We start from the raw sequence: 71837 nt of genomic DNA, 5'->3' as shown, positions 1-71837 counted from the left end.
ATTACCAAAAACATCATTTCAATTTCGGCGTTGGACGCCAAAGGTTTTGAATTTCGAGTTAAGGACCAATCATGTTCATTTTATCTCGATAATGTTTTATATGGTACGACACATTAAGAAAATGGTCTTTATGTGTTATCTTTAGACAAAGAAATTTATAACGTTAATAATCCTGCAAAGAAAGCTAAGACTACACCGTCTAGTCAAACTTACTTGTGGCATTGTCGTCTTGGCCACATTAACATCAAATGCATCAAGAAGCTTCTTCAAGAAGGTATTCTTGACTCATTTGATTTAGAATCCTTTGAGAATTACGAAGGATGTTTATTAGGCAAGATGATAAAGCAACCATTCTCCAAGTTGGGAGAAAGGGCCGGTGACTTGTTGGAACTAATACACACCGATGTATGTGGGCCAATAAGTACACCTGCAAGGAGTGGTTATCGGAATTTCATAACCTTCACGGATGACTATAGTAGATATGGTTATGTCTATCTAATGTCGCACAAATCTGAATCGTTTGATAAATTCAAGGAATTTCAGAATGAAGTTGAGAACCAACTCGGCAAGAAAATCATAGCGCTTCGATTGGATCGAGGTGGCAAATATTTGAGCCAAGAATTTGATGACCATTTGAAAGAACATGGAATACTTTCAGAGTTCACACCTCCGGGAACTCCTCAATGGAATGGAGTATTTGAAAGGAGGAATCGAACCCTGTTAGACATGGTCCAATCGACTATGGGTCTTAGTGAACTTCCAATCTCTTTCTGGGGACATGCACCTTTAACTGCGGCACTTACACTGAATCGTGCTCCGTCAAAGGCAGTATAAAAGACTCCATATGAATTATGGTCAAATAAACCTCCAAGGTTGTCTTTTCTCAAGATTTGGGGATGCGAAGCATATGTCAAGAAACTCATTTCTGACAAACTTCATCCGAAATCTGACAAGGTTTACTTTGTGGGTTATCAAAAAGAAACCAAAGGGTATTACTTCTGCAACAAATCCGAGAACAAAGTGTTTGTTGCTCATGATGGTGTCTTTTTGGAAAAGGAGCATCTCTCCAAAATGACAAGTGGGAGGAAAATCGAACTCGACGAAGTTTGAGAGGACGAGCAACAAGGACAAGTTGACAATCAAAGTGCTCACGAAGCATCTTTTTACATTGGTCAAAGTCAAAATATACAAAGTCAAACCAACAATGCAAATGCTTAGTCCATTACCCTACGTAGGTCAACTCGCCCAAGATCTCAACCCGACAGATATCTCGGTGTTGTATTAACCGAAGATCAGGACATCCTAGTAGTGGATGGAGATGAGCCGGCAACCTACAAGCAAGCTATGACAAGCCCCGACTCTACAAAATGGCAAGAGGCCATGAAATCCGAAATGGACTCCATGTTTGAAAATCAAGTATGGGACTTGGTTGATTTACCCGTAGGTTACACACCTATCGGATGTAAATGGATTTTCAAGATGAAAACCGACAAAGATGGAAATGTATTTGTAGGCGTCGTTTGAAGTGCGCCTACGTTAAAAGCATGTGGTGAATATGCTTGGCACTCATAGGAAGTGGGAATTGACATAATACGGTTAGGGACAAGGAAAGTAGGGAGCCACCAACAAGTTTTTAAGGAACTTGTAAACCGTTCACGGATCATAAAAGGCAACCACGAATAAGGGACAACGAAGGCAACAACGATTGACCCGTGAAGGTTACACCCCATTCATAATCCATGAGATTACTAACTCCATATGGTTCGGAACCACGAAAGGAGGATCGGGGATGATGGTACGAAGTGAGTCATGGAGTCACATTCGCCCGTATTGGCCTCTACTCGATTCTTATATTGAAAAGCATTCCTGTGATCTCAAAGGCATACAAACAATAACTCAATTTGCTCCAAACTATTATTTAACTAAATTGGTTTAACATTAATGCACACATAATTCTAAAATATTAGTGATCACTTGAATTAATAACAAGATTAAAAAGGAACCTAAATCGGTTGTCCAAATTATCTTATTAGGCGTGATTTTCAATTACATATTCTCTTTAAACATGCAATATGGTGATCATAAATATAATAAAACAACATTAATATTAAAACCATTTAATCACAATTCCAACAACATAAAATCGTTAGAAAAATAATAAAAATAAAAGGAGCATGACTCTTACTTTGGTTCTGTTTGTTTGCAACTACAAAATAATAAACGAGTTAGTAACTTCAAGGAAATAATAAAGCAATAATTAAATTAAATTAAATTAAGTAAGGTAGATTTGGGGCCAAACCCTCAAACAGTTCTACCTTTCACGCCTAGGCTTAAGGATAGAACCACGAGTAAAGTATGAACTCCTTTGAGTACTTGAAGAAGGAATTTTGAAGTGAAAAGGGTAGGCTAGTGTTTAGGCTAAAGCATAGAAGAGAGAAAATTAAATCAGAGAATTACTCTGTGCCCCGTTCATCATAAATGAGGGGGTATTTATAGGGAAAATGTGCTGAGGGAGCACACAGAACCCTAAAATGATAAAAACCCTAAAAAAGTATCCCGTGACACGGTCAAACTGTACCGTGACACGGGAAGCTCCACCGTCATACGGTACACTTTCCCGTGACACAGTACATAATTGATGTGACGCGGGAAATTTTCAGAAAACGGGATAAAAAACGCGTTAAGGGTTTACGCGGAAAAGACACGGAATGTCCCGTGTCACGGCAGACTTCCCGTGTCACAGGAAATCCCACCGTCAGACGGGAAGGATTCCCGTGACACGGTAGGTACCTGCCGTGGCGCGGGAAATTCCAGCCCGTTTTTCCGTCTAAATACATTTTAACACTAATTTCTTTCGGTATTTTAAGTGTTGATTGATAATTTCGGGCTTTTTCTGACTTATTATTATTTGGGCTAAAATAAGAAAATAATTAAATAAAAATAAATAAAGGGTTTGGGCCAAAAATAAATAATAAAACAATAAAATAAAAAGGTTTGGGCTTAAAATTAATTAATAAGTTTGGGCTGAAATTAAAACTATGCTTTCACCAAACATCAAGACTAATCCATGGACTATTCAAAAATATGAATTTAATAAAATATGATTTTTTAAGCACTCTCGGGATTAAATACTAAACCTGACCAATAGTGGCCGTGAAAGGTTGTTCATCATCGGGTTTGGTTTTGGGGAGACATTTTTAGGTGTCTACAGAAGCCCCCAATTTGACTGAGTTTGTAGAAACGTCAGTTTCGAAAACGATAGTCAAAGTAGCCGATAGGGACGGAGAATGATTTAAGACGTTCTGCGATCCTAAATCACTCTGTATACGCCGATACCTGCAGAAAAATGTTAGTTCAACAGATAAAAGAGTAAAGGGATAGAATACGTATCTGGCACCAGTGTATCGGTGACAAATGAGTTTGGTATTTTCCTATGCTTGAAGGAATCCACCGGATGACATTTGTTGAAACGCTTTCCATGCTTGAGGAAAGCCGACTGAAGAGTTTGGTACCTTTCTAAGCCTGAAGAAAGCTACCGGATAATACTTTCCATGCCTAAGGAAAGTCGACGAACGAATTTGGTGTCATTCTATGCTTGAAGAAATCCACCGATAATGCCTTCCATGCTTGAGGAAAGCCGACAAAGGAATTTGGTGGTTTTCTATACTTGAAGAAAAATCCACCGATAACGCTTTCCAAGCCTGAGGAAAGCCGACTTGGCGGTTTTCTATACTTGAAGAAAAATCCACCGATAACGCTTTCCAAATCTGAGGAAAGCCGACTTGCCGAATACTTTCCATGCCTGAGGAAAGTCGACGAACGAATTTGGTGTCATTCTATGCTTGAAGAAATCCACCGATAATGCCTTCCATGCTTGAGGAAAGCCGACAAAGGAATTTGGTGGTTTTCTATACTTGAAGAAAAATCCACCGATAACGCTTTCCAAGCCTGAGGAAAGCCAACTTGGCGGTTTTCTATACTTGAAGAAAAATCCACCGATAATGCTTTCCAAGCCTGAGGAAAGCCGACTTGGCGGTTTTCTATACTTGAAGAAAAATCCACCGATAACGCTTTCCAAGCCTGAGGAAAGCCGACTTGGCGGTTTTCTATACTTGAAGAAAAATCCACCGATAACGCTTTCCAAGCCTGAGGAAAGCCGGCGATGAATATGGTGTCATTCTATGCTTGAAGAATTCCACCGATAATGCCTTCCTTGCTTGAGGAAAGCCGATTTGGCGGTTTTCTATACTTGAAGAAAAATCCACCGGATAATACTTTCCATGCTTGAGGAAAGCCGATTTGGCGATTTTCTATACTTGAAGAAAAATCCACCGGATAATACTTTCCATGCTTGAGGAAAGTCGAAAGATGATGAGATTGCAAGTCTCTGTGTATCGAGAACCTTACGCCGTGAAATGATGGTGGTCCGCTTGTCCCCGGACGTGGGCTGTAGATGGTCCGCTTGTCCCCGGACGTGGGTTGTAGATGGTCCGTTTGTCCCCGGACGTGGGCTGTAGATAAGACCTGCAAAAATAAATTTGCCAATGGACTCGTATATACTGTGATTAACTTGACCACTAACTTTACCAAGTTTGACTTGATGTGACATGACATGTGTATGACTTGTGAGTGTGTGTGTGTGTATATGTGTGTGTGCAGACACAAGGAAACGAAGATGCAAAAGCAAAAAATTTCCGTCAATTTTTGTCATGAGTGGAGGGTACCGACTTTCTCCCGAAAAAGAAAGATGTGAAAACTGAACTTTTATTTTCGAACTTCCTTCAATGAAAACTTGGAAAAAGTTTTTTGAACTTCCCCAAAATAAAATAATGAAAAGGGAGAGAAGTTTTGAACTTCCTCCTTGAGCAAGACGAAATGAATCGTATGGATTGAATTGCTTGTCCTGAAAATAATGTATGCATGATGCATGTTCTTAGGCCAGGAGGCTAATGACAATTACATCATGTGACACGATAGATGAATGAACTTAAGTCATGGAGCTAAGCATCATATATGGTGTAAAGAAGCGATTTTGAACGTCACTTAGGTCTGGAAGCTAAGCACGTATAGTGATTATTGCATAATGAACGTTACTTAGGTCAAGGAGCTAAGCACGATATGCTTTGTAAGATTAAACATCAGTGATATATAAATGTTTCTCAGCACATTATGCGATGCATGAAACAATGAATATTGCTCAGGTCAGGAAGTTAAGCAAGTATACAATGTTTCTTCTACTGAATGTTGTCTTTAAATATGATGAAACATGCACAGTGTTGAAACAAGATTTCATGATAAAGGGCTCTTAAAGGGAAGGATGATGGATATGGATGTGTGAGTAAAGTGTGTGAATGTGATACTAAGGCTGACTGCAAGGGTTATAGGGGATGGAAAGAGATGTGAGAAGAGTTAAAGATGATGACTCTTCAGGCTGGGTAAACTAATGTGATTTGGGTTCAAGCCGCAAAGTCTAGCTCTAAATGGGTAGGGATAAGCATTGGATATTCTTTGACTCGATCACGCATGGATATGAATATGAATGTGGCCGCACCTCGATGTGAGGTTGCCTACGTATCCGTTAGGAATCAGGCCGAACGTAGCTCTAACCGAACTTTGCACAAGTGTATGTACACCTCAAAGAGGTCTTTCAAGGGTTGTAATGTGGTTAAGTTGATGTTTTAAGGAAGAAAGGGGTAAAAGGCTCAAGACCCTAGAGAATCCCCAAGATGTGTAATTTTGAATTTGAAAATTTTGAATTTTGCAAGTTTATTTTCAACCTTTTTTTTTTTTTTTTTTTTTTTGAATTTCTTTTTTTCTCTCTTTTTTCTTTTTTTATTCTTTTGAATCAATGTAGACAATCTCAGATCATGCGGTCCATCACTCACTTAGCATTCATGTTTCTCAGGCACGGTACCAAGCACTCGATGAGAGACGCAATTTGAGACGTGTTCATATCAAAGACATTGGAACACTTGCCTTTAGACATTGTTTTATTGTTGCTTTGCTGCTTTCTTTTTTTTTTTTTTTTACTTGCTTTTTGAATGTTATACAATTACACATCTTCCAATCCCAGGGTTAAGTGAATGTGGGTTGAAGAAATGAAGGCCAAACGTTAGACGAGGCTCAAAATGGTTGATGAAGAAATGGAATGTGATTGAACGGTTAACAGGGAATGACATGGTTGCAAAGGTGCCTCAAGTCATTGGTGTACCTTGGGTTTAGTTCGGTAATTGATTTTTTTTTATTATTATTTTTTTTTATTGAGAATGAATGAATGAATGAAAAATTCTATGATCGAGATGTAAAGGAAAATTGCTCATTTTATTAATGAAAAAGGTGAACGAAACACGTGAAACATATAAAAAAATTCAAAGTGGAAAACCTATGCTAGACATGAATGGGGGAATGGAGAAGAATGATAAAGAAAGAAATCATGAAATCTTGCACGAAGGATCTGTGTGCCTTGTATTCATTACTTCTTGCCGCCTGGAGGGACAGGAAGTTTGTTTGCATCCATCAAGTCTTGAACGACGTCCTTCAAATTCCAACATTGCTCTGTAGTGTGGCCCCTTCCTTGATGGTACTTGCAATAGGCATTGGGATTCCATTTGGCGCTCCTTTCTTCAGGTTTTGGCTCTGGAAATGGTCCAATAGGTGTGATCAAGCCTTAACTGTAAAGGCGATCAAAGGCCGCATCATAAGTCATTCCTAAAGAAGTGTAAGTTCTTTTCTTCTTGGGCAATGGAGTATCAAGAGCTAACACTTCATTGAGATCAACTTGGCTTATATTGTTGGTAGTATTTTCGTGCTTAGAAGACGAAGAAGAAGGATGGTCGTTCTTCTTGTTTTTCCAAGTGTTATTATTGTTACTACCAGCAGTCTTTATTAGCTCATCCTCGATATTGATGTCGATGTCGTATACAGCTTCGAAAGTGTTCAGTGGAAGAAATTTGAGATGTTCCCTATATTTATGAGTCAGATTTTGAATAAAGAGGCGAACCATCTCTCTTTCTTCGGGGGGATCTACCAAGAGTGAAGTTGTTTCCCTCCACCTGTTCAGGTAAGCGGTGAAGCCTTCATTCTCTTTCTGTTTGAGAATGGAGAGTTCACGTTCAGAAGTTTTAGTTTGAATGTTACACTTGTAACGATTCATGAAACTTTCGGTGACATCTTGCCAAGTCGCAGTATGCTTGGCATCTAAGGAATAAAACCATTGTTGGCAAGCATGTTCTAAGGAGAGAGGGAACACCGTAGGGAAGAGTGTTACGTCCAATCCCTTAAGAGCCATGGTTGCAGAGAACGCCTTCAAATGGAATATTGGATTGTCAGTAGGCTTGAACTTTGGAATATCAGCAGTGAAGAACTTTTCAGGGAGTCTATCCTTCACATCCAAAGGAGTGGAATTGAAGGCCGTTCCACATAAGTGAAATCCTCTGAGATCTTACTCATTTGTTCCTTCAGTTTGTCAAGGGTGGAAACAGTGACCTTGTTTTGTTCCATGGTAGTGACCCTAGTGGTAAGGGTTTGCATCATGGAAGACAGTGCCTCAATGGATTTGTTGATGTTCTCAATGTCTTCTTTAGTGGCCATTGAAAGGTGATGAGTAATGGAGATGGCAAAGTTCTCTTTGAACGCCTATTAGATCTGAGAGATTGTTGCGGTAATGACTCGAACCGTATTAATCTATCCCTGTTCCTTGACCAAGTACTGTGAAATAAAATAATTCACTTAATTGTTTGACTCATTGCTCAAGATAGGAAAGGAAGGAAAAAAAAAAAGACATTTGAAAACAGGTGAGAAAACTCCACTCATTTTTTATTATGACGAAAAAAGGGTGCATGACCCTAATATACGATCATAAACGACCTGGTGCACGACTCGAGTCGGAACATAAAGAAAGTGTGTGGACTATACTTGACTCGTGAGTGACTAAGTGATGTTATAAGACTCGTGGTATGATCGTATGGCTAGACATGTGAACAATAACCAAAATGACTGACGCGAGGACCAAATTAACACGGAAGACTTGACTGACGCTTTCTTTTTTTTTTTTTTTTTTTTTTGAAAATTCCACCTTGTCACGGTGTAAATTTGCCGTGACACGGTAGAGTTTCCCGTGGCGCGGCAGCCATTCCCGTGCCACGGTAGATGCTGACGTGGCACGGGATTTTTTTTTTTATTGCCGTGACACGGGAACTTCTCCCGTCAGACGGGATAAAATCCCGTGTCACGGGAATATTTTACATGTTTTTTTTTTTTTTTTGCCGTGACACGGGAACTTCTCCCGTCATACGAGAAAAAATCCCGTGTCACGGGAATATTTTACATGTTTTTTTTTTACAGGTAAACCGTGCCACGGTGGATTGTGCCGTGACACGGTGGACAGTCCCGTGTCGCGGCAACCATTCCCGTGCCACGGTGGATGCTGACGTGGCACGAGATTTTTTTTTTTTTTTTAAAAAAAAAAACTATAATTTTGAAATTCTACTTGTTTATTTTTAAAGGGAGGATACCATCCGACTTACTCTAAAAAAAACGACACAAAAACAAGACTTCCCTAAAATACGGTCAAAAAAGTGATGCACGACTTAAAGCAAAAAAGTGTGTGAACACGACATGTGAGTGATTAAGTGAGGTTATGGACGCGTGTTTTGACCGTAAAACTAGACACGACACAAAACTTGACACAGCATTCGCACAAAAATCGAAAAAAGGACTGACAGGACACTTTTCTGGGCACCGTGTCACGGTACAGACTGTCGTGTCACGGTGCAGTCTGCCGTTAGACGGTAGACAGCCCCGTGTCACGACACTGTTCACCGTGGCGCGGCAGAACATACCGTGACACGGTGCGCAGTTCCAGGTCAGTTTTGTGATTTTTCCAGATTTTAACCGATTTTAGATCCATACTAATTACTATGTGAGAATAAAAACCCTCGGTCATGGGTTAAACAAAAGAGCAAACACATGAAGATTAGCACCAAAAAACCACATAGCATTTAGGCACGATGATGTAAAAAAGTTCGCAACCTAGAGTCAAGATCTATGTTCAACTATTGGTCAAGCTTTGGGTGTCAAAAGGGTACCATGGTTAAGAGTTTGGACGCGTTAGCAAGGCAGCCTCCCTTGAGGGTGTATGCCAACGGGCGGCTCCGCGAGTTCGTGATGAAATCGAACTCGACTCCATGGTTTGGGTGGATTTAATAACTCGGATGAACCCTTATTGCCATGAGCGTTTTTGGGTCGATAGAGCTTAAATCCCCCGGGGCTAAGACGCATGTAGAACACATACGTTTTTTCAGAAAAATCGAAGGAAGTCGACTGTGAGGAAAGAAAATAAGCCACCGGACTGATTTTAGGACTGTCGTGACACGGAAAAAATTCCCGTGTCACGGTACTGTGCACCGTGACACGGCAAAAATTCCCGTGTCACACGGTGCACTGTACCGTGACACGGCAGTCAGAAGATCTGATTGGTGCCCTATTTTCCTTCGCGCGCAACCAAGTTATCCAATTTTTCTTACGGGACAGACCTGAATGCGACGTTAAAACATTTATGCAGATGCAAAAATGCCAAACTAATCACAAGAATATTTTTTCAAGAATCTTTCAAGTCTCATCCACTCATCTTAATTAAATACCGATCACTCAAATCGATAAATAATTAAGAATCCTCCCCAGTGGAGTCGCCAAATTGTAGGCGTCGTTTGAAGTGCGCCTACGTTAAAAGAATGTGGTGAATATGCTTGGCACTCATAGGAAGTGGGAATTGACATAATACGGTTAGGGACAAGGAAAGTAGGGAGCCGCCAACAAGTTTTTAAGGAACTTGTAAACCGTTCACGGATCATAAAAGGCAACCGCGAATAAGGGACAACGAAGGCAACAACGATTGACCCGTGAAGGTTACACCCCATTTATAATCCATGAGATTACTAACTCCATATGGTTCGGAACCACAAAAGGAGGATCGGGGATGATGGTACGAAGTGAGTCATGGAGTCACATTCGCCCGTATTGGCCTCTACTCGATTCTTATATTGAAAAGCATTCCTGTGATCTCAAAGGCATACAAACAATAATTCAATTTGCTCCAAACTATTATTTAACTAAATTGGTTTAACATTAATGTACACATAATTCTAAAATATTAGTGATCACTTGAATTAATAACAAGATTAAAAAGGAACCTAAATCGGTTGTCCAAATTATCTTATTAGGCGTGATTTTCAATTACATATTCTCTTTAAACATGCAATATGGTGATCATAAATATAATAAAACAACATTAATATTAAAACCATTTAATCAAAATTCCAACAACATAAAATCGTTAGAAAAATAATAAAAATAAAAGGAGCATGACTCTTACTTTGGTTCTGTTTGTTTGCAACTACAAAATAATAAACGAGTTAGTAACTTCAAGGAAACAATAAAGCAATAATTAAATGAAATTAAATAAAGTAAGGTAGATTTGGGGCCAAACCCTCAAACAGTTCTACCTTTCACGCCTTGGCTTAAGGATAGAACCACGAGAAAAGTATGGACTCCTTTGAGTACTTGAAGAAGGAATTTTGAAGTGAAAAGGGTAGGCTAGTGTTTAGGCTAAAGCATAGAAGAGAGAAAATTAAATCAGAGAATTACTCTGTGCCCCGTTCATCAGAAATGAGGGGGTATTTATAGGGAAAATGTGCTGAGGGAGCACACGGAACCCTAAAATGATAAAAACCCTAAAAAAGTATCCCGTGACACGGTCAAACTGTACCGTGACACGGAAAGCTCCACCGTCAGACGGTACACTTTCCCGTGACACAGTACATAATTGATGTGACGCGGGAAATTTTTAGAAAACGGGATAAAAAACGCGTTAAGGGTTTACGCGGAAAAGACACGGAATGTCCCGTGTCACGGCAGACTTCCCGTGTCACGGGAAATCCCACCGTCAGACGGGAAGGATTCCCGTGACACGGTAGGTACCTGCCGTGGCGCAGGAAATTCCTGCCCGTTTTTCCGTCTAAATACATTTTTAACCCTAATTTCTTTCGGTATTTTAATTGTCGATTGATAATTTCGGGCTTTTTCTGACTTATTATTATTTGGGCTAAAATAAGAAAATAATTAAATAAAAATAAATATAGGGTTTGGGCCAAAAATAAATAATAAAACAATAAAATAAAAAGGTTTGGGCTTAAAATTAATTAATAAGTTTGGGCTGAAATTAAAACTATGCTTTCACCAAACATCAAGACTAATCCATGGACTGTTCAAAAATATGAATTTAATAAAACATGATTTTTTAAGCACTCTCGGGATTAAATACTAAACCCGACCAATAGTGGCGGTGAAAGGTTGTTCATCATCGAGTTTGATTTTGGGGAGACATTTTTAGGTGTCTATAGTATTCATTTACAAAGCAAGGCTGGTAGCAAAAGGTTACAGGCAAATTCACGACGTTGATTATGATGAAACCTTTTCTCCAGTAGCTATGCTTAAGTCCGTTCGAATTCTTCTAGCGATTGCTGCATATTACAATTATGAAATATGGCAGATGGACGTCAAAACCGCCTTCCTCAATGGAATTTTGGAAGAAACTATGTACATGACACAGCCTGAAGGTTTTTTCGACCAGAACAATCTTAAGAAGGTATGCAAGCTTAAGAAGTCTATTTATGGATTAAAGCAAGCAAGCAGAAGTTGGAATCTGCGATTTGATGAAACCATCAGTAAGTTTGGTTTTATCAAGAATGCAGATGAGTCTTGTGTTTACAAGAAGGTCAATGGGAGTGACATCTCCTTCCTAGTCTTATATGTCGATGACATTTTGCTCATTGGAAATAGCATTCCGTTGTTAGAGTCTGTAAAGGCTTGGCTCGGGAAATGTTTTTCAATGAAAGACTTGGGAGAGGCTTAGTACATACTAGGCATCAAGATCTATAGGGATAGACCAAAGAGGATGATAGGAATGAGTCAAAGTACTTACATCGATAAGGTACTAGCTCGATTCCAAATGGAAGGAGCCAAGAGAGGGCACCTACCCATGTAACATGGCATAACCTTAAGCAAGAAACAGTGTCCAAAGACACCTGATGAGCGAGAAAAGATGAGTCGTATTCCATATGCTTCGCTTGTTGGATCGATCATGTATGCCATGATATGTACTAGGCCGGATGTATCGTATGCCTTGACTGCTACGAGCCGATACCAATCAGACCTAGGAGAGGCGCATTGGACTGCGGCCAAGAATATTCTGAAGTACTTGAAAAGGAACAAGGATAAATTCCTGGTCTATGGCGGTAAAGATGAATTAGTTGTTGAGGGATATACCGACGCAAGCTTCCAGACAGACAGAGATGACTCCAAGTCACAATCAGGATACATATTCCGTCTCAATGGAGAAGCGTTTAGTTGGAAGAGTACAAAGCAAAGCACAACCGCTGATTCTACAACTCAAGCCGAGTACTTGGCAGCGTTTGAGGCAGCCAAGGAGGCAGTTTGGATTCGCAAGTTCATTGATGAACTTGGTGTTGTATCCTCCATCAAGGGTCCAATACACCTCCATTGTGACAACAATGGAGCTATTGCTCAGGCTAGAGAGCCACGAGAACATCATAAGGTCAAACATGTCAAGAGGCGATTTCACATGATTCGAGAATGGAAGACAGAGGGTGAAATCAGAATTTGCAAAGTGGGAACGGATGACAATGTAGCCGATCCACTTACTAAACCCTTGTCTCAAGTGAAGCACAACAAACACATTGAGGCAATGGGAATCAAGCATGTCGCGAACTGGCTTTGATTTCCATATTATAGTGATTTAATTAAATTTTGGACAATGTTAATGTAAAGCACTATGATGAACCATTCAGTTTTTGGAGTAATTAAAATTTTTCATGCAATTTAATTCACTCCGTCTCTATTTAATCGTGGTTTAGAATTAAATAATGAGTCCATTCGATTTTAATAAATATTCAAAATAGGGTATCAAGTCAATGGCTTGGATAAAGAAACACCTATTAAGTGAACATTGAATATTTTAATCGAAAACTATCCCTAATCAAGGTCATATTTTTTGTGGACGATTAATGACCATTAGAGATTAGTGTGTAGTATGATTTATAGCACCGTTTCTTGTGCTATGAGGATATAAATCATTTGCACAGGTATTGATTTAGAACCATACTGGATCGACCTATGAGAATACTTTAAGAGATTTAAAATCGTCATAAGTATTTTTCTCAGTATTACTATTGGAACTCTTTTCCTTGACCATGAGTAGTGGAAGGTCTCTTGTTTGAGTACTAGTCCGCTTTGGTATCCGCCAAATGTCTTCCGTAACTAGGGATTATAACGACAGATATCGGGCGGCTAGGTCCTCTTAGTAAGGGAAGCTACATTAAAAGACTGGAAATGTCCCCCTACTAACAATAGGGAACTTGTCTTGTTTTTTACAAGGCCTCTCGAAGAGCGAGACTGAAGTGAAAATGCATGGTCGTGCTCATATGGATTTTAGAAATCATCTGCTTATTGACAGTCAAACTCGGATTTCGAGAAACACTTCTGGATGTAACAGAGATGACGAGTAATCTTACTCTGTAGTTCATGAAGAGACATAGGAAAGGGGCTATACACTAAATGCACACTTGTCCGGAAGGACAAGTGGGAGATTGAAAGGAATGGTGTCCTTCGAACAAGTGTATTATTCTGATAGCGGGTTCAGAATTATTAGAAAGCTAATTTATTCAGTAAGGTCAAGTGATCAGAATGCCTGGGTGGAGGCCGCTTCCGATCAGTAATATTAATATAATTAATATTACAGCTTAATCTTGAATGAACCCTTCGGGTCACACCAAAGCAAAATATACGAACCGACTCGACGAATTAATTCGGAAGAAATTAATTCGTCGCCCGAGTGTTAAATATTAAGACGTCGGTAATTCGAGTTTGGAGCGTCGAAACCGATCATCGGAGTCGAGTAAAAAATAATAAAAAGATGAGACGTGCAAAATAATAATAAATCGACCATATTCTTAAAATACCCCTAGCATCGGAATGCCCTGAGCATCCTAATGCTAGGGGCAAAAATGTCCAAGCATAGGTGGCTAGCAAGCGCACCAAGCCGAGCCTAGCATGGCTGGCTAGGTGCGTGTTAGCGCACCGTGCTAGCAGCCACGCACAGCAGCAGCTAGCAGTCGCGTGCACGTGGTGCGTGCAGCAGCTAGCTGCCGCAAGCTAGGCGTGCTAGCAGCGCACGCACTAGCAGCCACGCTCAGCAGCAAGCCCGCACCAAGTGCGTGGCTTGCGCGCACAGCAGCAGCCCGCATCTTGGTGCGGGGCTGGGCTCGGGATGGGCTCGTGGCTGGGCTCGTGGCTGGGCCATAGGGCCGGTCACTATGGGGAAGCTTGTGGAATATGGGAGCAAGTGGGTAAGGACATGTGGCACAAGGAGAGTATTGAGTGGGGAGCAAGTATGGTCCTCTACTCTCCATGTGGTCCTCACCAACCCATTTCACATGGTAATGCCACTTGTAGATTTATTATTAGTTTGCATTTTTAATTTAATTTAGCTTTAAATTAATTTGTGGAATTTCATGATCCCACATTGATGGGATAGAAATTCCCACTCATACTTTCCTCTATAAATACCAACCTTGGAATTTGGAGTAAAGTGCTTGAGTGGGAGTTAGAAAGAGCATTCCATATTTTGGGAAAACTCTTAAACTCCATTAACACTTGGGTTTTGTTCGGACCTTGCTAACTCCAAGGTAGCGGACCTAAAAAGTCGTGTTCGTCCTTTGTGGGTGGATACCGTTGGAGGCACGGCATTTGCGGTGCTCAAGGCTTTCAAGTAAGAGCCCGTTTTGAGAGGGCGAAGCTCGCTTCAAGGGTATGATTCGTTCTTCCTTTTCTTGTGTTTATTTATTTATGCTTTATGGTTTTATTAATTACGAGTGGTTCCTTGGGTCAGGGTTGTTTCCGCGGTGAGTCGGACTCACCAAACCCCAACAATTTGAGCAAATTCGGTTGAAAAACGAGCAAGAACGAGCCAAATGAAGTTCTAAGCGAATTCTCGAGCAAAACACGAGCAGCAGCAGAGGAAATGAAGAAGAGAAGGGTATTTATGGAAAACCCGACTCTAGCGCCAAGCGACAGACCTTAGCGCCACTCGATAAAGCTTAGCGCCTGGCGCTATTGCCAGCGTCTGGCGCTACAACTAAATATGCGGCGCTAGCGTTATTTTAGTGGCGCCAGACTGTCTAGCCACTCAGTGCGGTTATTCCTACCTCTTGCAATATATTTTGGGTTCCTTGGTATGCCAGTTAGCCCCACTAAGCAATTTGACATGATTTTAGTAATCGGCTTGATTACAATTACATAAACTGATCGACCTGATGAATGATCGTTTCACTTAGCTTAAAGCGCCTAAGCATTAGCTCATTACGAAGCACCGACATAATGGTTCATAATGGTTCACAATTCAGAAGGCACCGGAAGACTGGTTCATTCAGCAAAAGGCACCAACATACAGGTTCAAAAGCAGCAGAAACGCCAACGTACAGGCCTAGCGGAAGCAAGTTCTAGCGAGCTTTTAAAGATCGACAAGCGTGGGTCTTCGGTAATTTTCCTTGGAAAATTATCGCAACAAATGAGGATAGCTTCAAGCGAGGATATCTTCGGCAGCATTCCCTAGCTTGCGGAGAGTTGTCACAAACAACTGAAGGTGATTTCAAGCGAAGTTGTCTTCAATCATGATCCCTGGCTTGTGGAAGATGGTCACAAAGTGCTAGAAGGTCATTTCAAGCGAAGCAATCTTCGATGGGGTTCTCTAGCTTGCAAAATTCTATCATAGCGGAATAGGAGGCTATTACAAGCGTAGTAGTCTTCAGATGGCATTCTCTAGCTTGTAAGAGGTCGTCAAAAAAACAGTAATACAATAGTACAACAATAAATCGGTTACTTTCATAGACATGTGCTCGACAGTGCAAGATACGCGTTTCTTAACTCTCTTATCTGTTTAACTAACGCTAGTTTTGCAGGTATCGGCGTTGCAAGAATGATTTAGGATCGCAGAACGTTCTGAATCATTCTCCGTCCCTATCAGAGACGATGATCAAAGTAGTTAAGGAAAAATCCGAGACTCATTCTGCAAAGTTCTCTAAGGTTAGAAAATCTTTCAATAACGTTCAAGGATGTCGAAACAGTCCTCGGTTTGCTAAGTGTTTGAAACAAGTAGCTATTAAGGCTAGAGAAAGTTTTCCCTAGTCTTAAAGAATCTAGATTGATCCTTTGCAATTTTAGAATACTTTTACAAGTAAATCTATTCTGGGTGATGTCAAGTCATGAGAAGAGATCGATTTTAAAAAGAATAAAAGGGGATGATTTCCTCTCTATCATGTCATCGTTGGTCTAAAGTCCCTCGATATGTCATTGAAACTTTAGCCTGACTTTAACAAAGTAAAAGAATGAAAAAGGGTTTTCAATATTCAAACCGAAAGGGGTCCGGCATTTGAGCCGGGTCCGTTATTCGAACCGGATGTCCACAAGATAGAAATACATGTCTTAGGACTGCAGGCATATATCCAAATCTAGTGAGAGAGAAGAAAGTCAGCAACCCTCTCAACAATTTTATCCACAAGATGAGTACACATGTCTCAGGACTGGGGGCACATGACTACATGGGTGCGACACTGTCTCGTCGCTCCTTATACAGGGGGTGGACGGACACCCTAACTGTCCAGTAAGTTAGTAAGCTCACTAACTACCGTATTTGCTTCCATTCAAGAAGTACCTGTTCCTGAAGGTTCAGCGCGCCTGTCGACTCGTCAGCTAACGCCTACATTAAATAGTCTACCTTTTAGTTTCGAAAGGTAGATCTCGTAAATCTTGGGCTGAGGTGAAATTTTACGCAACACCTACGTCGTACAATTTTACGATGTACGCTACGCCATTTGCAATTTTACGCTGCATGAAAACGCCTTCCTTTTACTTCGGACGTGAAAGAGAAGAAAACCCGGACACTTATAACGTCAGTACAGTAAAATGACAAACCTGTCTATGGGTGCTTTTACGTAAAGCACCACCACGGAACGTCTTAAGGCACGCTTACGAAAAACGTTCAAAACGTATGCTTGGGAAAGGCACAAAGCACGGTGTGCATGCAAAATGATGCAAAAAACCATCAAAGAAGAAATAAACTACAAATGCAAAGCAATTAAAAGGATTTTGATAATTTGCGCTCCATTACGTCTAATAACGAGCAAAAACCGTTGAAAAAAATGATCAAACGGATCAAAATTAAGATACCGGTCATTTTAGTGACCAGTATCCGCGCGCAACTCAGTGGGTCACGCTGGCCAGGCCCGCCCATCGTTCTGAGTTGCGCTGCTACGTCACGCACAACTTCTAGAGTTGCGCGCAACACTCAGTTCAGCAAAAAGAAAATCGCGAATGCGATTTTTCATTTCGCTCTCTCTCTCCTTCCTTCCTCCATTTTTTACTCTTTTTCACTCTAAAGAGCTCTATTTTTTGCGATTTTCGAAGCTGAAGGAATCAAATCTCGCTCTTAATTCACATTTTCCATAATCCAATGTAAGTTTTTTGCTTAAATTCGTTCATTCTTGGCTCGCATTTGAGCGTTTTTCGAATCGTAAAACCCCAAATTCTTAATTTAGGGATTTTTTTATTCGATCCATTATTCTTGAAATTGTTTATTCCATGTTGTTATGCTATGTTTTAATGAGTGTTTTGCAACAAATTTCATGAAAAATGGTTAAGTATTGAACCTTGTATGAGCATTTCTTTGTTTAAGTTCGTTCTTGCTCTTTTTGCGCGAATTTTTCTTGAATCTGTTGCTTTTCTTGCTCATTTTGGTTATACTTGTTGATTATGAAGTAGATTGTAGTATTAGAACTAGTATTTCTTTCATAATTCACATTTTGCAAATTTTGAAATTGATAAAATGGCGCGAAGTGTATACTTAGCTTGTTTTTGCCATATTCGAACTTCAAGATTGTTTGGTAGACGATAATTATATTAGTGTTACTATTATTTGTCTTGGAATAGTTGATTCTTTGAGATTTTGAAACATAATCCCTTGAATGCTTAGTTAAAACTGGTATAGGATGGCTTTTGTGGGTGTTAAAAGCTCCAATTTACTAAGTTTGACTGCAGGTATCGTAGCCCCCAAGTATGGGTGGCATTCGATTTTTGTGTTTTGTCCTATCGGCAGTCGTTATGCTGCTGAAATGGATCTAGAACACAATTATTAGTTTAGGACAAAATGAACTAATAGAGAAATCTCGTCTATCATAGCATGGATTCGACTCCATTTATCGACGCTGAGGTGATTCTAGGCGGTCTTGACGAGGTATTTTGCCCTCGAAAGAGGGTGACCCGGCCTCGTGAGGAGGTTTGAGAGCAACGCGCCGCTGCTGATCGACGTCGCCAAGAGGATGTGATCTGGGAGGCTCCTCCCGACTGGGACCCTAGGGTCCTTAAGTGGGATCCAAACCATCACGTCTCGGTTCGAGGGTGGCGCGGCATCGTGAGTTTCTTAAGCCTTCTTTTCTTTACTTTCCCTCTTTTCTTTTAATAATCGTTTTTTAATTATTTTGGCTATCTCTCTTCTCTCTTTTTTTTTAGAGTGAGTCTAGCATGCGTCTATACGGCTCTGGTGACCTGCGGACTCGTTTTGAGAGCTTACCCGATGAGGTAAAGGAGATTATGGAGCTTTCAGGGATAGGTCGCGCGCTAGCGGCTCTTCGGGATTTGTCGAGTCAGTCTGCTTCGTCAGCTTTCCTCCGCGGATTGCTGGAGTTTTGGTGGGATTCCACCAACACTTTTCACTTTCCGTGGGGAGAGATGATGGTCACCCCTTACGACTTCTCTATGATTACGGGTTTTCCTTTTGTAAGTGAGCCTGTAGTTATAGAGGTCGTAACAGGGAAGGACTTGAGACTGAGGGATCTTGTGGGGGATCGTCTGGCGGCGATCCTTCACGTATATCCTCAGTCTTATCCGTACTCGATTCTTGCCGACGAGTTGTCGGCTGATGAGGTTGACCGGCAGTGTACACGTGAGCAGCTGGCTCCGATATATATCACCCAAATTCTTTCCGTCACTCTCTTGAGCGATTGGGGGGAGCGTTTCCCTATCGGGTTACTTACTTGCCTTATAGACTTGGGGCAGGTAAGTAACCTGAACTGGGCGGAGATGTCGTATGCCCGTATGCTTAGTGCTTTGGGCAAGGCGACCCGAGTAGTGGATCCTGCGGCAACTACTGAGGTGCCTTGGATCTCCCTTACATGGCATGGTCGTATCCTTGAGGTATGTACTTTGAACATTCTTTTAACTTTTTATTATTTATTTTTCTCTTTTTAAGCCTTTTCTTCTTTGTTTAGGGTTGGGGATACTCGTACCTGCCATTCCTAGCCCCCAGGGTGCTCGGGGCTGCTTGCTTCCTATTGGCCATCGACTGGCTACGATTAAGAAAAGGCGAGCTACTTCAGCCGGCGACTTTCGCCAGAGGATTCTTTCGGCGACCCGTGCGTCGGTGAGTATTTTGACAACACATGTGTATCTTTCTTTACATATTATTATTTCGCTTTTATGATTTTCATGTGATTGCATTAGATCGATCTTCGTCCTTGGAGTTTGGCACTAGTAGAAAAAATGTTATTTGTAACTGGCGAAATTGACTTTTTGTAAATGGCATTGTTGGTTGCGAATGCCACCATTACAACTAATGAAAATTATTTGTAACCGGTTAATGTTAGTTACAAATAATGTACTATTCGTAACTGGCTTAACATAATGCCAGTTACAAAAAGTCTATTTTCCAAGTTGGAAAGCATACTATTCGTAACTGGCACTAAGTTTAGCCGGTTACAATTAGGGTATTATTAGTAACTGGCAAATCTTAACGCCGGTTACGAATATATTTTTTTATTTTTTTTCTAAAAAATACTTTTAGTAACTAGCATTAGATTACGCCAGTTACAAATAAATAAATATTTTTTTTATATAAATATTTGATTCGAATACAATTATGGTAGTATATCCTATAAAACGACCCATCGTCAAACAGGTTACAGTGAGAATTGGGGAAGAAGAGAAGGATAAAAAAGCCAGAACTTCAACTTTTCAACCTCTATACATACATGATACAAGTATCTCATAATAAAATAAATAAATCAACTGACACACCCAAAAGCTCTAAAGATGGCTCACACAAATTGAAAATCAGACATCATGCAATTCCTAGCACCAAGGTCCAATGAATGATTGAGATGAGATATGAGGAGGAAAGACCCTGTTTTCTGCAAAGCTTCAAGAAGGCAGATGTTCTTTGCACAGTCTTTTCCCAAGGTCTCAGGGCTCATATCTAGAGCCTTTTAACTTTATGACCTCACTTGATACTCCCATGCACGAGTTAGAGCTTTGAAACCCTTGAAAGGCCGATTCTCTACATTTGACACTTCAAGCTTACCTATTTTCAGGCCAGAAAGAGCAATACCCATGCTGCGGAACTCTGCTACCTACAAAAGTTGGGAATACATGAAGCTTTTCAAATCCTGCTTCAAGCATTAATGTTCTTGTCAAATAAGGGGCTTTGTCCTTTGGTATTCCGCCAATAGACCAAGAACAGACCTGGATTTGTGTACAATGTAAGTTCATGGATCAGTCAAGTCTAACAACTCCCCCCACAGAAGAAGAAAAAGAAAGAAAAAAACAATCAATCATTCGTTCAAAGCTAAATAAGGAAAGGTAATCTTTGTACTAATAGCTGGAATCATATAAAAATGTTACCTTGTTAGCAAGGATGTCCACTGTTCCATGATTTGCTGTCAGATCTGAAGATACAACACAAGGATGAGAAACGGAGAGTAACTGAGAAACTAGCTGATGAATTAAGGAATTCAGTTCTGAATCTTATCTCTGAATTCAGTTCTGAAATTCATCTCTGAATTCAGTCCTGAAATTCAGCTTTAAATTCAGTTCTGGAATTTAGCTCTACCCAATTTCAAAGCCATCACAATAGCGACTAGTTCATTTTCTCTAAGTTGCCTAGACTAGTTCATTTTCTCTACGTTGCCTATAATGAGAAGGTTCATATCAAATAACCAATGGGAAATTAATCACAAATAACATAAGAAATTTACAATACGAATTGTTAAAAAATTAATATAGGATGTAGAAGTAAGAAACTCAGTGTTTTTTTATTTTTTTGGAAATCCACAACAATTATTTGATAGAGCCAACAATTAAATATAAGTGAAGCTACCACAGCTAAGATAGAGAAAAACTGATTTACTTGGGGAAGATCCTTGTTAAATTTTCAGATATTCAAATTGATCTAAATTGATCAGGTTAGTCATTAAATTATTATTGGATAGCATCATGAAATTAATTAATTTTTACCCACTACAAAGCACATGAAAAGATGCAGCGATTCATACCTAGTCCTTGATACGCATGCTCATTGCCGGTATATATGTCAGATTTAAAGATTGTGCGGTAACTTTCAGCAAATGCAATATAGTGTGCAGCCCCAACCTAACAACAATAAAAACAACAAATGTTGGTATTAAATATAAACTACTCCAAAAGCAAAGGTAATTGACAATGCACAAATTTAATGTTTTGGTCTTCCACAAAGATACTCAGAGAAAAACTGTGCAACCCCATTGCAGCAAGCAGTCAAGTAAAATATGATGATTACCTTTTTCTGGAATCCGACAATCCCTCAGAGAACTCAATTTGACAATTTGGTATGACAGAAACATAAGTCTTTAAGACCACATATTTGACAATTTGGTACGTAATAAATAGATAAACGACCACATAAATCTGACATAGAACTCAATCTTGTACCTTTGGCATATCGGAGATAGCAGCGCCAAGAAAAATCTTGGAATTAGACCAATTTGATAATTGAATAAAAATTATCAAATTTATCGAACCTGATATTTGTTCGGGAAGTAACAGTTTATCTTTGATTTTAGAGTAGGGATTAACTTTAAAGAACAAGATAGGTAAACAACGCCACAAGTTAATTAATTATCGTGACAAATTTTGTAGAAAATTCGTACATTAATAATGGACAAAAATAAATAATACACCTACCTGATGCTTGCAAGATTTAAAGGTAGGCTCCATATTGATCACAAAATACAAACTACAAGGTTAAACAATACCAATCAAATACACCAGTATAAAAATAATCAAAGGTGGCCCAACACTAAATGCTTGATTAAATCCAAAAAATCACTCAATTATATATGGGGGAAGGATTTACAGAGAAAAACAAGGGTGCTAAACAATAAAAATAGCAACTTTAACAAGAAAATTTTGATTCAACTATCAAATTAGGCTCATAATCTTGTAATTTCCGAGGCTATATCGTGTGAATTAGATGATTAGGGAAAAACTAATTCAATTTCATACCTCAAACTCGGCTGGAATAGCAACTCTCAGAATAAGGTTATGAGTTAGCAAAGGCAATTTATGCATAGCACAAGTAGATTAGCTAAAAAAAAGACATTGTTAGTAAAATGACAAACATCCTATGTCATATTATATCAACCTTAGATTGCATCACTTATCTCCAAGACATATCGAAATTCGAGCCATCAAGCAAACATATTTGCTATGCCACTGAAAGGTATTAGTACATTTCAAGCTTGTAAATTATGGTATTGCATACGTAATAGCTCAGTGTACTAAAAATTGATGATTCTCTCACAATAAAAAAACAATCATGCCCACATAAAATTAAACCCAAATTAAATCCAAAAAAAAAACTCAAAGCAAAAAAAAAAGCAAAAAATTCAACCGGCCCAAACAATTCCATCAATACGAAGAACTGCAGTAGCAATAAGATAGTGGCCATTTCGAATAAATTGTAAACATTAATACAATTTATTTCCCTCTTTTACATAATTAAGAAGAAGAGGAGAACCAGGACAGCGGCATTAACGGCGATGTAAGACAAATTGATGAACCCCATGCCCACGAATCTCCCTCTCTTGCAACACCATACCGAATGGAGTTTTTGATTTTCTTCAGAAGTACCTAGATTGTGAAGTTGATATTCGATGATCACAAAAGAAAATATCTTCAGCTCAAGAGGTGCTTAAAAGGAAGATAAATATATCAAAAGCTACTTCAATCGAGGACTCAAAGGTACACTTCAATGACAGAGGCTCAAATCTAACATTTCATCAAACGATTTGGGGGAGAATTTCAAGAAAGAGAAAAGCAAAACTAAACCCTAAAGTTGCTACCAAGTCGATTGAAAAATTAATTACCCCAACTCTCAAAAATCCCACAAAATCAAGTTGAATTTGAGTACTTTAAACGATTCAAATTCATCACCCGAAAAGGTGGAAAGAAAGCAAATTTAGGAGCCCAACTGACAATTATATTTATAATGAACCTTTGGAGAAATTGGTATTCGATAATTACAGCAATAAAAAAGGAAAAAAATGCTTACTTGAGTAACCACTTCAATGGCTAAGGGAAAGCTCGAAAACTACTTCGATGAACTAATAACCCTAGCGTTAGCCATGGAAAGAGGGAAACGGAACGGTGATTGATGCCATTTTTGGCGATTTGAGGAAGAAGCTTAAGGGAAAATGAGAAAAGATTGAGGGAAATGAGAAAATCAGGAAAGAGAAAGAAGGAGCCAAAGAGGACGACAAAAGGAAAACCAAGAACAAGCCACACGTTAAAGACTAAAAAGACAAAACTACCCTAGGTAAATTGGGCAATTCAACAAAGGGGCAGAGGGCAAAGACGTCATTTCCTTGTTCATAAGGAACAGTAAATGTGCAATAATGGTGCCTGGGCCTTTTATATAGGTTAAAAATTAAAGATAAAGAAAGATTAAAGATTATAGAGGGGTTTAGATATATAGATTTCAACAAGAAATTCCTTTTTTTAAAAAATCCAACGATAAATTGTTTCCTTTCTTTAAAAAAATTCAACGAGAAATTGTTTCCTTTCATTAAAAATAAATAAATAAATAAATAATTTTCCAATAACTTAATATTTGTAACTGACGTTTGTAAGTTAGTTACAAAATTTTTGGTCAAAGTTTCTTTGACTAAATATTTGTAACTGCCGTTTGTAAGCTAGTTACAAATGCTTTGGTCAAAGTTTCTTTGACCTAATATTTGTAACTGGCGTTTGTAAGCTAGTTACAAACTTTTTAGTCAAAGTTTCTTTGACTTAATATTTGTAACTGACATTTATTTAGTCAGTTACTAATAAAAGTTCAAACAATGATAAAACCACATATTAGTAACTGACATTTACTACGCTGGTTACTAATGTCATGACATTTGTAACTGGAATTATCTTAGTCGGTTACTATTGATGCTTTCGTAACTAGCATAACATACGCCAGTTACTAATAGGGCGTTACAAATAGCATCTTTTCTACTAGTGTATGATCGTCGGAGTCCCTGAGGATATCCGGTCTGGCATGGTTCATTGCCAGTTCCGGGCTCTCTACTCGGGACTCCCGGTGCTCCAGAGGACGGATGCTTGATTTTTAGGCGAGCGTGTTCTCTGGCAGCACTCGTTAGAGGAGCCTGTGGTTCATGTGGATTTTCCGATCCAGATGTTACGTCCGGATTTGCTGTCGACCGAGGATCGAGCTCAGGCGATCCTTTGTTATCCAGCGGATCAGCTGGTGCTGCAGGATGCTCCTTATCCGGCTTTCATTGCATCCAGGCTGACTCCTTTCCCAGCTTTTTTCCCGCTTAGTATCTCAATTCTCTCTTTTTCTTCTTTCTTCTTTTTTTTTTGTTTCTATTTATTTTTCGGAACTTTGAACCCCTTTTTTTATTTATTATTTTTTTATTTTTTAGCAGGTCGAGCTAGGCGGTTGGGTGCCTCCTACAGCGGAGATCACGTATACCGATGCTGTCGGGTCGGTAATTCGTGAGATCCTTCCAACAGCGGAGGATGATGAGGGGATACCGTTCATTCCTGAGATGGTTGAGTCGGTATGTCCTTTTTTTTGTATATGTACTTAAAATAATTCTATTTTTTGCTTCATATACATTTATTTACTAACTGTCCTTGTATTGTTGGAACAGGTTCCGCGGGAGACCGTGAAGGACATGTTGAGGACTATACGTGCTTTCTGAGCTTCTTATCGGAGAGCCCTCGTGAATTTGTCATGTCGTGATCATCGGATGATTGCGGTAAGTTTCATTTATTTTCTTTTTCGACGAAGTTATTACATTTCATGTATTAATCTTTGTTTTGGGATTTTGCAGGATGTACAACAACTGTCTAGCAATCGCAGAGCACCCTGAGTCCTTTTGTACACATTTTGTTATATTTTTAGGAAACAAATGTACATATTATTTTGTTTTGTTGTACATATGACACTTCTTTTTTTTTTTTTTTTGTATATGTCATTTATATTATTATTATTTTTTGTTTCCATGTGTAAGCATATAAAAGAAGAAGCAAAAAAATTTCCGAGGGAGGGAAAGGGTTCCCGACTTACCACCCCCCCCCCCCCCCCCGAAAAAATAACAAATGAAGGAAAAAAGAAAAAAAGAGACTAAAAAGGAAATAAGGAAAATAGAAAAGAGAAAATAGGGGGAAAAAGAAAGAAGGAAAAGAAGAACAAGAAAATAATAAAATAAAATAAAAAAAGAAAACAAATAAAAAGGAAAGAAAAGGGACACAAGAGTTATCAAAAGGTAAGCGTATGATTAGTCTTAAGATTTCGTCGAGATTCCGTCATTATGTAAGCTAAAATACGGAAATAAACCTAAACCACATGTCGCGACAGAGAAGACGCGCGCAACTGGATGAGTTGCGCGCGGCTGTCGCGCGCATGTGATTTAGTTGCGCGTGGATGTCGCGCGCAACTCATGAGTTGCGCGCGCCATCTGTTTGTGAACTTTCCTTTGGCCGAAAATTGCCGAAAACATGCCCCTCTTGGGTATATTTAAGCATGGTTTCGTGTAGTTTTTTATCATCTCACATTCATTCGCTTAGTAATATTATAAAAACTAAAAAGAATAATCTCTCTAAATTCTTACTCTCTCTGTTTTTTTTTTTACGTTGAACAATGGTGAAGACCTTTGAACAGCGTTTGAAGCAATGGGTTACCTCCCTTTCAAACGAGAACAAACTGGCTTTCAAATTTCATCACTTAGACCCTCTATTGAATTATATGCAATTAGTGATTAATTTTGATTTCCTTCATGTCGCAGATAACCATTGGGACTCCAACCACCATCTCTTTTTATTTAAAGGGGACGAAATTATTCCCCTTCCTGGTGAGTTCGAGGCCTTGCTAGGCTTCCCTACAAATACTCTCCATGTGACTTATTCGCCCCCATTGTTGGATCCCAAACCTATATTCCAAATATTTTTCGGCTTGTTTGACAATGATATGACCAATATTGGAACTGAAGAAGGTGAGAATTTAATTCAATTTATTGAACATTTCGTCGCCCCTTGTGACAACATGACTAAACAACGCTTTAAAATTCGTGCTTTATGCTATTGTCTTGTTTTCAATTGTTTACTTAGGACAGGCAAAGAATATGGATATTATTCCATGGTGTCCGTAGTAGAGCAAATAGAGGGATATCATTCACCCGCTCCTTTGGCTTTGGCAGAAACCATTTTATGCTTGAATCGCCTTAGAGGAGACCCTAACGAAAATGGTTTCACGGTAAGTCCACTCCTATTACACATAAGTTTTTTTTCGTCGTTTTTTGAGCGCAAGCCATGAAGTTGCGCTGGTATGTCCAGCGCAATCTTCTGCGCTGCGCGCGGATGGCGCGCGCAACTTATTCTGATGCGCCCGCCACCTGCTCGTGTAAAAACTGATTTTTTTTTTCAGATTTGGCTCATGGAGCGTTTGCGAATAGTTGATCAGCCACAAAATATCGAGGCTAATGGAGTACGGACATTCCCTGGACGTCGAATCCTTTACAAGCGCAAGAATGAAGAGGAATGGACGTCGTTTTTCTGTCACGGGGTTCCTAACACACGTTTTGTGATTCCTTGGTGGAACATAAATAGTATGGTTGGGAGTAGTCTCAATTTCTCTTACATTAAACTTTTAGGCCTATCTAGTGCTCCTTAAATTTTTCCTTGCAGGGTAATGAGACAATACGGGATGAAACTGATTATTCCCCCGCAAGACTGTGATGCACCCAAAGATGTGACTTTTAGACCCGAGCAAATTTTTTCGTTGGATAAAGTATTGGTCAAGTCTTCCAAGGTGGGTAGTACAAAATCCTACTGCGAGTATTGTATTATCTTCCTTTTATAAAGCTTGGATGAATTAGGCGGATAAGGGCGAATTAAATAAGGCCCGATCTCAATATCAAACTGCCACGGCTCGCAATCCACCTAAGCCTTTAATGCATTTGGCCACCACCACCCCTCCTAGTGGCCAAAACAAAGGAGTGAGAAGAAAATTGGACGTCTCATCTCCTAAGGCGCGTTGAAGGAATCCAAAAGGAAAGCTCCCTCCAAACCCGCACAAAAAGGTGTGATAATCAAGGAACCTTCGTAACAAACTCGAAAGAGGACTCTAACAAAAGCTTCGAAAAAGGGAAAAAGGGTTGAGTAGGCTCCTATTCCTAAATTGAAGAACAATGTATGGGTCAAGAAGAAAACTGTAGGAGAAAGCTCTAAGGTTTCTTAAAATACTGCGATGGAAACTACTCCTCCATTATCCGTGACAATTGAGGATATAGTGAAGCCTTAGAGTGTTACACAATTTCGTTGTGTTCTATCTTTTTTTTTTTTTTTTTAAATATGTAATCACTACTATGCCCCTTTTCTTTATTTATGATCTAGTTCAACAATGTCTCCCTTTTTTTTGAATTTGAATGAAATAAAAATGACCTTTATGTTTTGATATTTTGATATGACCGAATCATATTGATTGCCTACGTATTCGTATCACGAAATCAGGTCATTGCGTAGTTCTAATTCTTTTATTATGTATATTTTTTTTTATTTATTTTATTTATTTTTTTTCTTTAACTCCTTAAGTAGAAATTAAATGAAAAAAATTAATCAAACTTTGTTTAAAAGGAATTAAATCAAAGTTTAATTTTTATATTTTCCAAGCACATGTTTATATTCACGAAACGCCCTCCTTTTATCGTAAGTAGAAGTTGCAACTTCGTTCAAACAAAAAAAAAAAGTTCGGGTTCGCAGTTTACAATCAGGTGGCGCGCACAACATCTAAGGTTGCGCGAACCTGTCGCGCGCAACTGAATGAGTTGCACGTAACATCCGCCCGCAACTATTCCAGTTGCGCGCGACACCTGTACTACGAGTGTTTCCAAAAAAAAATTATTTCTTTGCTATTACCCCCCCAAGTGTGAAGATTTTTTTCGTGAAGTTCGATAAAAAATCTGAACAATTAGAACGGTTTATTATTTCTAAATTACCCCCCCAAGTGTTATGTATTTTATTGTGTCATTCGGTAAAATACATAACACCTAGAATCTTTCAATTGAATGCTAATTAAAGTTAGTTGTATGAATGAACGAGTTAATCCGGACTTCATATGTAATATTTCTTAAGTCGATCAATGTTTATTAATTGGCGAATTTCATCTCCTCCAATGTCCATTAATCTGACGGCTCCTCCTGATAGGATTTCAATTACGCGGTAGGGACCTATCAATTAGGTTTGAATTTCCCTCTTGGATCGGTGGGTGGACCCCTAACCTCTTTTAGTACAAAGTCACCTTCTTTTATATTTCTAGGTTTTACTCTTTTATTGAAATGACGCGCAATGCGCCTTTGGTAGACTTTTACATGATGCAAAGCTCTTAATCGTCGTTCATCGAGCAATAAAAGCTCCTCATACCTCGCTCTTACCCATTCAGCTTTCGGTAGCTTACTTTCAAGTACGATGCGCAGGGATGGTATTTCCGGTTTAACTGGTTGAACTGCGTCTATTCCGAAAACTAAGGAGTATGGAGTTACTCCTATTGATGTTCGTATAGATGTTCTATAACCCCATAGTGCGAAGTGTAGTTTATTCGGCCAGTCTTTCTAATTTTCTGCCATTTTCTTAATGATGACTGTTATATTTTTATTTGCTGATTCTACAACTCAAGTCAATTTTGGTCTGTATGGGGATGAGTGATGATGTTTTACTTTATAACGAGTTAAGAGGGTCTCGACTTCAGCTTTGAATTGAGATCCCTGATCACTAATTAGTTCGTGTGGAACTCCATATCTACAAAATATGTTCGTTCGAGAAACTTTGCGACATGTTTAGAAGTGATATTCACGTAAGAAGTAGCCTCAATCCACTTGGTGAAGTAATCGATGGCTACCAATACGTACTCGTGCCCTCCTGCTCCTGTTGGAGAGACTTTTCCAATTATGTCAATTCCCCAAGTTGAAAAGGGCCAAGGGGAAGTGAGATTATATAGTTCGGATGGTGGAAGGTGTTGTAAATTAGCAAACATTTGGCACTCTTTGACATATTGTATGCAATCATATTACATAGTGACCAATATTACCCTTGTCGCAAAATTATTTTTGTAAGCATTTTACCATTCATGTGAGGTCCACAAACACCTTTGTGAGCATTCTTCATAAGGCGTGTGGTTTCGGGTTGGTCTATACACAATAAACTTTTACCATTAGGTCCTTTTTTGCATAATTGACCATTTAATAGACCGTATTGAGCCGCAAGTGTTCGTAAGGCTCGTTGGTCTTTTGATGAAGTATTTTCGGGATATGTGCCATGAGTAATATATTGGAGGATATGATCATACCAAGGATTGTTCCCTTCGATGTCATTTATTTCCTCTATTGCGTTGCAATATGATGGTTCTTCTCTTCTATCAACGCATAATGGCATCATATTCAAGTGATCTGGAATGTTGATCATTGAGGCTAATTTTGCTAGCGCATCGGCAAATGGATTATCATCCCTTGGGAGATATTTAAAGTCAATATGTTCAAAGTGCTCGACTAGTTGCTCTAGGTGTGCTTGGTATAATATCATTGTGGAGTTCTTTATTTTCGATTTTTTCAGTATATGATTTATAATCAAACTGGAATCTCCATATACCTCTAATTTTTTCACACCTATGCTAGCTGCTGCTTCTAATCCAATAATGCACGCTTCACATTCTGCGGCATTATTAGTAACCTGAAAGTCTAGTTTGACAGAGATTGGAGTATGTGCTCCCTCTAGACTTATGAGTAACACTCCTACGCCACATCCCTTTTGGTTGGATGCACAGTCGAAGTACATTACCCATTTGTCATCTTGTGTCATGAGAATCTCTTCATCCGGAAGATGAGTAGTTTCTGCATGACTTGTTTGAATTGGATGTTGGGCCAAAAAGTCGGAAATTACTTTTCCCTTCATTGATTTTTCTGGAATATACTTTAACTCAAATTCGGCCAACATCACCAACCATTTGGATACTCTTCCTTGTATAGGTGGTTGTTTAAACAAATACTTTGTCGGATTTTGTTGAGAAATCACATGAGTAGTGTGTGGTAGCATATAATGTCGTAATTTTTTAGTTGCCCACATTAATGCTAAACTTGTCTTTTCTAAGGTGCTATATTTCGTTTCATTTTGGACGAATTTTTTACTTATGTAATATATTGCACACTCGACTTTTTCTACCTCTTGTGCTAACATGGCGCATGTGGCTGTGTCTGTAACTGTAATGTATAGCCTAAGAGGTAGTTTGGGTACTGGTGGTGCTAAAATCGGTGGACTTTTGAGATAATATTTGATTTTCTCAAAGGCCCTTTGGCATTGATCGTCCCATTCATGTTTTTCCTCTTTTTTAAATTTTTTAAATATTGGCTCACAAGTCATAGTCAATTTGTTGATAAATCGACTAATGTATTGCAGTTTGCCAAGGAACCCCCTAATTTCTTTTTCTGTTTGAGGGGGAGGCATGTCAACAATTGCCTTTTATTTTAGAGGGATCGATCTCAATATCGCGAGTGCTTACTACGTATCCGAGTAACTTGCCGGAAGTTACTCCGAAGGCGCATTTTTGCGAATTTAATCGCATGTTGTATTTTTTTTATGCGATTGAAAAATTTGTGTAAAGCTTTTATATGTCCCATTCTATTTTTGGACTTAACAATCGTATCATCCACATACACTTCTATTTCTTTATGCATTATATCATGCAAGAGAGTTGTAGTCGTTCTTTGGTACGTAGCTCCTGCATATTTTAAACCAAATGGCTTGACTCTATAACAATACGTACCCCAATGGTTGATAAAGCATGTTTTTTCTTCGTCTTCTTTTGCCATTAAAATTTGGTTGTAACCTGCGTATCCATCCATAAAGGATAACATCACATGTTCAGCCGTGTTATCTACCAATATATCAATATGTGGTAGAGGAAAATCGTCTTTAGGGCTAGCCTTATTAAGGTCCCTAAAGCCGACACACATGCGAACTCGTCCATCCTTTTTAGGGACTGGGACGATGTTCGCTACCAATTCTGGATAATTACATACGCGAATGAAACCTGCGTCCAATTGATTTTGTACTTCTTCTTTTATTTTTAACGCGACGTCAGGTTTCATTCGTCGAAGTTTTTGTTTTACTGGTTTAGAGATAGGGTTCAAGGGAATAGTATGTTCCGCAATTTCCCTATCTATTCCAGGCATGTCCTTGTATGACCAAGCGAACACGTCTTCGAATTCTTTGAGCGTCGATATTAGGGTCGATCGCTCTTCCGGATTTAGAGTTAAGCCAATTTTGACTTCTCTTTTGTTTTCATTAGTTCCTATATTGATTGTTTCAGTTTCTTCAATGATAGGGTTCTTTTCCTCTCGTTCATTTATTAGTTCAAATAACTTATTAATATTATCATCTTCATTAGATTGATTGTTATAGAATTTGAATATTCATAGAAGGCATATACTCGGAAATAGAGCTCATATTATTAGAATCACAAGAAAGTACATTAAGAGAAGAATCCTTTTTGGGATCTTCGTCCTTAGAATTAGAAAATAAAGACTCAGTAATGGCCACAAGGCCTAGATTCTCAGCTTCCCTAGAGTCTATAATAGATTCGTCGTCCGATTCTACAAACATCTTCCCTTCGCCTGTGACAATTTCCAGCTTATCGCCTTTGTGATTGGTCCATTTGAAAGATTTCCTCCACCCATGCTCCAAGGTTTCATTAGAAGGGGTGATCAATGAAGTTGGGTCAAGAGCTTCATCTTGGATGGGATTTTGATTGGTCATCGCAGCGACATGATTTTGTTCTAGTCCAAATAGCAAGTTAAATGCTTGCCTATTATAGCACCCTGGAATTGGGTATTTTGATTTAACGATACTAAAATCGTCATCCAAGCAGTAGCAATCGTGAAATATTTCGATTCCAGGCTTCTTGATTCCTTCAAAAACTAGTGGTTCTGGAAAGTCATAGCATGGGTAGTCTTCTCCCTCCCTAATGAATTGTCCATTAAGGGTTTGTTGGTAGGATGGGAGTAAAGTGACTATCCCTTTCTTGTTGTTGTCTCTACGTGCTTTGTTTTTTGCATCGTGAGACTTCAATTCTTCTTTGGTTGGTTTATATCCCAACCCAAAGGAGAAGCTTTTCTTTGGGATAGGAAGAAAGAAATATTTCTTCATTCCTATTCCTAAAGGCATCCTAGGAAAGTAACTACTCTTGAGTAAGATGTTGTTTATTATCCGGGTGGAATATGGATCAAGCTTGAAAAGTTCTTCCAAGTCTTCTTCCATATATATTGTGTAGATTGGCTCCGCGACAAATCCCCACATGTCCTCTTCATCATTATCGTGGTTTAATTCTAAGAGTGATTGATCATTTATTGCTATTTTAAGTGGAGAAGCATGTATAGTCATAGGAAGCCCTTGATAGTTCAACCTAATCATTTGATGAAGTGAGGATGGTATTGCACCAAGCTCATGTGTCCAAGGACGTCCAAGTAGAAGGTTGAATGTTGGTTTTATGTCCATGACGTGGAATTCAACCATCTTTTGTATTGGGCTTGTGGTAATTGGTAGCTTAACAGTTCAACACACCGATCTTCTCGAATTATCATAGGCCCTAATGCTTTGTGTTGTTAATTGAAAATCTTTTTCTTGATTAAGGCCTAAGTATTTTGCAGTTCGCAATGGGCATACGTTTGCAGCTGACCCATTGTCTACCAAAGTTAGAGGGATGTTGTATCCCTTGCACCCCACAGTTAAATATAATGCATTTTTGTGGGTAGTGTCTTTTGAAGGCAAATCATCATTAGTGGAAATGATTGATTTGTCAGATTTCTCGCTAGTAAGCAAGCTAACGAGATCTTGAGGGGTTGTGTCTGTGCTTACAGACAAAGTCGTTAGAATATTCATAAGAGAATTCCTATGTTCTTTAGAAGTAATTAGGAGTTCCCAAATGCTAACATTCGCCTTAGATTGGCGAAGTTGTTTGACCTATGGATCTTCCACCTCAAGTGGAGGTGGTATTGTATTTTGCATTTGACCTTGAGTTTGATTTTGTGTGTTCAAAGATCCATTTGGTGGTGGTGCTTGGTAAACTTGCCCAGAACTAGTTAGATGATCTATCTTGTTTGGATTAGTTGTAGGATTCATAAACCAACTTTCTTCTAGAGGCTTTGAGCGTGCCACCATTTCAAGATGTTCCATGAGTTGAGCTTGATGCCATTGTTCATCCAAGGAGAGATTTGATAAGTCTTGTGATTTCCCTAAGATATTATCCCAATCAAGCGCTCTATTTGTTTCATTTTGTAAACAAGATGGAGGTGGGACGGTGGCATACTTAGAGACATATAAGTCTTGAAAGTCGTCGTCCCATAGTCCACATACTTCATTAGTTGCCCCTATGAGTATTGTGGATAGAGGTTCTCCTATAGGTGTGATATAGTTCTAAGGATTGAACATATCACTTCCCATATGGTCCTCATTGATGTGAAACACCCCTAAGGGAGATGCATTATTATTAGGTTTAGGCATGGGAATTCTCCCATCGTCTACCAAATCTTGTATTTTATGCTTTAAGACAAAGCAACGTTCAGTATCGTGTCCTTGCCTCTATGATAAGCGCAATAAGCATTACCATCCTAATTAGCAAATCTTCTTTCTAGTGGAGTGGGTGGTGTTGGTCCTGTTGGTGCAAGTAAACCTTTTTCATTTAATTTCTCTAGAAATTCTTTATAGCTCACAGGAAATGGAGTAAATTTTATTTCTCTTGTCCATCTTTTCCTAGGATCATTATATTGATTCGTGTTATTGTATTGCGTGGTGGTCGCAAATACATCAATAAATGATGATGTGTTATCATTCCCCTTCTTGTAGTTATTTTTAGGTTGTTGATGATGATGGGGTTTATTTGCTTTATCTTTAGCAAGATCATCTTCTATCTTAGTAGCCATGGAATAGACCTTTTGAAAAGTGTCTAAACCAAGGTAACGTAGATGTTTGTTGTACTTTTCATGACAGTTGTCAATGAACTTTTGTACTAATTCGAGTTTGGGTGGCCTTTGGGCAAGGTGGGCCGCCTTTTCTCGCCATCTACCATAAAAAGCAAGGAAACCTTCATCGTCGCCTTGCTTTAGCATTTCTAGTTCACGTAGAGTGGATTTGAACTCTACATTACTCTCATATTAGGTAATGAAAGCCGAGACTACATCTTCCCATGTTGCCTTGAATTTTGGTTCTAGCCCATAGTACCACTCTCTTGCGGTTGGGTCTAGAGATAAAGGGAAATTCAAAGCATAAAGCTTATGATCAACTCCCTTTAATGCCATGGTACCAGTAAAACACATTAAATGATTTTGTGGATTATTGGTCACCTTAAATATTGGCAAGTCCGTAGCTATGAACTTTTCTGGTAAAGCAAGTCCTGTGGGAGGAGCAAACTTTTCTGCATCGAAGTACTTGTTCCCCATTGTAGAACAAAGAACTAGTTTCTCCAACGACATTTCTTTGATGGATAATTGTTCCATCTTTTCTTGTAAGGCTAAGGCTTCAGCATTTTTCTTATTAGCCTTTTCAATTATCTTAATTCTTTTCTCCTCGGCTTCTTAAGCCTTTTCCTCTCTCAAACGAAGAATCTCCTCTTGAAGTTCTTCAATGGTTGACATTGTTGTTGGACTAGGACTAGATGTCGAAGAAAAATGGTTTGAAAGGGATTGATCTTTGGATGGTAAACATAGAAGGCGAGTGCCCGGGAGTCTTCTTTCCCAAGATTGGAAATCGGCCCTAAAAGAAGTACGAAAGAATAAGTAAACCGATACGCTTGTTTAGAAGGGGAAGAAAGAAAAAGAAAATGACGCAAGATATATTCGAACGGATAACATCGCCCTGAACAATTCTTGAATAAAGATACCGTTTTGAAGAGTCAATTTGTTTTTTCAAAAATCAAAATTGATTCGTACAGTGGGCGCGAGCAAGTGATTCAGTTGCGTGCGAATGTCGCAGCAACGAAATGACTTGCGCTAGGAGGGGTCGCGCAACTCAATGAGTTGCGCACGGCACCTGCTCGTATGATTTTTTTTTTATTCGAGCGCTTTTTTTGTTTTCCCTTTTTTTTGCATTGTTCTTTTTGTTTTTTTTTTTATGTTACCCTTCGAATATGACTCTAAATCACGAAAATACGACTTCGTAATTGGGGACCTAGAGCAAACTAAAAGGAAAAAAAATGAAGACTATCCTAACACGTTGCATATAGTCACATAATCACATAAGCATGCCACAAGTCAAGATTCACGTATTGCCATTCTAAGGTCGAAAAAGGCTTGGGTGTCCAAGGTACCATATCATAAGAAACGACGCACAAATCAATCACTCAACGAGTAGAACTATGACATCGTCCTCCCAACATTTTGTTGGCGATATGGGTGGGATGATTGTTATTGATTTCAAGATAGAAGCCTAGTGTTGGCAACCCCTAGTCAATGAGCCAATCCCCAATGTTTAAGTGTGCTATACTTATGCATGATGCAATGTTGCTCGTTTGGTTTTTACTTTTGTGCAAAAGGAAGATATTATGCGTTCAAGTCTCGCTCTCTAACTAGAGATTATCCAAGTTAGTTCTCGTAACAACCCATAGGCAACCTGGTGTTGGAAACCTTAGACCATAACTACGAACTAATCATGTAACCTCTAAGTCCCCAGTGGAGTCGCCGCTGTACGGAGGGTGATCCCATCGTAAGGGGTACTCTCCTTAAATGCCCATAGCCCTTTAAAGCCTAGGACTTTACACTTGTAAGGTTGTATTAGGATTTGAACTCCTTGCTGTTTGGGGGACCTTGAATTAGAAATGATTCTATCATACACGCTTTTTTGTAAGGAACAAGTAGGATTTGCCAATGAGTTTTAGGAAAACCTATAAACCTCGTTCATACCTTTCTCCCAAGTAGAGTTCAAGGGATATTTAGCATGAATCATAAGTTTACCCATGCCCAAATTGGTTTACATAAACCAGAAATGAGTTCGGGAGCGAGGGTACTAAGATAACGTTCCCTTTAGAGGGGAATCGCGATCCTAGCCCTAGTGCGGCCTCTACTATCTCTTCCTTTTACACAATTTCATCACCAAACAATATACGCAACGTGATACCTAAAACTATGTTAATTGATTTTATTTACACACATCAATTCACGTAGGAATTACATCGTAAGGTCGTTATTCATATTTAATTTAATTCGTGAAAAGAACAAGAAAATAAACAATATTCGCCTTGTCTTAAGTGATCAACCAACAATTATTTTATTCAATTCTAATCTTTATTTAACGAAAGATGCTATATGGAATTGATTAATTAATTATTTTAAAGGTGATCAAACAACACTAATTAATTAATTAAGGTTCTTTTAAACAAGAAAATAAACGTGATTTAACTAAGTGCTCGGGAATTTACCACTTCTCTTTGCTAGATCTCCGTTTAGAACACTTATGGATTCCTTCTTGTTAGGGAACCTCCACTATAGTAACAAAGTATCAAAAGGGGTGAGTGTTTAGGACAAGAGGGTTAGGAAGCACAAGTTCACAAGTATTCTGCCAGCGTTTTATGTTATTTTCTGTCTGTTTAAGCCTCGGATTAGGGTCTTATTTATAGGGAATAATAAGGTTTAGGGTTAAGAGCATTCTGCCGCAGCAGGTATCGCGCGCAACTAGATGAGTTGCGCGCGGCTATCGCGCGCAAGTGAATAAGTCGCGCGCGGAATACGCGAGCAACTATTTATCTTGCGCGTAGCTCTATGGTATGATTCGATTTTCCAATATTTTGATATTCTGAATCTTTCGAGAGCGCACCTCCGGAAGTTACGCGGAGTGTTGCGCGCAACTAAAGACGTTGCGCGCGACACCTGAGCGCGACTTTGTGAGATGCGCGCGACATTTTAACCTAGACGCTCCTAAATCCGTCATTATTGGGTTTTAAGCACGGGCTTAAGCCCTAATATGATCGGGTTTAGTTAATTGGACCTTGTATTGACCTTGTTCTTTTATTCGGGCTGGTCTTTTGTATTTTGTGGCTTAACCAGTTATCCATAAGTATTCTTCACTTTGATCCAACACGAAGATGGCTTTATTTATCATCAATGCACTTCCTGTCGGGACAGGAGGGCAAAAGTAGATGTCTACAGCAGTTCAAACCCCCTAATGGCAAGCGGTTTTGAACCGCATGGGCTTAGGGGGCTTGCCATTAGCCATTTAAATGACAAGCGATTCACAACCGCTTGCCATTACTAGAGAAAGGGCAGCGGTTTTGGCGCTAAACCGCTTCCCATTACAGGTATAAAAAATATTTTTTTTTTGTTATTTTCACATAAACTGATACACAAACCAAACATAAGTAAAAACATTAACATTTTTATTAATTATTTGTTGTAATATAACATTTATATAAAAAAAAATTAATACAAGTAATAAAATTAATACATCTAATACAAAAAATAAAATCAACTCTATTAAAAAAAAAAAAAAAACTATCATATTCCACAGTCCACCAGCCACGACCACCAACACCACCGGCCCACCACGACCCCCACGAGCAGCCACCACAACCACACACCACGAGCAACCACTACCACCACCACACACCACCACATAATTTATTTTTTAAAAAAATAAAGAAAATTAACCCAACCCGCCACCACCACCACACACCACCACATAAATTATTTTAAAAAAATAAAGAAAATTAACCCAACCGGCCACCACCAGCCACCACCACCACACACACCACACACCACCACATAATTTATTTAAAATAAATAAATAAAATTAACCCAACCCGCCACCACCAGGCACCACCACCACACACAACGAGCACCCAGCCAACCCACCCTACCCCTCACTTTCCTCTTTACCGATTACCCCACGCCACCCCCTTCCCTAATTTTCTATGCCGGAAACAGCCCCATCCACCAGAACCGTACCCCTACCCACTGTACCCGAACCCACCCACCACCTCACACCTCTAGCCTCCCTAACCCGAACCCACCTTTAAGTAAAAATAGGAAGATACCTTGAAATAATCCACCAAAACCCTAATTTGGCTAGAAATTATGGTTTAAAAGGTCAAAATTGACCATGAAAACTCTAGAGGACCTAAAAAACCTGAAAACCCATACACATGCTTGATTTTGGGAGTTTTGGTTCGTTTGTCTTGCTCGATTTTGCTCGGTGGTTGTCGATTGTCGCGCAGCCGGTGGTCGGTGATAAGAGGAGGGAGGGAAAGAAGGGGTGCTTGAGATGAAAGAGAAGAATATGGTGGGTGGGTAGGAAAATTAATGGAGGGGAGAGGGGAGAGAGGACAATGGAGAGATGATAGAGGAGAGAGGCGCGAGAGAGCTAGAGGAGAAAGAGCGTGAAAATGTGAAATAAAAGGATGAAGGAGGGAGGAGTTTTAAGGATTTTAAGTAATGGCCAGCGATTTGGGATTGAATCGCTTGCCAATATAACAAATGGCAAGCGGTTCAACCCCAAGCCGCTTGTCATTATATAGATTGGTAAGCGGTTCGCGCTAAAACCGCTTGCCAATTAATATTAGAGGTTTTTTTGTATAAATTGGGTATATTGGCAAGCGGATTTTTAAAACCGCTTTCCATTTGGGGCTTCCCTTTACGTTTATTCTACTAGTTTGGGTGACAAGTGTCTGTGAAGAAACATGCAAACTTATTTATTTGAAGCAACATTAATGAAGAAACAAATTGTTATTGCTAACTTATGTATACTTGTATTTATTGTTATGTTTGAAGCCCTTTGGGGTGGCCAAGCCCCTTGGGGGGGGCGATATATGTTTGGTGCCCCTTCAGGCTAATGAGCCCCTTGGATGGGCGATAATGTGCCTGACGCCCCTTAGGCCTAATGCGCCCCTTTGATGGGTCATGATGTGTCTCACGCCCCTTAGGGCTAATGAGCCCCTTAAATGGGCGATGATGTGTCTAACGCCCCTTAGGGATAATGAGCCCCTTGGATGGGCGTTGATGTATCTCACACCCCTTAGGGCTATTGAGCCCCTTGGATGGGAGATGATGTGTTTGACACCCCTTAGGGTTAATGAGCCCCTTCTAGATAAGCGATCATGGAAAACTTTGATGCATTCGGCCCACCGAAATTGCGAAAAAAGGCCTCTATCATGGAGAAAATTCAATTTTTCTAATTACGGTCTCATTTTTAGGCATGTCTTGGAACGGTACGTGCTCGGATCACCCTATAATGAGCCCCTAGGATGGGCAATGATATAATTGACGCTTTCTTAGAGCCTCCTGGGTGACAAGTGTCTGTGAAGAAACTGTATAGGATAGCTCCCGCTGAAATATCGCCCAGCTCCCCAGGGTGCTCACTCATTGCCGAGAGAACAACTGCAAGGGGCTCACTAGCTGAATGGAGTCAGCCCGCAGAGCTGACTAGGCCAAACTCTCCACAAAGGAGATCGTACACCTATAAATAGAGGGCAAAGTACAACGGAAAGTTGGTTAGACACACAAGTTATTTTACTCTCTGCATCTCTCAAAGTATACATTCTCTCTCTAAACACTCTCTAACTTAAGCATCGGAGGGGGGTTCCTCGAGCCAACCCCGAGGGCTGTTTACGTGTGTTGCCTTGTGTAGGTTGTCGAAGGGGACCAGCTCACCCCATAGAGCCCTTGGATCCACAATTGGAACAATTGGCACTAGAAGGAGAGGGAGGATCATCTAACCTGAGGTTCACCAACTGAGTTAGGGACTAGTTGACAAACCACCATGATCGGGGAGGAAACTTTACAAATACCCATACCAAAGTCAATGACGCCAACCAGACACCACCAGCAACTATCAATCCCAAAGGATCCACCGAGAAACCCAAGTCCACCATCTCGCAAAAATTCAACCACATTAGGTCGACATCTATTGCAGCTAAAGCAATGTCGAAACTAGTCGATCTGATAGGATCTAGTTCTGTCTTCAAATACGATATGCCATTAACAGGCGCGAAAAATGAACCCATTGTTTCAGCACCCATAACCCAAAAACCGCAGCCCGTAAACATGTCAACCATCCTACAAAACCTTTCTAATTGTAGTAAGGAGCAGTTAGCAGCGATGATATCAGTTCTTGTCAACTTTGGTAAGGGAGCGAGCTCGTCACCAGTAGTAGCAGCTATAGAACCAGCGGTAAAGAAGCCAGCACCGACAACCCTCACCCCCGAGCAGAAGGAGCTCGTCCTACTAGGAAGAAGGTGTTGGAGTTGGAAGCTTGTAATCTGAACCGAGAATGGAGCGTGGAGCAAATAGTTTAGACTAAGGGAAGCCTAGAGAGGCGAGTCGCCCACAGCAGGTCACCTGCCGCGGAGCGGGGACCGAGCCCGGATAGAAAGAAGCGAACACAGATCAAAGTTATTCCAGATGATTCCCCATTTTGTCGGGAGATTCAAGAGGAACAGATGGAGAAGATAAAGATGCTAAGCTACAGAAACAACAGAACTACAACGCCTAAGAGCCATATATCGGCTTTTTAGAATCACATGGTGCTCTATACCATGACGGATTCAGTCTGGTGCAAAGCCTTCCCACCGACCCTTGAGGGGCTGGCAACGGAGTGGCATGGGGATATTCGAAAAGGTTCTGTATACTCATATAATCAGCTGAAAAGGATGTTCATGGTGCATTTTATAACCCTGGTAGACCGAACTAAGATGACAAATGAGCTGATGTCACTAGTTCAGAGGAAGGATGAACCCTTGAGGGAGTTTATCACCAGATTCAACAAGGAGGAAACAACCATCCCAAATATGAGACAGGAGGTAGCGCTGTTGGCGATGAAGAGCGGTTTGCTACTAGGATCACCGTTTAGAGCGTACATGGGACGTAAGAGCCTCAAAATGCTAGTTGAAGCGCTAGGTAAAGCGCACGAGTTCATCAAGGCAGACGAGACAGACAGGGCGATGCTGAGCAGGAAGGCACCAAACGACTCAGTGAAGCGGGCAAAAGTCACCCGGGCAAAAAACGCAGCCTAGGCGGATCTGCCTAGCAGAGCTGAACAAGGTCGCAGAGAGGGCGGATCGAGCTGTCGGGGTGAGAAGGTCAGATCCAAAGAGAGGAGGAAGACCTAGAAGGTTCGACCAGTATACCCCACTCACTCACTCAAGGTCTCCCTTCTTCAGTGTGAACAAAGCTGATGATAAGTGGCAGAGACCCTCGAAGATGGTCAATAGGAACCGTGATCCCAGCAACTGGTGTGACTTCCATATGGATCTTGGCCACACAATTGATGAATGCACGCATCTAAAAGATAACATAAAAGACCTATTTAGGAGGGGGTACCTGTAGACACCCATTCGTGTCTCCCCAAAACCAAACCCAGTGATGAGTGCCTTTCACGTCGAATCATAATCGAATGAAACAAAAGTGTGGAAAGGTCTAGTGTTGCGGAAAGTTTTATTTCTTTTCTTTTCTCTTCTCCCTGTTTTTGAAAACTTTATTTTAAGAAAACAGCCAATCCAGTTTGGTTGGTCCATGATATGGGTCCAATAGTGGTGTAGTTGGATGGGGCTTGCAAAGACCTTTCCAACGATATATTATAAGCCCAATTCCGATGAATATTGAGGAAGTTATGGCCAATTTACTAAAATGGGCCCGGTTTGAGCTTTAAGTACGGCCCAATGATCTAGGGGAGGGCCTAGTATGATTTATCATTCCTAATGTAATTAGGAATGGTTTTGGTCTTCTAGAACATTCTAGAAGGTTTTATCATTCTTAATTCAATTAGGATTCTTCAGAGTTTTAATTAGATCAAATAACATTTTCGACTGAAATTATATTATTTTATCTTCCAGTACGGGAAATTTATCAGAATTTAAAAAACGCGTTGAAATCCAAATTGGCGTCCAACCCCAGGCCTTGGCGCCTGGAATCAGGATTGGCGCCAGACGCCAGCATTGGCGCCTGGCACTAGCCACTGGTCCTGGCGCCAATGAGCCAGGGCTGGCGCCAAGGTGTTTTTGTGGTCTTCAGACTCTGTTTTGATAAATTATCTTTTTTAGATGATTTTCTCTATAAATATCGTATCAAAAACTCCGTTTTCATGCACGGATTGTCCATATTCATTCATCTACAATTATCATTCATCAATTTTCAATAACATTCATGCATTCTTTCTTCTTGCTTTTTAATACAAAATTCCGCATTCGCAAGATCTAGAAACACCTAGCCATATTCGAAGTTGCCTTCGCCCTAGACGTGAAAGGTTTTAATTTCTGAGGGTTTGGTCCCAAATCTCTCTTTCAATTATTTAATTTAATTGCTTTGATTATTATTTTTCCTTGAAGTTACTAACGTGTGTATTTTGTAATTAGAAAGAGGTACGAGGCATCCAAGTAAGTACTTTAAGGGATTTTATTGATTAATTGATATTATGATGTAGATATCATGTTTAGATTGTTATTATGGTTCCTAGTATCATGTCTAGGTTAATTTTAATATCAAATATGATTGCTATGATGCTTTTTATTCTCTTCCTAATATTTATGATTGTTAGTATCATGTTAGGGATAAAGCGATGATTTTTATTGTTTAGTGACATTCTAGGGTTTGTTATTAATCTTGTTAGTATCATGCCTAGGATCTTGCTATGCTTTAACATGATTATGATGATTATGATTATGATTAATATTATCATTCATGATGTTGATTATTTATTTATTATGTTGCTTGATGATTTATATTGTTATTGCTTGATCACCTTTATTGCATGTTTAAAGGGAATTGGTACTTGCAACCACGCTTAATAAGATAATTAATAATCTTGTTTAGGGTTAATTGTGATTACATTTCAAGTGATCGCCAATAATAGTTTATTTGTGCATTAAATTCAACCAACATAGATTAAACAGGTTTAGGGTTAATCCTATTGATTGTATGTTAGTCAGAAAGCGCACATGAATACGATCAGAATAAAGTAGAGGCCTATTATTAGGGCAGGTTCAATCTCTTTTAGGTTGGATTTGTACCTTCATCCCCGAACCCTTATTTGGTTCATGACCTTATGGAGTTGACGATCTCTTGGATCGTTAAGGGGTGTAACCTTCACCTCGTGAATGGTTTACAAGTTCCTTAAAAACTTGTTGGCGACTCTTTTGCTCTATCTTCTTCCCTTTTGGACGCCACCGTACTTTAGTGTATGATCACAGTGGGGTTCAAGCTAGTGGGATTTTTAAAGGCTTGAAACTATTCCCTACAGTACCTGAATCAGTTCAAGCAGCATTCTAATCTCCCCAAAAGAAGGGATGAGGATAGAACAGGTCGTGACCGCAGAGGAGGTCACAGGGGTCCCGCTGAGGATAGAGACAAAAATAGCAAGCTAGAGGGCAAGGTGTATGTGATCAGTGGAGGACCAGTACATGGGGGAACAGTGAACAAGGCACGGGCGGACCTGCGGGCAATGATACATCAGATAAACTATAATGAGGAGCGCAGGTGGCCACCTCTTCCCCCGCAGCCGCGAGCCACATTTGATGAGTATGATCTAGAGGGCATAATCTATCCTCATGATGATCCTCTGGTGGTGACGATGAGAATAGCAAATTGGGAAGTGGACCGAATACTGATAAACGATGGCAGCTCAGCCAACATCATATACATCAGCGCATTCAAAGAACTGAAGTTTGACAGGAAAGATCCAAAAAGGGTGAGTTATGAAGTCACCGGGTTTAATGGGTCTGGATTGACCCTAGAGGGCATAATCGAGCTCTCAGTCTGAGTAAGCGAAAGGTCAAAAAGGAGCAATGTTCGAGCAGACTTCATGGTGATAGACTCTCCTTCGCCTTACAATGTGATCATGGGAAGGCCGCTCATCCACAAGATCGGCGGAGTAGTTTCCACTTATCATCTTGCATTGGCCTACACAAGTAATGAAGGGCGGTCGGCAAAGCTTTGCGGAAGCTTAAAGACGGCTCAACAATGTTACATAACTGCTCTAAAGCAGCCTGCTAGGACCAAACAGCAGTCAGTCTCAGAGCAAAGGCCCATTAAGCAACCTGAGAAAAAGTACAGAAAGAGGAAGCGCAAAGAATATCACAGGGAGAAGAAGAAACAAAAGCTGGCCATGGAAAAATTTAAGCCTGCAAAGGAGGAAATGGCTGGGCCACTTCCCAGCGGGGAGCACGTTACAATCGAGCTCACAGAAGGTGATCCTTCAAGAATAGTGAAAATTTGAAAGGATATTGATCCAGGATTAGGGGTACACCTCATAGAGCTGCTGAGAAAGAACAAGGACATCTTTGCATTCTCAACAGATGAGATGCCCGGAATGGACCCTACAGTCATGGTCCACAGGCTAAATGTGAAAAAAGATATTAAGCTAGTAAGACAGAAGAAACGAAGCTTCTGCACGGAGAAAAATCAGACAATCCAGGAAGAAGTGGAAAAACTCCTAGAAGCTGGATTCATCGAGCCTTGTGATTACCAGGATTGGCTAGCCAACGTGGTCATGGTGAAGAAGGCAAATGGCCAGTGGAGAATGTGTGTTGATTTCACAGATCTCAACAAAGCCTGCCCAAAAGACTGCTACCCACTGCCGCGAATCGATCAGCTGGTAGATTAAACTAGCGGGCATGCCTTGCTAAGCTTCATGGATGCCTTCTCAGGGTACCATCAGATCAGCTTGCACAACCCAGACAAGCAAAAAACCGCATGCATCACCAAGGGGGGGAGTGTACAATTACATAGCTTTGATATTCGGGTTGAAGAATGGTGGAGCAACTTTTCAAAAGACAATGGATAGAGTAATCATGCACCAGAAGGGCATGTTGAGGTATACGTGGACTACTCAATTATCAAGAGCGTCACACAGGTAGGACATATCATGGATTTGGAGGAAACATTTACCACCTTGAACAAGTATAACATCAAACTCAACCCGAAGAAATGTGTCTTCAAGGTGAGCTCAGGAAAATTCGTAGGCTTCATGATCAGCAAGAGATGAATAGACGCAAATCCGGAGAAGGTTGAAGCAGACCTAAGCTTACGTGAGCCTAAGTGCATTAAAGACATCATGCGGCTGGCAGGAAGAATGGCCGCACTAACTAGGTTCATCAGCAAGTCAGCCGACAAAGCCTTACCGTTCTACCAGCTACTGAAAGGGAACAGGGAATTTAAGTGGGGAGCCGCAGAAAAAGAAGCCTTTGGAGACATTAAGGAGCATCTGACTAAGCTCCCCACTATTATCAGCCTAGAGGTGAAGGAAAAACTACAGTTGTATATTTCTGCATCAATTCAGACAATTGCAGCCGTTCTCCTGGTAAAAAGATAAAAGCAGAAAGGCCAATATACTTTGTGAGCCATGTGCTGACTGAGGCCAAGCAAAGGTATCCGTTGGTGGAGAAGTTGGCTTTTGCAGTGGTAATAACAACAAGGAAGTTGAAGCCATATTTTGACGTGCACATAATACAAATCGTCACAAATCACCCACTAGAGAAAGCGTTACAAAAAATGGACGCGTCAGGCAGACTCTTGAAGTGGGCTATTAAGCTCTCCGTGTATGAGTTCGAGGTCAAACCTAGGGCAGCTATCAAAGCACAAGCCCTAGCAGACTTCATTGTGGAAGCCTCGTACGAGGAGAAAGAAGATGATACTAGAATCTGGAAGGTGGATGTAGATGGATCGTCAACCCAAACAGGGAGCGGAGCAGGGACCATAATGACATCCTTAGAGGGAAATTTATTTGAGTATGCCATAAAGTTCAAATTCAAGGCGTCAAACAATGAAGCAGAGTACGAGGCATCTTTGGCAGGCCTGCGTATGAGTATCGCAGCCGGAGCCAAGAAAGTTCGTCTGCAGACTGACTCTCAGCTTATCGCCAGTCAGTTCAAGGGGGAGTATGAGATTAGGGAATCCACAATGTTGAAGTATGTGACCAAAGTGAAGGAGCTAGTCGCTCAGCTAGTTCACTTCAAGATAGACTTGGTCCCCAGAGCAGAAAATTCCCAGGCCGACGCATTATCGAAGTTAGCTAGCTCCACCCTGTAGAGCCTAACGAGGACAGTGATGGTGGAAATCCTGGAGGAAAGCATCATCGCTGAAAAAGAGCAGGTGAACTACATTGGACAGCAATGAGCTTGGTTCAGAGACATAGTGGCATACAAAGCTCATGGCTCGCTGCCTGACGATGAAGTACAAGATAATAAAGTGAAGAAAGATGATAACTGGTACGTGGTGATGAATGGAGAGCTCAATAAGAAGGGCTTCTCAAAGCCACTGCTAAGGTGTATTCCGGAGTAGGAGCAGGAGGGAGTTTCATGGAAGAAGCACACTCAGGAATACGTGCCAACCACATTGGTGGAAAAGCATTGGGAATATAAGTTCTCAGAAGGGGTGCATACTGGCCAACTCTGGCTTAAGACGCACTAGCATCTGTGAAAAAGTGCGACAAGTGTCAAAAATACTCCTTAGTCATAAACCAGTCGGCAAATGTTCTTACCCCAATCCTCAGCCCAATCCCGTTTGCTTACTAGGGAATGGACATATTAGGACCCTTCACCACTGGGTCAGCGGGTAGGAAGTACCTCATAGTGGCAGTGTACTATTTTACCAAGTGGATAGAGGTCGAGCCCACAAAGTATATAAAGGCAACCCAAGTGAAGACGTTCATATGGAAAAACATCATCACAAGGTTCGGGGTGCCACAATGCATTGTCTTTGACCACGGATGCCAATTTGACTGCGACACAATCAAGGATTACCTGGAGGACATGGGCACCAAATATGCAAGTTCCTAAGTCTGTCACCCGCTGAGTAACGGCCAAGATGAAGCAGCAAACAAGTTGATCTTAACAGCCCTACAGAGGAAGCTGGAGGAACACAAAGGCCTATGGGCCGACCTAGTCCCAGAGGTGTTATGGGCAATTAGAACCACTGAAAAAGAATCCACTGGTAAAAACCCTTTCACTCTAGCCTACGGGGCTGATGCAGTTGTCCTAGTGGAAGTACAAATTCCCAGCCTGATGAAACAACAATATGAGCCACAAGCAAATGAAAAGCTCATGCTAGAAGAGCTAGACTTCCTGCCGGAAGTAAGGCTACAAGCAGCCGTCAAGCTGGCAGCCCAGAAGAGCAGGATTTCCAAAGCTTTCAACAAAAGAGTCAAGCACCGGGAGCTCCTGCCTAGAGACTTGGTCCTTAGAAGGACAACAGTAGTGGGAAGAGGAAACCAACATGGAAAGTTGTTAGCAAATTGGGAAGGCCCCTTCATCATCCATGAGCAGGTAGGACCTAGTGCATTCCTCCTCGCAGATCAAGAAGGTTAGGTCTTAAGGAATAGTTTCAATGCTGATGTGTTAAAGGAATATTTTGTTTGAGAAAGTAAGAAATTAAGTAAAACTGGGGATAATTGTTTCAATTTTGCAAAGAACTCTGTTTAGTTCATGTTATGTTAATTAAGGTATTAAAGCCATTTTAATTCAATGAAATACAAGCCTCTACGTGAGGAGTATATTGCGTAAATTTGTTTAAATATATCATGCTTTAGCATCATATACTAACATGCAAAAAAAAAAAAAAAAGAAAGAAAGAAAGCATGCAAGTGATGAAGGCAGAAAGCACCTTAGTAGGAAGCAGCGAGAAGGACGCTAGAGGGGGAGGCCTGGCACGTTCAACTTGAGTAGGAGAGGGCAGTGAAAGCAAAGAAGGATGAGCTGTGCAGGCAACACTATGGTTCTCTTAGTCCTACCCAGCTCACCTCTTTGAGGGGGAGAGGAGGAGGAGATAGACATATGATAAACCCTTACGAAGAGAAGTAAGAGGCACAAAACAAAAAGTCACAGCATAAATAAGCTGAACGACACAGAACAACAAGTCACAACATAAATAAATTGAATGACACAGAACAACCAGTCACAGCATAAATAAGCTGAATGACACAGAATAACAAGTCACAACATAAACAAGCTGAATGACACGAACAAACAGCTGAAAGTTGGTTAACGCAAGTAAATCTCAACAAAGCAGACTGAACAAATGGTGCCAAACAGTTAATAATAGGATAAACCAGTCAATATGCAAGCAAGTCTTTACAAGAATCAAGCAGAATACATTGAGCATAAAAACTCAGTACAAAAAAGGAAGAGAGAGCAAAGCTCATCGAAACCCCAGCTAAATATAGAAGAGAGCAAGAAAGTAAGAAAGCCCTCAGCAGCCAAATCAAGAAAACAAGGAGGCGCAACCTACGAGGCTTCACTAAACGCAACGAAAAGGCTGCTGTGCTAAGGTCTAGGAACTACTACACCTTGGCTCAGTAGCAGGTTCAAACGCGCACACAAACCACAAAGCAAATAGTGGACGAAATAGCAGAAAAACCATTAAGCACATATAACACAAAGTTGAACCCCTGCCCACCAGGACATGGTAAACATCCAGCAAGTTAGTTACAGTATATGCAAAACTGAGCCCTCATCCACCAAGCCCAGAATGTGTTGAAACAAGCCTGCTGCTCCATACCTTCACCATACAAGTTGCTCACATAGCGGGCTGCAGCCTCCCATCCACCATCATGGAGATCATCCAATAACTTAGCTAAAGTAAGGGAGAGCGCGAAGGCCTTAAGTGCCTCCTTCGTAGCAGTTTCCAGCTCGATTATATGCCTAGATCGCATATCGGCAATCTCTGCTTCCAACGTCTGAACCCTGGCCTAAAAGGTTTTCAGCTGCTCCTTGCAGCTCGCCAGCTTGGTCTGGGTGAGCTAAAATTCTCCCAGTTGGAGCTGCAGGGAATCTGCCCTCTCCCTTAGAGGAGTCACCTCACTGACCATGGCATCCCTCTCAGCACGAGCCTGCTGAACCTCCGAATTCTTCTGGGAAAGAATCAGGCCCTGATTCTGATACTCCTTCTCCACTGAAAGCAAGGCATTGAACAAGTCTCCAACAGACTTGACAAGCTACAGAAAAGGCAAAGAAAAAAAAGAGTAAGTAAGAATAGGAATCAATTAAAGAGAAAAATACGACAAGGCGTTAACAAAAGAATAAGAAAAAGAAGGAAGAAAAACCAGAATCAGAGAAGAGAAGACTAAAAGCAAGATTTAACCTTCTACAAGTCATGACAAGCCATAGCCGCGGGGAGACTGACTGAGTTGCGCGTAGAAACCGCAAGAAGACGAACTCCCTGAGTAAGACAATACCCCAAGGTACCGCCCTTCTAGGGGTCGTCCATGAACAAGGATTCATCAGTCCTCACATTCATCTCAGGTCGAAAGGGAGCATTCTCATCTCTAGTAGGGCACAGTAAGGGGCAAAGGTGGAAATTAATGGGGGCCTAAAAAAATTCAATGGGCCCAGTAGGGCGGAAGGTACCCCAAGCAGAGATTGAGGTAGCAGACAGCGAGTTCTCAAAAGCATCACTCAAGAATTGGTGAACGCAATGATTAAGTTCACTAGAATTCTGAGTATCTACCCCTTTGTCAGCATTCCCACCAGGTAGCCCAGTGTTAGTAGAGTGAGAAGCAAAGGGATCAAGGCCAGAGGAGGTGCAAGCCTTTTTCGCAACAGGCTCATCCTCAGCGAGGGAAGAGGTCACAGGATCATCCTCCAAGTCAATAACTGGCTGATCTTGCTTATAAGTACCTCGTGCCTTAGAGTGCCCACCTCTGGTGGCTCTTTGGAGCAGCCCTCTCAGTCCGGCAGGGGGTGGCGGAAACTTTGGAAGCTCCATGATAGTCTCATCAGGGAGCTGGAAATCAATGGCTTCAGCAGAAGGAACCATAGTATCCTTCGCAACAGTAACGGTATCGATATCAGAAGAAAATATCAGAACATGCTCAGCATAAGAAGTGGGCTTTACACCTGCAGTAGTAGTTTCAACCTCAATAGAAGGAAACTTGAGAACGCTATAGGAAAAATCATCAGCGGTATTCTTTGGATCATCTGAAGCTTGATCAAATTGTCTTTTGGCAACTAAAGTCTGAGGTGCCACCTGGCCGAAAGCCACAGCAGGCTGCTTCTCAAGAGAAGCACCATGCGCCACTAACGCATCAGATTCTGAAGCCGCTCTTCGAGAGGTAGGCGGAGTCTTGCGTTTACTCCCAACAGTGGGGGATGAGGGCTCAGCTTAAGCACGGCTGGAACCCGCACGGTGAGTAGCCGTCACAGTGCCAAAGACAGCCCGCAACTCAGCCGGAGCTAGTCGCACCTCATTCTTTAGGGAACCAGTATACACCTCCAGTGTGTTAAAAAGCTCTGGGGGATTATCAAGAGTAGCAGTCAAGGGATCCCTCCCATTTTCAGCCAGCCGAAGAATGCGCCAGTCCAGCTTGTTATAATCTGAAGAGGGGAAACAAGAAGACAAAATAATATAAGGACCAAGTAAAATAAGGAAAAAGAAGAAAGGAAAGAAAGGAAGGCAAAAAACTCACCAGCCTCATGCGTATATCATAAATGCATGGTAGAGAGCTGCTCGTTGCCCACAATGTATATAAAGTTGGGCAGCTAGATCTTGGAAAACTTCGAATCACCAGTCCCCGCTCCCTGTAGAGCATCAAAGGCCTATGTCTCACGGCCAGACTCGGAGGGGGATACGATAACCCCAGCCATGTTGGTACGAATCTCCCTGAAATTGCACAGCACAGCAAAAGTAGAGGGCACCTTCACCCTGAAAAAGTTGCTAGTCCAATCCCTGAAGCGACCAAGCTTTGGGAAGGATAAAACTCTGCCTTCCTTGGGAACAACATAGTACCATCAAGACTCATTCCCAAAAGCAGACCTCTTCAGGCTTATTAAAGACTTGAATAGGTGCAGGGACTCAGGATATCTTCGAAACCGCAGGAACCATAGCAGGTAGATCAAAGTTTGAAGAGAAGTTGGATGTAGCAAAGATATACAAATATTAAAGGCAAGAAACACCTTCTCCAGAGTAAAGTCAAGGGGAAACCTCATACCCAAATCCAATTGGGAAGCAAACACAGCAATATGACCAACAGGGGGAGCGGACAGCTTCACACCATCAGCGGGCAGGACCAACTCATAGCCCTCACCAAAACCATAAAACTTCTGCCCGACAGAAGCAAGGTTCAACCTCTTGGCGTCCTTACGCCAACTGGAGTCCAACATGCAGTTCTTGGGTCCATAGCACTTTTCATCCAGGAAGAACTCAGTCTTGCCTTCCTCTAAGGGTTTCGCAACATAAGTGGGCTGATAGTCGTAAAAAGAGTTATCACCAGGTGATTAAGTCATCCTGCTTGAAGGGACACCGGGAGAAAGAGATGGGGATGAAGTCTCAGCACTGCCAACCCGTACTACATAATGGTCAAACCGATTCATATCAGCCATGTTATCAAGCCAAGCTAAACTATTTAGGGGCTAAACATTGGTAATGGAGCTAACAAGAGACACGTCAAGGAGATTAGCCTTGACAGCGTCATCTAACATCTTATGGCGCATTGCGCGCAGCCTTAAACGGGTGAGGTGGGACAAAGGAATCCCATCCTTAATAAGCACCCACTCGCAGTAAGGATCAAAGAAGTCAGGACGAGGCTCCCATCAGAAAGGGTGAAAAGCACTGTCCTCAACAAGACGACTACTGCCAGACCCAGATGTAGCAGTGGGAGTCGCAGCAGTACCCATCCTGCTCGTAGTGGGGGGACAATCAGGGGGCATAACCATTTGTATAGGTTTGGAGGAAGAAGAAAGAGAAACAGGAGGAGTGTGCGCATACGCTCACCTTAAGAAGAGGATCGAGAAGAAGAATTCGACTTAGTGGCCACTTGAGGCTCACTTTTGTTCTGACTATCTGAAGCGTCAGACATTGTGAAATCTACAAAGACAAAAAGAGCGCAGGAAGGAAGAAGAACGCAATAAGGCATCGAAAATTGAAAATCAGTTTATGGAGAAAAGATCAAATGGAGAAATGAAAAGAGGGAATCAAGAGTGCAATTACAGCAACAACAAAAAAGGGGTAAAAATCGGACAATGATATCACATGCTGAAAGAGGGTGCTGCTGAGGACGGTGCTTCTGACGATGGTGCTTCTAGCTCTCATTCACATCATGACTAGCTTCCTTATTTTATTGCTTTTCCTTGCACTTGTATCTCTTTATTTTCATTTAGACTTGTATTTGAAGCAACATCAATGAAAAAACAAATTGCTATGGCTAACTTATGTATACTTGTATTTATTGTTATGTTTGACGCCCTTTGGGGCGGTCGAGCCCCTTAGGGGCGATATATGTTTGGTGCCCCTTTGGGCTAATGAGCCCCTTTTATGGGCGATGATGTGCCTGACGCCCCTTAGGGCTAGTGAGCCCCTTGGATAGGCGATGATGTGTCTCACGCCACTTAGGGCTAATAACCCCCTTGGATGGGCGATGATGTGTCTTACGCCCCTTAGGTCTAATGAGCCCCTTGGATGGGCTATGATGTGTGTGACACCCCTTAGGGCTAATGAGCCCCTTAGATGGGTGATGATGTGTCTTACACCCCTTATGGTTAATGAGCCCGTTCTAGATAGGCGATAATGGAAAACTTTGATGCATGTCGGCACATCCAGTACTTGTAGCTTAGTGATAAAATGGAAATTTCAAATGGAAAATGTGAAATTTGCTATTTGATTACTATTTTGGCAACAAATACACTTACTCTTTGTGCAAACGCCTTACAATGATGAAATGGTCACATAGTTTCTATATATGGTACCCATGCCCCCATTACATCATGTAAGAGTTGAAAATAAACTAAATTGAACACTGAAAAATATGAATTTAAATATAAAACCTTCTGAGGTTCTCTGCGTTCCATGGCCTTTCTAAGGCTTTGTCTTCAGGAGATTCTTGGCGAAAGGTTCCTTTTGCAACTTGTTCTGTGACTTTGTAGGGTCCTTCCCAGTTGGGCGATAACCTCCCTAGCTTGGGCTTGCGGCATGTGGCCTCTATATTGCGTAGAACCCAATCTCCCACTCCGATCTGCTTCTCCTTGATTCTCTTATTAAAGTGACAAGTCATTTTCTGTTTTTGTGCGATTGATCTGAGTAGAACGTTGCCCCTTATTTCAAGCAATAGATCTAAATTTATGATTTTTTTTTTGCTTCATTCACCTCATAATTGTAGAATGTGACTCTAGGCGATGGAATCCCTACCTCATTTGGTAGCACAGCCTCGCTGCCATAAACAAGGGTGAACGGGGTAATGCCCGTTGCGTCTTTCGGAGTTGTTCGAGATGACCATAGAACACCTAGTAGGTCATCAACCCAAGAGCGCTTAACCCCCTCCAGCATAGTTTGTAGGCCATGGAGTATGATTTTGTTCGCTGCCTCGGCTAGGCCATTCGCTTGGGGATGAGATACAACACTAAAGTTTGTGTGTATTCCAAACCTCTTGCAATACTCAACAGTTGGCCGACTATAGAATTGTCTCCCATTAACAGACACAAGACTTCTAGGCACACAAAACCTTGTGATGATGTTGCGCCATATGAACTTTTGAATTTGCTTATCATTGATTGAGGTTAAGGGTTCGACCTCGATCCACTTAGTGAAGTAGTCTATAGTGACCATGAGGAATCTTCTTTGCCCCGAAGCTGCTGGGAACGGTCCAAGCAATTCCAAGCCCCACTTGTCAAATGGTAGGGTGGCGATGATTGTTTGCAACGACCTCGAGGGGAGCCTTTGCACATTGGCGAACTTCTGACACTTGTCTGATAGGGAAAAGATAGGTCATTAAACTACTACCATAATCAAATTAATCATTTATAATACCTAACCTTACACCAAACTAGTTAGTGGCAAGTAAAGGGTCGAACCACTAAGGAAGCACACTAATTCAACATCAATAATCACTAATGCGAGAGTAAAAAGGGGATTGTTTTTTTTTTTTTTTTTTTTTGTTTTGTTGAGTAAGAATACTAAAACTACAAATAAGCAAGAAAATGATGATTTAAATCATCGAAAAAAGACGCTAGGGATACGGGGGTGTCAAATATGATTAGAAAGAGGGGAATAATAATGGTTATCATGAAACACATGCCAAAGAACACAAGATTCTACCTAAACAATTCATTCTCATGCAATAGTCTAGGCAAATCAATGAAAGAGGTCTAAACTAATAAGGATTATTCTCATGCATCCTATTAGTTACAATCAAATCAAGAGAATAAAGAAACACAATCCATGAAAACTCCACTTTAATAGCTCATTTTCATGCAATCATTGAAATGGAGATGATCTTAATCTAGTTCAAATCACTTTCATGCATTTAAACTAGAAAACATCAAATAGAGTGCAACAATAATCTCAAGCTATTAAAAATCATGTCTTTCATCAATTTATGGCATAAGTTCAATCCACCCATCATCATTCATCCAATATCAACTCATATCTTCCACCCCCTTCCCCTAGCTAAAAGAATAGCCTAGAGAAGAGAGATTAAACATAATATCAAAACTAGAAAAAAACTCAAGAAACTCAAAACAAAACATGATTAAAAACAATGAAATCAATAACAACTAGATGAACTAATAAGATTAACAAAAATAAGCAAAAATAAATGCAAATAAATAAAGCTAAAGGAAAGGATTAGAGATTACTAAAGAAGGGATTAATGAAAGATGAGAACTTGAATTCTTGCTTGATTGAATATTAAACTTGAGCAAAGTTGAATACTTGGAAGAAAATTGAGCAAAAATCTACTTTCTCTCTCTAAAAATTATCTAATCTAACCCTAAGAGAGAGAAGCTCTCCAAAACTAATCTAAAAAATGGTTGTTAAAAGTTAAGAGAGTATTAACCCCAGAAGGGGTATCTATAATACAAAGAAAAATAAAAGACAAATAAAAAGAAAACTAACTAAACTAATTAAATGACAAAACTAAGAATAAAAAGGAAGTAAAGAAAAAAGAAATTAAAAAGCGGAAAAACAAAAAATCCTACCTAAAACAATCAGACCCCCAATTCCCTTTTCTCGTGGTTGCTCTGATTTGCATCATCCATTCCATCGCACGCATCTTCACCCTTCATCGACATCAATCAGCAAAATCCTCATCAAGCATAACTAAATCGCGGCCGTCCGATTTTTAATAAAATCACGTGAGAAGCTCGTGATTGAACCCACATTTGCGCGCCCGCGAAGACGTCGCGCAGTGGCTACTGCCTCGAATCTGAATTTGGACTCCATTTGTGCGCTTTCTGACAGGGATGCGAGGCCGCGAATAGCTTCAATCAAATTGGACCTTAATTGAGGTTCGATTGTTTGTAAATGGTGAAGAGTGCTGGCCGGAAATCACTACTGTGCTGGCGGCTTTAATTGGTGGCTAACGGTGGCTGTTAATTCGGTGGTTGCTCTGTTACAGGTTTTTGGTGAGTGTTTGACGGTGGATGGGACTCGAATTAGTGGCAAAAGAGTGGTTGTGGAGCTACGGGGTGAAGCAGGGGGCTGTTGTGGAGTGTGTGGCGACGCTGCGGTTATTTGACGGTGGTTAATTGTTGTTGTTTGTTGGGGAATTGGGAGCAATTTGGTTGGTGTGCGTGGTGAATTCGAGGGCTAATGGTGGTTGTTGGCGGTTTTGGCGGTGGCATGAGGGGGAAGAAGGTGGTAATTGGTGGTTGGAGATGTTGGGGTTTGGTTTGCGTGGGGAGCGTTGCTGCTGGGAACGGCTTTAATTGGTGGCTGACGGTGGTTCTTGGTGTGGGGGTTGCGTGAGAAGGAGAGTTGGTGCAGGAGAGTTGGCTGCGGTTGCTGTTGGTGTTCTTGGGCTGATGCGATTGTGATTGCTGGTGGTTGTTGTGGGGTTGCGTGAGGTGGATGAAATGGATGATCTGATGGTGTTGTGTTCGTTGTTGTTGTTGTTGTTGCTATTATTGTTGTTGGGTGGATGTGGTTGAGATGGTGGTGCGCTGTGGGTTAAGGAGATGGGGCAGGGGAGGTGAAGAGGAGTGTGTGGTGTAGGTTTAGGTTATGGTGGAGTGTAGGATAAGGGGATAGCAGCTAGGACAGCTTGGAGCATGTTGTTTGACTCAATTCTCGGACCTTGAACTCGATCGACCAAGGACCCGAAAATACCTACAACCAAAAACAACACGAGGGGATTATCAAAAGATAAAATAAAATAAAATAAAATAAGATAAATAAAGTAAAATAAAATAAGATAAATAAAGTAAAATAAAATGCTAAAACTAAAGAAATAAAAAAATTAAATGAAATAAAAAAATAATAAAACAAACTAGAAACTAAAAGAAAATAAATAAAACGAGAGAAGTGGGAAATTATTAACTAAAACTACAAAAATAAACTAAAAACTATTAAAAACTACAAAAATACTCAAAATAAAGATAAAAGACAAGAATAAGCAAATAAAAGAAATAAAGGACAAAATGAGCAAAATTATTGGAAAATAATCCGGAAAACGACTCAATAAACACCCTAAAAGTTACATAAAAGTCACTTATCAAACTCCCCCAAGCTAACCTTTTGCTCGTCCTCGAGCAAATTAACATGAAACACGGGAGAAGGAGAGTGAATAATTAACGCAAAGCTAAGACACTAAAGGAGATAAGAATGTACACTAAATCACTTTCGTAGGAATCACGGTCAATTTTAGCAACTAAAGACAAGCCCTTTAAACCCCTGGATCGCCCTAGAGGACGAGTATGCTCTCGTGAGGGTTTCCTAAGAGCTTAACCCACAACTCTAGACAAAAACCAAGGCAAAACAAAAAGAAAAATAAAAGCAAAAACAAAAAACATACACAACCATGACCAACATAACATAGCAAGGTTTAGGAAAACCAATCAAGCTCAAAGGCGGAAAATACTCCATTTGGACTCAAAAAGAAGAGACATGCACCAAAGAATACTCACCTTTCTCAATACAATGAGGGAAAACACGTTCTAAGATGCTCATGGTTGAAAGATACAAACCTAATCTAAACATAGAGAACTAGAGAGTTCATTCTCCGCCCTAGCCCCATCTAAGACGGTCCATGTTCTCTCCACTAGCTTCAAATCACCCCCTAGTTAGCTCCTCGTGATTCCACGAAGGAACCGAAAAAAGATTCAATTTGTGGAATTAGTGGGTCATCCCAACATCTCAACTATGCATACTCTCTCCATAGGGTTGAAATCTATCTCCCTCCATTGGAATTTGACCTCACCCCTCTAAAGTCTAAGGGTCTTAACTAGGGTTGTAACATAAGTCAAAGGGTTAAGGCGGGGTAAAAATTTGAAAATTTTGGTGATATTTCCTAAGTGAAGCAAAAGGGTGTTCAAACCTATAAAACAAACTCAAGAAATCACCAAAAAAAATACCAATAATGCCATCTCCCCCAAGCTTACTCAACACCAACATTTCATAAAAAAGAAAACGAAGTATCGCACCCCCCAAGCTTGAACGAAGCATTGTCCTCAATGCTTAACTTAGGGAAGAAAACAAAACCTAACCCTTTTTTTTTTTTTTGAAACTTTTATTTGATGTCCTTGCCTTATTTAACTAAGGACGTCTTTTCTGGGATGCATTTGCTTTATTACACACAATATATACAATTTCTTTTCTTGCTTTGTACAAAGAGCATGATACTTTCTCATTTTCATTACAACACAAAACAAACTCTCAAACCGAAATGCTTCACAAACTAAGGGTTAGGGAAACAAAAGGTCATAAGGCTTGTAATGTGGCTCATAATAAAGAAATGGAATAGGCTCAAAGGGTTGGCAAGAGGAACAAATGCAAAATAAAAACAAAATATGTAACAAAACAAAAAGAAGATAAAGAAAAATGAGAAAAGGGTGCCCTTTTCCTCTCCTAGAGCTGCTTGGTCACGATCTTGGGAGTTAGAGGACAACACAAGGATTAAGATATGCATAATCAAGAATCCTAAACGCCGCTCAACAAAATTGATGGAGGCTTGAACAATTTAAACCTCACAAGGGATGGGAAGTAAGCAAATACTAACTAAAGAGCTTCATATCCACTATAGAGAGCAACACCATCTTACCACTATCTCGTGAACTAAGGGTTCAAATGTCCTCAATAGTTCTTAACCTTGCTACCTTAGATTAAAATTTGTCTATCTCAACCACAAGCACTCTCAAACCATGTAGGCCATCAACAATTAAGAAGAAAAACATTCTTTGTCACATTATCAAAGCAATCAATTCCATATGCATGAGAGAATTCCAAAACAAATTCATTTCATCTTGCCATAGCCATGTTTGCCACAAAAAAATGGAAAACAAAACAAAAGAAAGAGGAAGAAATCAAAAAGGTTCGCAAACGAGGCATATAATCCAAATAAGTCCCAATCGTCAAACAATTGATCGTTCGATAACAACATCAACGATCCCAGTTTCCATAGAACTAATGCAAACAACCTTGAACCATTTAACTTCTTCCTAAACTAATCCTAAGCTAAGCACTCAAATAAAAACTAAAAGAGTAAAAATAAGAAAGGTATCACCGGGAGGTTGGCTTAAAAGAATTAAGGAGCATAAAATAGAGTTCACCAAATGTCACTCCACTCCAAACTTCCAAAAAGCAACCTACATGGCAAGACAAGACACAAAAGAAAACATTAAAAGAGATCAAAGAAATTAAACAAAAAGAAAAAGAAAGGAGGGGGAGAAAAAGGGTTAGAAAACCTCCGGGTTGCCTCCCGGGAAGCGCTTGTTTATGATCTCTAGCTTGACCCTTCACCTCATTCAAGGTGGATTAAAGAACATCACCCTCATCAACTTGAGGATTGAACCATAGATGCCCCCAAGATTAAAAACTAGAACTCCTTGAGGTCTCACATCACCACAAGGAAAAGGAGGGAATGAATCAAGAGCCAATGGTGGCTCATCTTTTCTCTTTCTCTTCTTCTTGTTGATTCTTCTTCTTTTTTCACTCTTCTTTCTTTTCCTTCTAGAAGGGGGATCGAGCTTGGAATCCTCAATATTAGCAAGGGCAACCTCACCTTCCTTAAGAGAGCCTTCAAACAAAGCAGAAACTTCAAGGAAGTCATCATACCTCATTGTCACCTTATCATCACGTGGAGGTAAGCTCTCATTAGCCATCATATCATCGACCACATCAAATCTACATAAGCTCACTTCCATAGGGCTCTTCAAAACGACATTCTCAACTAGCCTACAAGGAAAGGGAACCGGGCCTTCAAACTTGTTTGGTTCACTAAAATCAAACGGCTCCTCATTTTGTTCTTGAAACTTCTTCTCAACCACATCATCTACAACCTTGTCCTCCTTTCAAGTTTTGGGTTGATAAGTATGTGAAGGTTTAGTAGATGATTGTAAGGGGAGTTTTGTGGTTAAATGGAGAGAAGAATTTTTGGCTAGTTGGGAATCAACAACTTCATTGTAAGATTAGATTTCTCGGAATTGTTGAGTGATAATTTGACGTTGTTGAAGAATTTGGGTTTGTGTGTGGTTGGGTGGGGATTTTTCTTCAAACGCTTGAGGACATAGGTCATGATTTTGATCTTGAGAGTTCTCTACTTGGTTGGAAAAGTAGGAAAAGTTTTGGGTTGGTGGATTGAAGAGAGGTCCATCTTGGGGGTAGGAGTTTTCTTGCCTTGGAGGTTGTTGAAGTTGTTGGGATTGAACTTGGGTTACAAACTCTTCTTCCCTCAAAGCCAAAGCCTCACCTTGCTTGGGATTGAACTCTCTACAATACGATGCATCATGATCCGTCCCACCACAACAAGCACATGAGAAATCAATGATTTGTGAAGGTTTTGAACACAAACCAACACTTGAGTTCAACTTGGAAAGACCTTCATTCAAGAGCTCAACTATGTGCTTAAGTTGGCCGACTTTCTGCAACTCATAAAGATCTCCTTGCTTCCCTTGGGACCTTCTTTGGCCTCCCCAAGAATAGCTAGTAGCCACTTCTTCAATTGTAGCTTCAACTTGGCTTTAAGGGATATTAATCAATTGGCCACCGGCACCCGCATCTAGATTGGTCCTTGACATTAGCTCCAAGCCATCATAAAAGAATCTCATGAGCAAATTACGGTTGAATTCATGATGAGGACATGCTCTAATCAAATCCTTAAACCTTTCCCATGCTTCCCCAAGAGTTTCATCCAATTCTTGCTCAAAGGAAGCTATCTTCCTCCTCATTTTTGCGATTTGCTCATCGGAAATGAACCTCTTGAGAAAGGCCTTCGCAACTTCCTTCCATGTGGTGAGATAGTTGGGCTTCAAAAATTTGAGCCATTTCTTTGCTCTTCCGGTGAGAGATTGCCGAAAGAGATGCATACGAATGTAATCTTGCCTCACTTCATTTGTTTGCATCATTGCACATAACTCAAGGAATCGTTCCAAATGCTCAATGGGGTCTTCACTTACGCCTCCAGAAAATTGCTCAATTTGCACCATCCTAGCATATTGTGGATGGATTGTGAAATTAGTCTCGGTGGTCGGGAGAAGTATACCACTCGTGAGCTCATAGATTCCCGGATTTCAAAACTCCCTAAAAAGAAGGTCATCCTCTTGTCTTGCCATATCTCTCTTTGAATACAACTAAGCTAAGCACACGATTAGCAATGACAAGTAGAATTAAGCAAGCAAAATAAAAGAAAGGAAAGCAAATAAAATTAATCTAACAATAGCAAAAATAAATGTTAAACAAGCCGCTTCCCCGGCAACGGCGCCAAAATTTGATAGGGATAACATAGGTCGTTAAGCTACTACCCTAATCAAATTAATCATTTATAATACCTAAACTTACACCAAACTAGTTAGTGGCAAGTAAAGGGTCAAACCACTAAGGAAGCACACTAATTCAACATCAATAACCACTAATGCGAGAGTAAAAAGGGGATTGTGTTTTTTTTTTTTGGTTTTGTTGAGTAAGTACACTAAAACTACAAATAAGCAAGAAAATGATGGTTTAAATCATCGGAAAAAGACGCTAGGGATACGGGGGTGTCAAATATGATTAGAAAGAGGGGAATAATAATGGTTATCATGAAACACATGCCAAAGAACACGAGATTCTACCTAAACAATTCATTCTCATGCAATAGTCTAGGCAAATCAATGAAAGAGGTCTACACTAATAAGGATCATTCTCATGCATCCTATTAGTTACAATCAAATTAAGATAATAAAGAAACACAATCCATAAAACTCCACTTTAATAACTCATTTTCATGCAATCATTAAAATGGAGATGATCTTAATCTAGTTCAAATCACTTTCATGCATTTAAACTAGAAAACATCAAATAGAGTGCAACAATAATCTCAAGCTATTAAAAATCATGTCTTTCATCAATTTATGGCATAAGTTCAATCCAACCATCATCATTCATCCAATATCAACTCATATCTTCCACCCCTTTCCCCTAGATAAAAGATTAGCCTAGAGAAGACAGATTAAACATAATATCAAAACTAGAAACAAACTCAAGAAACTCAAAACAAAACATGATTAAAAACAATGAAATCAATAACAACTAGATGAACTAATAAGATTAACAAAAATAAGCAATAATAAATGCAAATAAATAAAGCTAAAGGAAATGATTAGAGATTACTAAAAAAGGGATTAATGAAAGATGAGAACTTGAATTCTTGCTTGATTGAAGATTAAATTTAAGCAAAGTTGAATACTTGGAAGAAAATTGAGAAAAAATCTAATTTCTCTCTCTAAAAATTATCTAATCTAACCCTAAGAGAGAGAAGCTCTCCTAAACTAATCTAAAAAATGGTTGTTAAAAGTTAAGAGAGTATTAACCCCAAAAGGGGTATTTATAATACAAGGAAAATAAAAGACAAATAAAAAGAAAACTAACTAAACTAATTAAATGACAAAACTAAGAATAAAAAGGAAGGAAAGGAAAAAGAAATTAAAAAGGGGAAAAACAAAAAAATCCCACCAAAAAAAATCAGACCCCCAATTCCCATTTCTCGTGGTTGCTCTGATTCGCATCATCCATTCCATCGCACGCATCTTCACCCTTCATCGACATCAATCAGAAAAATCCTCATCAAGCATAACTAAATCGCGGCCGTCCGATTTTCAATAAAATCACGTGAGAAGCTCGTGATTGAACCCACATTTGCGCGCCCGCAAAGACGTCGCGTAGAGGCTACTGCCTCGAATCTGAATTTGGACTCCATTTGCGCGCTTTCTGACAGGGATGCGAGGCCGCGAATAGCTTCAATCAATTTGGACCTTAATTGAGGTTCGATTGTTTGCAAATGGTGAAGAGTGCTGGCCGGAAATCGCTGCTGTGCGGGCGGCTTTAATTGGTGGCTGGCGGTGGCTGTTAATTCGGTGGCTGCTCTGTTACAGGTTGTTGGTGAGTGTGTGACGGTGGATGGGACTCGAATTAGTGGCAAAATAGTGGCTGTGGAGCTATAGGGTGAAGCAGGGGGCTGTTGTGGAGTGTGTGGCGACGCTGCGGTTATTTGACCGGTGTTAATTATTGTTGTTTATTGGGGAATTGGGAGCAATTTGGCTGGTGTGCGTGGTGTATTCGGGGGCTAATGGTGGTTGTTGGTGGTATTGGCGGTGGCCTGAGGGGGCAGAAGGTGGTAATTGGTGGTTGGAGATGTTGGGGTTTTGTTTGCGTGGGCAGCGTTGCTGCTGGGAACGGCTTTAATTGGTGGCTGACGGTGGTTCTGGGTGTGGGGGTTGCGTGAGAAGGAGAGTTGGAGCAGGGGAGTTGGCTGCGGTTGCTGTTGGTGTTGGTGTTGTTGGGCTGATGCGGTTGTGATTTTCTGGTGGTTGTTGTGGGGTTGCGCGAGGTGGATGAAATGGGTGAGCTGATGGTGTTGTGTTCGTTGTTGTTGTTGTTAATTCTGTTGGGTGGATGTGGTTGAGATGGTGGTGCGCTGTGGGTTAAGGAGATGGAGCAGGGGAGGTGAAGAGGAGTGTGTGGTGTAGGTTTAGGTGATGGTGGAGTGTAGGATAAGGGGATAGCAGCTAGGACAGCTTGGAGCATGTTGTTTGACTCAATTCTCAGACCTTGAACTCGATCGACCAAGGACCCGAAAATATCTACAACCAAAAACAACACGAGGGGATTATCAAAAGATAAAATAAAATAAAATAAGATAAATAAAATAAAATAAAATAAGATAAATAAAATGCTAAAACTAAAGAAATAATAAAATTAAATGAAATAAAAAAAATAATAAAATAAAACAAACTAGAAACTAAAAGAAAATAAATAAAACGAGAGAAGTGGGAAATTATTAACTAAAACTACAAAAATAAACTAAAAACTATTAAAAACTACAAAAATACTCAAAATAAAGATAAAAGACGAGAATAAGCAAATAAAAGAAATAAAGGACAAAATGAGCAAAATTATTGGAAAATAAGCCGGAAAACGACTCAATAAACACCCTAAAAGTTACATAAAAGTCACTTATCATTGTCGCACCTTTGCACTAGCTTGGTTGCATCTTCCCTTAGGGTAGGCCAATAAAACCCTGACCTTAGTGCTTTGCCTGCTATGCATCGAGCCCCTTGATGACTTCCACAAGCTCCTTGGTGTATTTTTCATAGCACGTAATCTCCATCTTCTAGGGTTATGCACTTGAGGAGGGGATGAGTGTACGACTTCTTAATTGTTTCCGCCTCCTTAGGATCTTCTGGAAGTTTGTTGTCTTGTAGGTACTGCACTATTGGGTCCATCCAAGTATTAGACCCGGTCCAAGTAGTTAACTGCTAGTGCGTTGATGTTTGGCTGCTTGAGAACTTCCCATATTATAGAGCGGGGGCCGAGCCCCTGGGCGGAACTAGACATTCGTGCAAGAGCGTCATCCTGTTGGTTATATGCCCTTGGAAGATGCTTGATCTGAAATTCGGACAAGGATGAAGCAGTTTTTTGACCTTTTTGAGATACATGCGCATGCTATCTTCCTTAGCTTCAAATTCCCCTTGGACCTGACTGACGATCAATTGGGAGTCCGAAAAGGCATGAACTGCCATGGCTCCAGCCACCTGGCACAACTCTAGTCCCAAGATAAGGGCTTCATATTCCTCCTCATTGTTTGAGGCATTGAAGTCGAACTTGACTGCGTACTCAAACTTTTCGCTATTGGGTGACATGATCAAAATTCCGGCCCTGCTCCCTTCCTTGGAGAAGAAGTCGTCAACATAAAATTTCCATGGTTTGGATCCATCATCATCAGGGCGATGAATGCATTCAGCGATGAAGTCTGCTAGGGCTTGTGCTTTAATTTCCCTTCTAGGCTCATATTTCAGACCAAAATCAGCAAGTTGGTCTACCCAATCCGTGAATCTGCTCGAGTGGTTTCTCCCTTCGATGGCTTTCTTGATAGGATGGTTAGTCAAAACTTTAATGGGGTGAGACTGAAAGTATGGCTTTAACTTCCGGCTTGCCATGACTAGGCGAACACAAACTTCACAATTTGGGAATACTTTGATTCTGCTCCTCTGTAGGCATGGCTGACGAAATATAACAGGTGTTGCATCCTATCTCTTTCAGCAACTAACACGGCATTGGAAGAGTATTCTGATATAGCCAAATACAAGAACAATGTCTCCCTTGGCCAAGGAGAAACCAACTTGGGAAGAGAGGCCAAGTGCTCTTTTAACTGTTGGAAAGAGATCTCAGCTGGTGCATCCCATTGGGATACTTTTCTCTTGAGGGTGTTGAAAAAAGATAAGCTCTTGTCTGCCGGCTTCGAAAGAAATATGCCTAAGGCGGCTATGCACCCGCCGACTTCGAAAGAAATCTGCCTAAGGCGGTTATGCACCCAGTTAGACTCTGTACCTCTTTTACACTTCTCGAGGAATGCATGTCTATGATGGCTCAAATTTTATCGGGGTTAGCTTCAATGCCCCTTTCATCGACAAGGAAGCCAAGGCATTTGCCGCCTTTGACTCCAAACACACACTTCTTGGGATTCAGCTTCATCCCATATTTTCTCAATGTCGCAAGCGTTTCGACCAAGTCTGTGACATGGTCTATCTCGTGGCGACTCTTTACTATCATGTCATAAACCTAAGCTTCGACGTTTCTCCCTAATTGCCCTTCGAAGATTTTGTTGATGAATCTCTGATATGTGGCTCCTGTATTTTTTAGGTCGAAAGGCATAGCTTTGTAGCAGTATACTCTATTGGGGTTTGGTAAGTCCAACTTACCGCGGAAACAATCTCGACCCAAAGAACCACTCGCAATTAATAAAACCATAAAGCATAACAAATAAACATAAAAGGATAAAATCGGAATTAACCTTTGACACGCGCTTCGCCCTCAAAGTCGGGCTCTTACTTGAAATCTTTAGCCCCGCTCACACGAGAGCCTCCAACGAAAGTCCACCCGCAAAAACTACTAGCGACTTTAAGGCCCGTTACCTCGAGGTTAGCGAGGTCCGACCAAAACCCGAGTATTACGTGAGTTTAAGAATTTTTGCTAATGCAATGCTCTATTGAACTCTTACTCAAACACTCTTCCCAAAAACCCAAGATGGGTATTTATAGGCAAGAGGGAGAGTGGGAATTTCTATCCCATCAATGTGGGAGTCATGAAATTCCACAATTTATTTTAAAGCTAAATTAAAATAAATAAGCAAACTAATAATAAATCTACAAGTGGCACTATCGTATGTAAAGGGTGGTGAGGACCACATGGAGAGTAGGGGACCATACTTGCTCCCCACTCGATGCTCTCCTTGTGCCACATGTCCCTCAACCCACTTGCTTTCCATATACTCCCACTTGCTCCCCTAGTACACGGCCTATGGCCCAGCAACAGCCCGCCTACTGCCCAGCCCGTGCGTGCGCTGCTAGCTGCTACTAGCACGGACGACTTGCGGCAGCTAGCTGCTGCTAGCACGCATGCTTGCGGCTGCTAGCTGTGGTGCGCTAGCACGCACCAGCCGGCCGTGCATGGCTTGGCTTGATGCGCTTGCTAGCCACCTATGCTAGGACATTTTTGCCCCTAGCACTCGGATGCTCAGGGCACTCCGATGCTAGGGGTATTTTGGAAAATATTGGCGATTTATGATTATTTGCGCGTCTCGTCATTTATTATTTCTGACTCAACTTCTGACGCTCGGTTTCGATGCTCTAAGCTCGAATTTTCGACGTCTAAATATTTAATACTCGGGCGACGAATTAATTTCTTCTGAATTAATTTCTTCCGAATTAATTCGTCGAGTCGGTTCGTTTACTTCTAAGGGTGTGACCCGAAGGGTTCAGTCAAGAATAAGCTATAATATTAATTATGCATTAATATTACTGATCGGAAGCGGCCTCCACCTAGGCATTCCGATCACTTGACCTTACTGAATATATTAGCTTTCTAATAATTCTGAACCCACTAACGGGATAGTACACTTGTTCGAAGGACACCATTCCTTTCAATCTCCCACTTGTCCTTCCGGACAAGTGCGCATTTAGTGTACAACCTTTTTCCTATGTCGCTTAATGTCTCTTCATGAACTATAAGGTAAGATTATTTTGTCATTTTTATTACGTCCAGAAGTGTTTCTCGATTTCGAGTCCGACTGTCAATAAACAGATGATTTCTAAAATCCATTCAAGCACGGCCATGCATTTTCACAGTCTCGCTCTACGAGAGGCCTTGTATACAACAAAGACATCTTCCCTATTTTAGTAGAGGGACATTCCCAGTCTTGTAATGTAGCTCCTCTTACTGAGAGAACCTAGCCGCCCGAGTGTTGCCGTTATAATCCCCTATTACGGCAGACGTTTGACAACATCAAACAAGAGAACTCACAATACTCATGGTCGAGGAAATAGGTTCCAATAGCCATAATGAGAAGTATACTTATGACGATTTTTAATCTCTTAAAGTATTCTCATAGGTCGATCCAGTATGGTTCTAAACCAATACCTGTGGAAATGATCCATGACAATCATGTCCTTGTAGCACATGAAACGGTGCTATAAATTAAACTACACACTAATCTCAACTGGTCATTAATCGTCCATCGTTTAAATGACCTCGATTAGGGATAATTTTCGATTATAATATTCAACGTTCACTTAATAGGAGTTTCCTTACCAAGACTGGTCTTGATACCCTATTTTAAATATTCCAAGAATCGAATGGACTCATTATTTAATTCTAAACCACAATTAAATAGCAAACGGAGTGATAAAAATTGCATGAAATTTCAAATTACTCCAAAACATGAATGGTTCATCTTATGATAAATTGTTTTTCCGAATGTTTTAAGAGTATCACTCTTTATAAAACATCTATAGAAATCACACCCATATCTAATATGCTTGATTTCTTTCATGCAATTGTGAATGTTGTCGTTCACTTATTGCATAGGTTTAGTTATAACTACTTTGCTAATCTTAGCATCTTCATTACTGATCACTTTCATAATAAGATGATAAAATTTGAGAGTGTCATGGATTATATGTGATTTAGGATTTATTTTCCAAGCGATGGCTCCCACTCATTTTCATGTGAGACCTTCAACTTGACAACCTACAATCATTAACGTTTAGCAACGAACTTTCCATAGAACATCTTCTTTATTATCGCCATTAAGGCAACAATATTCTCAACACATATTTTAGTAGACTTCCTGATGATGCTTTTCTTGGGTTTCACTCCTAACGGCTCACAATGATTTGGGATACCCTAATCACTTGTGATCATGGAAATTTTCCTTAAATTCCTGCACATTACACATGGATCCATGTCCATGTTACCATTCTCAAGCAACGACTCATTTTAAGTTCGTGCTTATAAACAGCTTCCTTGTTAAGGATCTAATCCTTGTTAAGGCTTGTGCTTGCAACATCAATTCTCAAATCGTATTTGTTTCCACAAGTCAAGAACTCATCATGTTACTTATCCAAGTACTTTGGATGTTCTTGGCCATAATCTAACTATCTATTACATAGATTCAGGTTGATTGGTACTACATACATACTTCGCATGCTCTAAGCAAGTAAGTCGTGCGACGATTCCATATCACAGCGTACATGATGGATTAAATTGCAGAGTAATTCATAATATTATTCCATCAATTTGTCATTTTAGCTCATTCAGTTTCACTGAGTCTTTGCTAAATTGTTTGCTATGTGATATGGTTGAAAGTCTCTATTAGAGTCTTTCATGTTTGACTTAGTATTTAGCCTAGCTTATGCTTAGTTCAAACATTTACTTAGTTTTATACATATGGGTCGAAAACCTTTCAAAGTCCTTCATATTTAATATAGTAAATTCCTTTACTCATTTAAATATTTAATTAAGTCTATACCATAGAACTTAATTCCCAATACGTATATTAAGTATCGCCTTCAGCTTGGTCCATTGTCAAAATACTTTCAAATCTAAACATTTAGCATTTGATAGTTGTTTCACAATAGAGTTTGTAAACTTCTCGTTGGATCTTTACTTTTGCTCCCACTAAACTTCTTATTCATCAGAATTTCTATGTTTCTCCATAAGTCAATCCTCTTATTAACTTTATGAGAAAACATGTTCCAATTCCTATATGCAATACTTCCTTTAATCCCATAACGGATTCCTTGAGCTTGCTTTCAAATCTAGCATTATTTAGATTTTCAAAACCCTTAGACTATTCCATAGTCACTTCTAAAATCCTATTTTGGGAAGGCGGTTTTGGTATCTATTTTGCCATATTTCATATGAGCAATTTTGCTAAAACAATCACGAAAAGACTTTAGCATTCCGATTGGTGAATAGGTTTTTATTAAAATCAACTCCGTGAATTTAATTGTATCCTTTTCAACCAATCTAGCTATGTATGCATATACATTTCCACATTTGTTAGTTTTCTACTTGAAAACTTATTTGCAATCGATGGGTCTTTCACCCTTTATGCAAATTAATCAAGTTTCAAACATGATTTTCAAACATGGAGTCTATCTCGGATTTTTATGGCCTCTAACCATTATTCGGAATTTGGATTTGTCGTATATATCTTACAAGACATTATTCCCTTACTATCTAATAGTAAATAGTATGCTTGTAAGTCTTAGGTTTATATCTAACTTAATAGAAAATTTATAGGATTCAACCCAAGCCTTTGGTTAATTCTATACCTACACGGGGTTATTGCATCAAACACTGAGTTTCAAAGCACTTCCAAATCCCTTTGATATTCTTGATCTTACTCCAAGGCACTTGTAAATTCCTTTTGAGTATTCTTGATCAAGTATTCTCACGAAGCCCTTTTAAGGTCTTCCGAGATTCTCAGTTCTAGTTTGTTGCTAAGCTCGATGGTCATCGAGTTCATTTTCCTCCCACTTGTCGTTTTGGAAACGTGTTACTTTCCAAAAAGACACCACTTAGAGCAACAAACACTATGTTCTCAATTAGGTTGTGAAAGTAATGCCCATGGTCTCACTTGAATGCTTACAAAGAGACATGTATATTGTCTTTGGGTAAAAGTTCGTTGTGATGAAACAAACAGTTAGCTCCCACTTGAGCTATCTTATCCTTTAATGACCCATTAAGCTCCCACTCAACCACCTAGCTCTTGCTAAGCTGGTGAGCTCCCACTGAGTCACTTAGATCCCACTGAGCCAATGAACTTCCACTGTGCCTAAGAGTTTTAGACATATACTTGAAAAGACATTTAGAAGATAATTCTATCCATAACTGAATATGCCGTCCTTTCTTAGCTTCGACATTTGTTTAGTGTAGCATTAGTCCTTCGTGCAAATCTTAAGAACTTTATAGGAAGGGATGTGATCCATCATTGTTCGAGTCATTTTTAAATGGCATCGAGGTCTCCGTGAAGACACACTATGTTCTTTGTGGAGTTATTTATGAAAATTTCAATTTCATAACTTTGTGATGGTCACGCTTGGCTCAAGCAAACATCCCTCGATCTAATCTAGACGTTTTGATATCTTGCCAAGTCGATTCTGTACTTCACTGAACTCTTGAACTATTCAAGGTCAAGTTTGTTCACGTTTGATGAATATAGCCATATTCTTTCAAATTCTTTGTGAAACATTGAAGCAAATGAATCCTCTTTAGCTTTCGGAGTCAATTATCTATACCAAGAACAATAGCTCTTTACATTGTCGGTTTCAACAAGTAAGACTTGCTTGTCTTAGAACGATTCCGAATCGATCAACAATCAAGAGCCTATCTAATAGAGACTTGAGTACATTCTTGTCGATGTGACATTGCTAAAGATGTTCGGAATGCAAATCATGCCCATGAATTTGAGATTTTTCTATGTTATCATGTTAAGATAATGTTTGTTTATAATCAAGCATTCTTGACTCATGGTTTAGACAACCATGCCATTCAATAAATTTGCAACTATTGCTCATTGCTTTGAATGTGAGTCTTTCCGTGTGTAAACGGATCAATTGCTTATTATGGAACACAATAACCATTTATTTGTTCTAGCCTTAGCTTAAAGGTCTTTAAACAAAGCATACGTCCTTACAACTGATGTAGCACCACTTGCTTCATTCTTAGCTTGTAAGTCGATAACTTAGCTTATCTTAAATAGTTTGAGGTCACTTTCAAAGTGGAACACTCAAGCAATATCCGATACTTGTGAAGATAACGAATTGCTAAGTTAACTACAATAATATGAACTCATGGGTTGAAATGGAATCTTATTCCTTTTCTTCGTTCCTTGTTTCCTATATTTCTTATCATACTTTATCTCATAATCTTTTAAGAACCATTTCTTTAAGAGTCTTTGACTTTTATACTTTGTTAGGCATAATTAAGCATCTAATGCGCCGTAAAACAAATTTTCATCTTTTCCTTTAATTCACGCTTGAATTACTACATCAATGAGTCCTACTCATCTATGTATTAAGTGAAAAGATATGTTTTGGTTGTCAATATTGACAATTTGAGTTCGCAACTCAATACTTCATGTTTTATCAAAACTACCTAGTATTTTGAATACATGATGTCCAACCGTCCTTTCGGACTTTGTTATAAAATTCATTTATGAGAATTGTATTTTAGAAATGCTTTACTTTTCTTTGAGAGACATTCTCAAAGATTTCCTCTACCAATCAGGAAAACAATACAGTTTGATTTGGAATTCTACAAATATAAGTGCAAAGTATAACCATTTATCAAGTAAATAACATAATAAATTTGACAATAAAAAGGTATTCATGCAAATTTTAAATCTTAATTAACGTCTTATCCACACATTAACATTGTCCCCATTTGGCGAGAATAAGTCGATTCTAAGATTCAAAGAAAAAAAGAGTGGTTAAGCATGATTTGTCTTGTCTTAACACTCAGTCTCCTAAGGTAAGCAACGCTTTGCTAATGGCTCCAAGCCACTCTTGGTTGAATAAATCGTCGCATCTAATGCTCTCTCAACAATTTATTCACTTTGCCACGACATGTTAGGACTCCATCACTCATATCGTTATGTAGAACCAAAACCAACTTGCATACCCTGTATGC

General features: G+C 40.1%; 4 protein-coding genes and 1 non-coding gene across 8 annotated transcripts; 3 read left to right on the top strand and 2 right to left on the bottom strand.

Moving 5' to 3' along the window:
• Positions 1-19992: 19992 nt before the first annotated feature.
• LOC145636066 (AP-3 complex subunit mu-like) lies at positions 19993-23685 on the bottom strand. Of its 4 annotated transcripts, none has more exons than XM_081687509.1 (5): positions 23492-23685; positions 22123-23070; positions 21456-21552; positions 20806-20849; positions 19993-20646 (listed from the first exon to the last, which is right to left on the bottom strand). In XM_081687509.1, the coding sequence occupies exons 2-5, from the start codon at positions 22153-22155 to the stop codon at positions 20482-20484; spliced, it is 339 nt and encodes a 112-aa protein (XP_081543635.1). In that variant the 5' UTR covers positions 22156-23070; positions 23492-23685; the 3' UTR covers positions 19993-20481. The 4 variants fall into 4 exon arrangements, 2 of the variants coding, with proteins under 2 accessions (XP_081543635.1, XP_081543636.1); XM_081687510.1 differs by having other exon boundaries at positions 19993-20534; XR_014114008.1 differs by having other exon boundaries at positions 21456-23070.
• Positions 23686-41014: 17329 nt separating this feature from the next.
• On the top strand, positions 41015-44232 carry LOC145636935 (uncharacterized). The gene is made up of 2 exons (XM_081688468.1): positions 41015-41458; positions 43714-44232. Exons 1-2 carry the CDS (start codon positions 41015-41017, stop codon positions 44230-44232), a joined length of 963 nt encoding a protein of 320 aa, XP_081544594.1.
• A 2285-nt stretch (positions 44233-46517) lies between these two features.
• Positions 46518-47776, top strand: LOC145636934 (uncharacterized). Its single transcript, XM_081688467.1, has 2 exons — positions 46518-46562; positions 47315-47776. The coding sequence occupies exons 1-2, from the start codon at positions 46518-46520 to the stop codon at positions 47774-47776; spliced, it is 507 nt and encodes a 168-aa protein (XP_081544593.1).
• A 12676-nt stretch (positions 47777-60452) lies between these two features.
• On the top strand, positions 60453-60559 carry LOC145637694 (small nucleolar RNA R71). The gene has a single exon (XR_014114432.1). It is a non-coding gene; the product is annotated as a small nucleolar RNA R71 (small nucleolar RNA).
• A 3535-nt stretch (positions 60560-64094) lies between these two features.
• On the bottom strand, positions 64095-64801 carry LOC145636933 (uncharacterized). The gene is made up of 2 exons (XM_081688466.1): positions 64349-64801; positions 64095-64250 (listed from the first exon to the last, which is right to left on the bottom strand). Exons 1-2 carry the CDS (start codon positions 64799-64801, stop codon positions 64095-64097), a joined length of 609 nt encoding a protein of 202 aa, XP_081544592.1.
• Between the last annotated feature and the right edge of the window lie 7036 nt (positions 64802-71837).

The sequence above is a fragment of the Chenopodium album genome, chromosome 6 (assembly GCF_948465745.1).
Source record: "Chenopodium album chromosome 6, dcCheAlbu1.1, whole genome shotgun sequence".
NCBI lineage: Eukaryota > Viridiplantae > Streptophyta > Magnoliopsida > Caryophyllales > Amaranthaceae > Chenopodium > Chenopodium album.
The sequence above is the reverse complement of the archived record's forward strand: the minus strand, read 5'-3'. Positions and strand labels throughout refer to the sequence as shown.

Coding starts and splice junctions, on each gene's coding strand:
- LOC145636935 (XM_081688468.1), top strand. CDS start 41,015: ATGACGGATTCAGTCTGGTGCAAAGCCTTCCCACCGACCCTTGAGGGG. Junction 41,459..43,713: donor CAAACGACTCAGTGAAGCGG/GCAAAAGTCACC, acceptor TATTCCCTACAG/TACCTGAATCAGTTCAAGCA.
- LOC145636066 (XM_081687509.1), bottom strand. CDS start 22,155: ATGGAGCCTACCTTTAAATCTTGCAAGCATCAG. Junction 21,553..22,122: donor TTAAATCTTGCAAGCATCAG/GTAGGTGTATTA, acceptor TATTGTTGTTAG/GTTGGGGCTGCACACTATAT. Junction 20,647..20,805: donor TGGACATCCTTGCTAACAAG/GTAACATTTTTA, acceptor ACACAAATCCAG/GTCTGTTCTTGGTCTATTGG.
- LOC145636934 (XM_081688467.1), top strand. CDS start 46,518: ATGGTGGAAATCCTGGAGGAAAGCATCATCGCTGAAAAAGAGCAG. Junction 46,563..47,314: donor TCATCGCTGAAAAAGAGCAG/GTGAACTACATT, acceptor ACAGCCCTACAG/AGGAAGCTGGAGGAACACAA.
- LOC145636933 (XM_081688466.1), bottom strand. CDS start 64,801: ATGGCAAGCCGGAAGTTAAAGCCATACTTTCAGTCTCACCCCATTAAA. Junction 64,251..64,348: donor TTTCGGACTCCCAATTGATC/GTCAGTCAGGTC, acceptor TCCGAATTTCAG/ATCAAGCATCTTCCAAGGGC.